We start from the raw sequence: 72,089 nt of genomic DNA, 5'->3' as shown, positions 1-72,089 counted from the left end.
CTGCACTGTTGGAGGGGCAGTGCCGAGGGAACGCTGCACTGTTAGAAGGGCAGTATTGAGGGAGCGCCACTATGTCAGAGGGAAGTAGTGAGGCAGCGCTGCACTGTTGGAGGTGCAGTACTGAGGGAGCGCGGCACTGTCGGAGGGCCAGTACTGGGGGAGCACTACATTGTCGGAGGTGCAGTCCTGGGGGAGCGCTAGATTGTCGGATTTGCAGTCCTGGGTGAGCGCTACATTGTCGGAGGTGCAGTACTGAGGGGGCACGACATTGTTGGAGTGTCAGTACTGAGGGAGCGCTGCATTGTCGGAGGTGCAGTACTGGGGAGCTCTACATTGTCGGCGGTGCAGTACCGGGGGAGCGCTGTGTTGGCGGAGGAGCCATCTTTCTGATGCGACGTTAAACCGAGGCATAATCTGCTTTCTCTCAGGTGGATCTTTGAAGAAGAGCTGTGGAGTTTTCTTCAGTGTTCTGGCCAATATTTATCTCAAACAGCATCACTAAAATAGATGGTCTGGTCATTATTACTTTGCTGTTTATGGAACTTGACGTGCACAAACTAACGGCCGTGTTTCCTACAGTACAACACTGACTACACTTCGAAATAACTTCATTGACTTTAAAGTGCTTTGGGACATCCCAAGGTTGTGAAAGGCGCTCTATAAATGCAAGTCTTTCTTTGTTAATAGAAACTTTCAACAGGCGTTTGAATATGGATTTGAAAAGGAGAGATTTTCATTGCCATACACGACTGGATATGACAGATTTGAAATAATTTCATCGCTGGTCTCTGTCCAATTTCATCCCACTGAGCACGATGGTAGTGACACATGATATGATGGAGTGTGTCCTCAGGGTGAAGGCGAGACGTAATCTCCACAAATATTGTGCAGTGTTCAGTCCTACCAATATCGTCATGGACAGACACATATGCGATAGGTAGGTTGGTGATGACGAGGTCATGCAGGCTGTTCTATCATGTTGGTTCTCCCACCACCAGCCACAATCCCAGTCTTGGAGCTGTGTTCTTCAGGGATCAGTTAATGATAGTTCTTCCGAGCCACTCTCGGTGATGAACATTAAAGTATACCCCCTTCCAAACCATAGTATATTTTGTGTCCTTCCTGCTCTTGGTGCTCCTATCACCTGGGGTTCAGCATGGAGATGTGCCGATTCATCAGCTGAGGGAGGTCGGTAGGTGGTAATCAGCAGGAATTTACAACTGCCCATATCTGAATGGCAGCCATGGGACTTCATTATGTCCTTGGGCAATGTTGAGGACACGCAGTATCTCACCCACCAGATTGCGTACACCTCTGGCCTCACTTCTGGTGGGTCTGTCCTGCTGTCATACCCTGGGATGGTGATGGGGGAGTCGGGATTTGTTAACTGATAGGTATGGTTCTGTGATTATGACTGCGAGAATTCAATGTTTCCAGAGCGGTTCCTTGAGTATTGAAATGGTTACAGGGTATTTACCGAATTGTTTCCTATTTTAAGCACATCCCTTTGATTCCTTGGAGTCAACCCTTTGAATGTTTTCTTTATTTTTCCCCTCTGTAAAGCGCCATTACAAGTTTGGTTGGGTGAGTTCAATCTTTAGAAACATCTTGCTGTTCTTGTTGTAGATTCAGGTGAACAGAGTGCCCTGGGAATGAAATTACTGGACTGAGGCGGAAGCAGTGTAAGCTAGGTGGCCCTGGAAATGTATTTACTAGACTGACGTCAGGGCAGTGTAATCTAGATAGCTCTGGGAATGAAATTCCTTGACTGAGGCGGAAGCAGTGGAATCTAGGCGCCCCTGTGAATGAAATTCCTGGACCGAGGCAGGAGCAGTGTAATCTTGGCGGCCCAGGGAATGAAATTCCTGGACTGAGGCAGGAGCAGTGTGATCAAGGTGGCATGGGAATTAAATACCTGGACTGTGGCGGGAACACTGTAAATTAGGCGGCACTGGGAATGAAATTCCTGGACTGAGGGGGGAGCAGTGGAATCTAGGTGGCACTGGGAATGGAATTACTGGAATGAGGCGGGAACAGTGGAATCTAGGTGGCCCAGCGAATTAAATTCCTGGACTGAGGCGGGAGCAGTGGAAACTAGGCGGCCCTGGGAATGAAATTCCAGGACTGAGAAAGGAGTAGTGGAAAGTAGGCATCTCTGGGAATCACATTCCTGGTCTGAGAAAGGAGCAGTGGAATTTGGCGGCTCTGGGAATTAAATTCCTGGATTGAGGCGGGAGCAGTGTAATCTAGGCAGCCCTAGGAATGACATTCCAGGGCAGAGGCGGTAGCAGGGGAAAATAGGCAGCCCGTGGAATGAAATTCCTGGACTGAGGCGGGAGCAGTGGAATCTTGGTGGCTGTGGGAATTATATCCTGGAATGAGGCGGGAGCAGTGGAACCAAGGCGGCCCTGGGAATGAATTTTTTGGACTCAGACGGGAGCAGTGGAATGTAGGCAGCCCAGGGAATGACTTTCCTGGAATGAGGCTTGAGCAGTGGAATCTAGGCGGCCTTGTGAATGAAATTCTTGGAATGAGGCGGGAGCAGTGGAACCTAGACGGATCTGGGAATTAAATACCTGGACAGAGGAAGGAGCAGTGGAAAGTAGGCGGCCCAGGGAATTAAATTATTGGACTATGGGGGAACCAATTGAATCTAGGCGGTCCTGGTAATGACTTTCCTGGACTGTGGCAGGAGCAAAGTAATCTAGGCCGCCCTGGGAATGAAACTCTTGAACTGAGGAAGGAGCAGTGGACTGCCTAGGGAATGAAATTCCTGGACTGAGGAAGGAGCAGTGGAATCTATCCGGCCCTGGGAGGGACATTCCTGGACTCAGGCTGGAGCAGTGGCATCTTGGCGGCCCTGGGAATGAAATTCCTGGATTGAGGAAGGAGCAGTGGATTCTAGTCGGCCCTGAGAATGAAATTCCTGGACTAAGGTGGGAGCAGTGGAATCTAGGTGGTCCATTAAATGAAATTCCTGGACGGAGCGGGGAGCTGTAGAATCTAGGCGGCTCTGGGAATGAAATTCCAGGATTCAGGCGGGAGCAGTGAAATCCAGGCGGCCCTGGGAATGAAATTCCTGGACTGAGGCAGTAGCAGTGGAATCTATGCGGCACTGGGAATTCATTTCCTGAACTGAGGTGGGAGCAGTGGAATCTAGGCGGCCCTGGGAATGAATTTCTGGATTGATTTGGGAGCAGTGGAATCTAGACGACGCTGGGATTGAAATTCCTGGACTGAGGAAGGAGCAGTCGAATCTAGGCGGCCCTGGGAGGGACATTCCTGGACTGAGGCGGGAGAAGTGGAATCTAGTCAGCCTTCGGAGGGACATTACTGGACTGAGGCTGGCACAGTGGAATCTTGGCGGCCCTGGGAATGAAAATCCTGGACTGAGAAAGGAGCAGTTGGAACTAGGCGGCCCTGTGAGGGACATTCCTGGATTAAGGCAGGAGCAGTGGAATCTAGCCTGCTCTGGGAATGAAAATCCTGGACTGAGAAAGGAGCAGTGGAATGTAGGCGGCCCTGGGAATTAAATTCCTGGACTCAGGCGGGAGCAGTGGAATGTAGGCGGCCCAGGGAATGACATTCCTGGACTGAGGCGGGAGCAATGTAAACTCGGCAGCCCTGGCAATGAAATTCCTGGATTGAGGCGGGAGCAGAGGAAGCTAGGCGGCATTGTGAATGAAATTCCAGGAATGAGGCAGGATCAGTGTAATCTAGGCGGACCTCGGAATGAAATTCCTGGACTGAGGTGGAAGCAGAGGAATTTAGGCGGCACTGGATGTGGAATTCCTGGACTGAGGTGGGAGCAGAGTAATCAAGGCGGCACTGGGAATGAAATTCCTTGACCGAGGCGGGCGCACTGGATTCTAGGCGGCCCTGGTAATGAAATTCCTGGACTGAGGCAGAAGCAGTGTAAAGTAGGCAACCCTGGGAATTAAACTTCTGGATTGAGTTGTGAGCAGTGGAATCTTGGCAGCCTGGGATTGAAATTCCTGGACTGAGGCAGGAGCAGTGGAATCTAGGCGGCGCTAGGATTGAAATTCCTAGACTGAGGCAGGAGCAGTGTAATCTTGGTGGCTCTGGGAATTACATACCTGGACTGAGGCGGGAGCAGTGGAATCTAGGTGGCACTGGGAATTATATTCCCGGACTGAGGCGGGAGCAGTGGAATCTATGCAGCCCTGGGAATTACATTACTGGACCGAGTCAGGGGCAGTGGAATGTAGGCAGCCCTGGGAATGACATTCCTGGATTCTGGCGGGAGCAGTATAATCCAAGCGGCCTGGGATTGAAATTCCTGGATTGAGGCGGGAGCAGTGTAATCTAGGCAGCCTGGGAATTAAATTCCAGAGTTGAGGCGGAGCTGTGTAATCTAGGCAGCCTGGGAATGAAATTCCTGGATTGAGGTGGAGCAGTGCCATGTAGGCAGTGACTTCATTCCATCACTGGGATCATCTCTAAGATCCTGCCATTCAGGAACTTTTATTTATCCTCCATGTTTTTACCCCAATGTCCTGGCATGGTATAAATCAGAGTACACGTTTGGGGCAATGCATATTTTCTAGTATTTTATTCCATCCTTTTTTCTGTCACTTTCTCATCTTTTGTTCTCAGTTTGAGTTTAATACATGAAGAGAAATTTCGTTCTCTCTTTTCTGTCCACGGCACTCAAAGGATGGGTGAAATAACAGCTTAACATTTACATTTACATTTGTAACAGTTCAGCAGAATGTTGTCTCAGGTTCAGAAGATTTTCACCAAATGCCGAAATGTCATCGGCCTGAAACGTTAACTTTATTTCTCTCTCCACAGATGCGGCCTGACCTGCTGAGTATTTCTAGCAGTCTCTGTTTTTATTTGCTGCTGTTTTCACCGAATGGTCGGTGTGGTGGCTTACACAGAGTCTCAGGAACAAATGATGGGAGATCACATCCGCATCGTTAAATGTATGAAATATCCGCTAATCATTTAGTTCCAGTCAGTGTCTCCTTTCACACCCTCTCCAGTTCTGCATTAGTGGCACTGCTTCTGAAGGTTAGAGTAGGATTACAAAGATAATTTCCATTTCCACAGAATGTTCATTCAGTCAGATTTCAAAACATTTCTTTCCAAACTTTGTTTAGAATTTACAATTGATCCCATGCCCGTCTGGGGAAGATCAGTAGATCTGTCAGTGAGACCCAAAGTGATTCTGTATTGCCTCCTGCTATCCTTCAGGATAAACAATCCCAAATGATTGTTACTGATGTACTGAGGATAAGAAAGTCCTTTCATATTTTTTCGTCTAATATTCACTGCACAGGTTGGAAAGCAACAGCTGAATAGTTGAAGGATAAACCTCTTCCATTTGTTTTCAGGTACTTTACAAAAGCGTTCGGCGGCACTTTGCCTGTGGGACAGGTCGTCTGATTTCGATGTAAATTACCTGGCCAATGATAACGATTTATTTTAATTCAGTGTCTATTCTTTGCAATGTTATTTGGAAAATCTTCCTTTCAATGAGCTGCGATTTGGGTATTTCAAAAAAGTGTAGAAAACTCAATCTGTAACACTTCTTACAACCCAGTTATCTTAATAACTGCAGTGCAATTATATTTATTATCTTATTGTCATATTACATCCATACATTTCAATACAATTGCCTGTAATTATTGTACGCCAAGGTAGCAGTTCCTGTATTTTGCTGCAAAATGGATATTCTAACAAGGAGCAGGAATCCAAGCGGGACTTACCACTTCCCTAACACAGGGGCACAGAAGCGAATTGCATCGCTCCAAATGCTGACTGATGTTAGGACACGAAGGCTTCCTGAGAGGTTCTGGTCCTTTGTGTCCCTGGTACCTCGGATGGTGCTCTTGTCTGCATGGTTAAAGGTAGATCCAACACTTAATCTCTCATTGATTAGGAATCTGTTACTTTAATTTTGTATTTACCACAATTTCATTTATTATTCCGCAATTATTCCCGATTATTATTGCAATATACCTTGTAGTCAGCTCCACAGGTAAAATAATTAGAATATGTCTTTGAGTGGCGCTAGTGAGTTGCAGATTTCACCCCAATACCATCAAATTGCTGCTTTTGCTCCCTTCCTGATATATAATGTTCCTGTTTATTTCCCTTCCTCACAGTGAATTTGGTGACAATTGTGATCCTTTCCCGGGGAAAGTGCGGTCTCTCCAAATGTGTCACTCGCTACCTGGTGGCCATGGCCACAGCGGATCTACTGGTCGTTATCCTCGATCTGATATTGAGGCAGATTCCCATTGTTTATAAGGACAAGTTTCATTTCGTGCTGTTCTTCCGCATGTGTAATATCCACGCCGTTCTGATTTATGCAGCCACAGACTGTTCTGTCTGGTTCACCGTCACTTTCACCTTTGATCGATTTGTGGCCATTTGTAGCCAGAAGCTGAAAACTAAATATTGCACCGAGAAAACGGCGGCTGTGGTTCTGGGAACAGTGACTGTGCTGAGCGGTTCAAAGAACATTTTCTGGTATTTTATGTTCACAGATCAGTATTGGCTTCAGAACAACCCCTGGTTTTGTGGTGTAACAGCCGATGTTTTGTTTTCACGTGTCTGGGGAGCAATCGAGTTCCTTCATTATATTCTCACCCCGGGGGTCCCATTTGTTCTGATTCTGCTGCTCAACGCTGTCACTATCAGGCACATTTTACTGGCCAGCAGAGCCCGCAGGAGACTCCGGGGTCCCAGCAGTGGGGGGAGTCCCAAGGACCCAGAGATGGAGAGTCGCAGAAAATCCATCATTTTACTGCTTGTTATCTCCGGCAACTTCATCCTGTTATGGGCAGCGTTTACGGTGTTTTGTATATTGAACCGGATGTATGATTTGGGGTTAGGGCCTGTATTTCTACCATATTATGTTCTCGAAATGGGTATGATGCTGCAGCTGCTGAGTTGCTGCACAAACACTGGGATTTATGCAGTGACCCAGACTAAGTTCAGAGAGCAGTTGAAGAATGTGGGGAAATACCCCTTTACACTGATTGTAAAATTCATTAAAGGATGAGAAGAAATGGAAAATTTGCAGCCTGAGAGCTCCCTGGGCCTGTTATTGTGAGCGAGCTGCTCACCTTGGGCTGGACCGGGTCGGGCTAGTGATCAGCAACATTCACAAACTCACTCACACAGTCTACACTGGGCTCCCTGGGCCTAATGTTGCAGTGAGCCGCTCTCCCCAGGGACGCGGGGCTGGTGATCGGGGACAATCACACTCACACACACACTGTCAACACTGGGCTCCCTGGGCGCGATATTGTGGTGAGCCGCTCTCCCCCGAGTCGCAGGGCTGGTGATTTGGGAGATACACACACTCACTCACAAATTGGCTACACTGGGCTCACTGTGCCTGATATTGTGGGGAGCCACTCTTCCCCGGGCCGCCCGTGGGGCCGGTGATCGGGGACAGTCACACACTCACTCATACATTGTCTACACTGGGCTCACTGTGTCTGATATTGTGGTGAGCCGCTCTACCACGGGCCCCGGGGCCGGTGATCGGGGGCATTCACTCATTCACTCACACACTTTCTACACTGGGCTCACTGGGTCTGATATTGTGGTGAGCCACTCTTCCCCGGGCCGCCCGTGGGGCCGGTGATCGGGGACAGTCACACACTCACTCACACACTGTCTACACTGGGCTCACTGTGCCTGATATTGTGGGGAGCCACTCTCCCTCGGGCCCCGGGGCCGGTGATCGGGGGCATTCACTCACTCACTCATACATTGTCTACACTGGGCTCACTGTGTCTGATATTGTGGTGAGCCGCTCTACCACGGGCCCCGGGGCCGGTGATCGGGGGCATTCACTCATTCACTCACACACTTTCTACACTGGGCTCACTGGGTCTGATATTGTGGTGAGCCACTCTTCCCCGGGCCGCCCGTGGGGCCGGTGATCGGGGACAGTCACACACTCACTCACACACTGTCTACACTGGGCTCACTGTGCCTGATATTGTGGGGAGCCACTCTCCCTCGGGCCCCGGGGCCGGTGATCGGGGGCATTCACTCACTCACTCATACATTGTCTACACTGGGCTCACTGTGTCTGATATTGTGGTGAGCCGCTCTACCACGGGCCCCGGGGCCGGTGATCGGGGGCATTCACTCATTCACTCACACACTTTCTACACTGGGCTCACTGGGTCTGATATTGTGGTGAGCCGCTCTCCCCCGGGTCGCAGGGCTGGTGATTGGGGACATTCACACACTCACTCACAAACTGACTAATTGGGCTCACTGTGCCTGATATTGTGGTGAGACGCTCTCCCCCAGGCCACGGGGCCAGTGATTGGGGACATTCACACACTCACTCACATACTGTCTACACTGGGCTGACTGGGTCGGATATTGCGGCGAGCCGCTCTCCCCCGGCCCGCCCGTGGGGCCGGTGATCGGGGACATTCAGTCACATACTGTCTACACGGGGTTCCATGGGTCTGATATTGTGGTGAGCCACTATCCCCCGGGCCACCCGCTGGACCGGTGATCGGGGACATTCACACGATCACTCACACACTGTCTACACTGGGATGATTGGGTCTGATATTGTGGTGAGCCGCTATCCCTCGGTCCACCAGCGGGACCGGTGATCGGGGGCATTCACACACTCACTCACACATTGTCTACACTGGGATCACTGAGTCTGATATTGAGGTGAGCCGCTCTCCCTCGGGCTGCCGGGCCGGTGATCGGGGACATTCACACACTCACTCAATCAATGTCTACACTGGGCTCCCTGGGCCTGATATTTTGGTAAACCGACCACCTCCGGGCAGTGGGGTCAGTGATCGGGAACATTCACACACTCACTGACACACTGTCTACACTGGGCTCCCTGGGTCTGATATTGTGGAGAGCTGCTCCCCCCGGGCCGCGGGGCTGGTGATCGGGGACATTCATACACTCACTCACACACTGTCTAAACTGGGCTCCCTGGGTCTCATATTGTGGTGAGCCGGTCTCCCCTGGACCACCCGCGTGGCTGGTGTTCGGGGACATTCACACACTCACTCACACACTCTCTACACTGGGCTCACTGGGCCTGATATTTTGGTGAGCCGCTATTCCTCGAGTGGTGGGGCCTGTGATTAGGGACATTCACACACTCAGACATTCACACACCCACTCACACAGTGTCTACACTGGGCTCCCTGGGCCTGATATTGTGGTGAGCCGCTGTCCCCTGGGCTGGTGATCGGGGACATTCACACACTCTCTCACACATTCTCTACAGTGGGCTCCCTGGGCCTGATATTGTGGTGAGACGCTCTCCCCCTGGCCAAAGGGCCGGTGATCGGGGACATTCACACACTCACTCACACACTGTCAGCAGTGGGCTTCCTGGGCCTGATATTGTGGTGAGCCCCTCTCCACCGGGCCACGGGGCTGGTGATCGGGGACATTCACATGCACACTCATACACTGTCTAAACTGGGCTCCCTGTGTCTGATATTGTGGAGAGCCGTTCACCCCCGGGCCGGGACACTGTTCGCAGACATTCACTCACTCACTCACTCACTCTCTACACTGGGCTCCCTGGGTCTGATATTCTGGTGAGCCTCTCTCCCCCGGTCACGGTGCCGGTGATCAGGGACATTCACACACTCACTCACACACTAACTACACTGGGCTCCCTGGGCCTGATATTGTTTCGAGTCGCTCTCCGCCGGTCCGTGGGCCGGTGATCGGGGACATTCACACACTCACTCACACACTCTCTACACTGGGCTCCCTGGCCCTGATATTGTGGTGAGCCGCTCTCTCCCGGGCCGGGCTGGTGATCGGGGACATTCACACACTCACTCACACACTGTCTACACTGGGTTCCCTGGGTCTGATATTGTGGTGAGCCGCTGTTCCCTGGCCACGGGGCCGGTGATCGGGGACATTCACACATTCACTCACACACTGCCTACTCTGAGGTCCCTAGGCGTGATATTGTGGCAAGCCGGTCTCCCCTGGACCGCCCACGGGGCTGGAGATCGGGGACATTCACACACTGACTCACACATTGTAAACACTGGGCTCACTGGGTCTGATATTCTGGTGAGCCGCTCTCCCCTGGGCCGTCCGAGTGGCTGGTGATCGGGGACATTCACACACTCACTCACACACTCTCTACACTTGGCTCCATGGGCCTGATACTGTGGTGAGCCACGCTCCCCTGGGCTGCAGGACCGGTGATCAGTGACATTCACTCGTTCACTCACACACTGATTACACTCGGCTCACTGTGCCTGATGTTCTGAAGAGCCGCTCTCTCCTGCGCAGTCATGTTGGTTACCAGGGTGATTCACACACTCACTCACACACTGTCTACACTGGGATCCATGGACCTGATGTTGTGGCGAGCTGCTCTACCCCGGGCCGCGGGGCCGGTGATCAGGCACATTCAAACATTCACTCACACACTGTCTACACTGGGTTCCTTGCATCTGATATTGTGGTGAGCCGCTCTCCCCAGGGCCGCGGGGCTAGTGATTGGGGACATTCACACACTCACTCACAAACTGTCTACACTGGGCTCCCAGGGCCTGATATTGTGGTGAGCCGCTCGCCCCCGGTCCGCAGGGCCGGTGATCAGGGTCATTCACACACTCACTCACACACTGACTGCACCGGGCTCCCTGGGCCTGATATTGTGGTGAGCCGCTCTCCCCCGGTCCGCAGGGCCGGTGATCAGGGTCATTCACACACTGACTCACACACTGTATACACTGGGCTCCCAGGGCCTGATATTGTGGTGAGCCGCTCTCCCCCGGTCCGCAGGGCCGGTGATCGGGGTCATTCACACACTCACTCACACACTGTCTGCACTGGGCTCACTGGGTCTGATATTGTGGTGAGCCGCTCTCCCCCGGTCCGCAGGGCCGGTGATCGCGGTCATTCACACACTGACTCACACACTGTATACACTGGGCTCCCAGGGCCTGATATTGTGGTGAGCCGCTCTCCCCCGGTCCGCAGGGCCGGTGATCGGTGTCATTCACTCACTCACTCACACACTGACTGCACCGGGCTCCCTGGGCCTGATATTGTGGTGAGCCGCTCTCCCCCGGTCCGCAGGGCCGGTGATCGGGGACATTCACACACTGACTCACACACTGTATACACTGGGCGCACTGGGTCTGATATTCTGGTGAGCCGCTCTCCCCTGGGCCGTCCGAGTGGCTGGTGATCGGGAACATTCACACACTCACTCACACACTCTCTACACTTGGCTCCCTGGGTTTGATACTGTGGTGAGCCACGCTCCCCTGGGCTGCAGGACCGGTGATCAGTGACATTCACTCGTTCACTCACACACTGTTTACACTCGGCTCCCTGTGTCTGATGTTCTGAAGAGCTGCTCTCCGCTGCGCAGGTATGTTGGTTACCAGGGGGATTCACACACTCACTCACACACTGTCTACACTGGGCTCCCTGGGCCTGATATTGTGGTGAGCCGCTCTCCCCCGGTCCGTGGGGCCAGTGATCGGGGACATTCACACACTCCCTCAAACACTGACTACACTGGGCTCCCTGGGCCAGATATTGTGTTGAGCCACTCTCCCCCGGCCCACGGGGCCGGTGATCGGGGACATTCACAAACTCACTCACACACTCTCTACACTTGGCTCCCTGAGCCTGATACTGTGGTGAGCCACTCTCCCCTGGGCTGCAGGACCGGTGATCAGTGACATTCACTCGTTCACTCACACACTGTTTACACTCGGCTCCCTGTGCCTGATGTTCTGAAGAGCCGCTCTCCACTGCGCTGTCATGTTGGTTACCAGGCTGATTCACACACTCACTCACACACTGTCTACACTGGGCTCCCTGGACCTGATGTTGTGTTGAGCTGCTCTACCCCGGGCCGCGGGGCCGGTGATCAGGCACATTCAAACACTCACTCACACACTCTCTACACTGGGCTTCCTGGGCCTCATATTGTGGTGAACCGCTCTCCCCCGGGCCACGGGGCCGGTGAGCAGGGACATTCACACACTCACTCACACACTGTCTACACTGGGCTCCTTGCATCTGATATTGTGGTGAGCCGCTCTCCCCAGGGCTACAGGGCTGGTGATTGGGGTCATTCACACACTCACTCACAAACTGTCTGCACTGGGCTCCCTGGGCCTGATATTGTGGTGAGCCGCTCTCCCCCGGTCCGCAGGGCAAGTGATCGGGGTCATTCACACACTCACTCACACACTGACTGCACCGGGCTCCCTGGGCCTGATATTGTGGTGAGCCGCTCTCCCCCGGTCCGCAGGGCCGGTGATCGGTGTCATTCACACACTCACTCACACACTGACTGCACCGGGCTCCCTGGGCCTGATATTGTGGTGAGCCGCTCTCCCCCGGTCCGCAGGGCCGGTGATCGGGGTCATTCACACACTCACTCACACACTGACTGCACCGGGCTCCATGGGCCTGGTATTGTGGTGAGCCGCTCTCCCCCGGTCCACGGGGCCGGTGTCGGAGACATTCACACACTCACTCACACACTCTCTACACTGGGTTCCCTGGGCCTGATATTGAGGTGAGCCGCTCTCCCCCGGGCCACGGGGCTGGAGATCGGGGACATTCACTCACTCACTCACTCTCTACACTGGGCTCCCTGGGTCTGATATTCTGGTGAGCCTCTCTCCCCCGGTCACGGTGCCGGTGATCGGGGACATTCACACACTCACTCACACACTAACTACACTGGGCTCCCTGGGCCTGATATTGTTCCGAGTCGCTCTCCGCCGGTCCGTGGGCCGGTGATCGGGGACATTCACACACTCACTCACACACTCTCTACACTGGGCTCCCTGGCCCTGATATTGTGGTGAGCCGCTCTCTCCCGGGCCGGGCTGGTGATCAGGGACATTCACACACTCACTCACACACTGTCTACACTGGGTTCCCTGGGTCTGATATTGTGGTGAGCCGCTGTTCCCTGGCCATGGGGCCGGTGATCGGGGACATTCACACACTCACTCACACACTGCCTACTCTGAGGTCCCTAGGCCTGATATTGTGGCAAGCCGGTCTCCCCTGGACCGCCCACGGGGCTGGAGATCGGGGACATTCACACACTGACTCACACATTGTAAACACTGGGCTCACTGGGTCTGATATTCTGGTGAGCCGCTCTCCCCTGGGCCGTCCGAGTGGCTGGTGATCGGGGACATTCACACACTCACTCACACACTCTCTACACTTGGCTCCATGGGCCTGATACTGTGGTGAGCCACGCTCCCCTGGGCTGCAGGACCGGTGATCAGTGACATTCACTCGTTCACTCACACACTGATTACACTCGGCTCCCTGTGCCTGATGTTCTGAAGAGCCGCTCTCCCCTGCGCAGTCATGTTGGTTACCAGGGTGATTCACACACTCACTCACACACTGTCTACACTGGGCTCCATGGACCTGATGTTGTGGCGAGCTGCTCTACCCCGGGCCGCGGGGCCAGTGATCAGGCACATTCAAACATTCACTCACACACTGTCTACACTGGGTTCCTTGCATCTGATATTGTGGTGAGCCGCTCTCCCCAGGGCCGCGGGGCTAGTGATTGGGGACATTCACACACTCACTCACAAACTGTCTACACTGGGCTCCCAGGGCCTGATATTGTGGTGAGCCGCTCGCCCCCGGTCCGCAGGGCCGGTGATCAGGGTCATTCACACACTCACTCACACACTGACTGCACCGGGCTCCCTGGGCCTGATATTGTGGTGAGCCGCTCTCCCCCGGTCCGCAGGGCCGGTGATCAGGGTCATTCACACACTGACTCACACACTGTATACACTGGGCTCCCAGGGCCTGATATTGTGGTGAGCCGCTCTCCCCCGGTCCGCAGGGCCGGTGATCGGGGTCATTCACACACTCACTCACACACTGTCTGCACTGGGCTCACTGGGTCTGATATTGTGGTGAGCCGCTCTCCCCCGGTCCGCAGGGCCGGTGATCGGTGTCATTCACTCACTCACTCACACACTGACTGCACCGGGCTCCCTGGTCCTGATATTGTGGTGAGCCGCTCTCCCCCGGTCCGCAGGGCCGGTGATCGGGGACATTCACACACTGACTCACACACTGTATACACTGGGCGCACTGGGTCTGATATTCTGGTGAGCCGCTCTCCCCTGGGCCGTCCGAGTGGCTGGTGATCGGGGACATTCACACACTCACTCACACACTCTCTACACTTGGCTCCCTGGGTTTGATACTGTGGTGAGCCATGCTCCCCTGGGCTGCAGGACCGGTGATCAGTGACATTCACTCGTTCACTCACACACTGTTTACACTCGGCTCCCTGTGTCTGATGTTCTGAAGAGCTGCTCTCCGCTGCGCAGGTATGTTGGTTACCAGGGGGATTCACACACTCACTCACACACTGTCTACACTGGGCTCCCTGGGCCTGATATTGTGGTGAGCCGCTCTCCCCCGGTCCGTGGGGCCAGTGATCGGGGACATTCACACACTCCCTCAAACACTGACTACACTGGGCTCCCTGGGCCAGATATTGTGTTGAGCCACTCTCCCCCGGCCCACGGGGCCGGTGATCGGGGACATTCACAAACTCACTCACACACTCTCTACACTTGGCTCCCTGAGCCTGATACTGTGGTGAGCCACTCTCCCCTGGGCAGCAGGACCGGTGATCAGTGACATTCACTCGTTCACTCACACACTGTTTACACTCGGCTCCCTGTGCCTGATGTTCTGAAGAGCCGCTCTCCACTGCGCTGTCATGTTGGTTACCAGGCTGATTCACACACTCACTCACACACTGTCTACACTGGGCTCCCTGGACCTGATGTTGTGGTGAGCTGCTCTACCCCGGGCCGCGGGGCCGGTGATCAGGCACATTCAAACACTCACTCACACACTCTCTACACTGGGCTTCCTGGGCCTCATATTTTGGTGAACCGCTCTCCCCCGGGCCACGGGGCCGGTGAGCAGGGACATTCACACACTCACTCACACACTGTCTACACTGGGCTCCTTGCATCTGATAGTGTGGTGAGCCGCTCTCCCCAGGGCTACAGGGCTGGTGATTGGGGTCATTCACACACTCACTCACAAACTGTCTGCACTGGGCTCCCTGGGCCTGATATTGTGGTGAGCCGCTCTCCCCCGGTCCGCAGGGCCGGTGATCGGGGTCATTCACACACTCACTCACACACTGACTGCACCGGGCTCCCTGGGCCTGATATTGTGGTGAGCCGCTCTCCCCCGGTCCGCAGGGCCGGTGATCGGTGTCATTCACACACTCACTCACACACTGACTGCACCGGGCTCCCTGGGCCTGATATTGTGGTGAGCCGCTCTCCCCCGGTCCGCAGGGCCGGTGATCGGGGTCATTCACACACTCACTCACACACTGACTGCACCGGGCTCCATGGGCCTGGTATTGTGGTGAGCCGCTCTCCCCCGGTCCACGGGGCCGGTGTCGGAGACATTCACACACTCACTCACACACTCTCTACACTGGGTTCCCTGGGCCTGATATTGAGGTGAGCCTCTCTCCCCCGGGCCACGGGGCTGGAGATCGGGGACATTCACTCACTCACTCACACGCTGTCTACACTGTGCTCACTTGGTCTGATATTGTGGTGAGCCACTCTCCCCCTGGCCGCAGGGCCAATAATCGGGGACATTTACACACACTCGCACACTCTCTACACTGGGCTCCCTGGGCCTGATATTATGGTGAGTCACTCTACCCCGGGTCGTGGGGCCGGTGCTCGGGGACATTCACACACACACTCACACATTGTCTACACTGGGCTCCCTGTGCCTGATATTGTGGCGAGCTGCTCCCCCCGGACCAGGTCTCAGGTATGGGAGGTGCGATTTTATGTTAGATTGGGGAAGTACATTTTAAAGTGATGACGATAGACTAGCAATGGCTAGCATTTAAAGAATTAATACATATTTTACAACAAATATACATTCCTTTGAGGCACATAAAACGCACAGGAAATGTGGTCGAACCGTGGATAACCAGAGAAGTTAAAGATAGTATTAGATCAGAGGAAGAGGCTTATAATGCTGTCAAAAAGAGCAGTGAGCCTGCGGATTGGGAGGATTTTAGAAGTCAGCAAAGGAGGACCTCGGAATTGATAAAGAAAGCGAAAGTAGAATATGAGAGTAAATTCGTGAGAGAAATAAAAACAGACTGTTAAATCTCCAATACGTATGTAAAAACGAACAGATTAGTCCTCAGCAAATGCCTGAGCTACATTCGCTTACGCTCCCACCTCAATGAATTTCGAGCTCGGTACGATGTTGAGCTCTTTTTCTGCTGCCTTCATCTCCTTGCCCACTTCTCTGGCCAGGAGTGTTCCCCCCGCACAACTGACCCTTTCTCCCGCTTGCAGAATTCCTGTTCTACCTGGACCACACCCCCTGGCCTCTTTCCATCTCTAGATCTTTTCATCGCTAGCTGCCGCCATGACATCGGCCGTCTCCATTTCTCTGCTCCCTTCACTCACTCCAACCTCCCTCCCTCTGAACTTGCAGCACTCCATTCTCTTAGATCCAACCCTGACATTGTCATTAAACCCGCTGACAATGGTGATGCTGTTGTTGTTTGGCGTACTGACCTCTACCTAGCGGAAGCTGAATGCCAACTCTCCGACACATCCTCCGACGTCCACCTGGACCATGACCCCACTACCAAACATCAAACCACCATTTCCAAGACTGTCACTGACCTCATGTCCTCTGGAGATCTACCCCCGCTGCCACCAACCTCATAGTTCCCCAACCCCGCACAGCCCGCTTCTACCTCCTTCCCAAGATTCACAAACAGGTAGACCCATCATTTGAGACTGTTCTTGCCCCACAGAAATTATCTCTTCCTATCTTGACTCTATCTTTTGTCCCCTTGTCCAGTCTCTTCCCACCTACATCCGCGACTCTTCGGATGCCCTCCACCACTTTAACAGTTTCCAGTTTCCTGGCCCCAACCGCTTCCTTTTCACCATGGACGTACAATCCCTCTACACATCCATCCCCCACCCGGATGGCCTGAGGGCGCTCCGCTTCTTCCTTGAACAGAGGCTCGACCAGTCCCCATCCACCACCACCCTCCTCCACCTGGCTGAACTAGTTCTCACATTGAACAACTTCTCCTTTAACTCGACTCATTTCCTCCAAATCAAAGGGGTTGCCATGGGTACCCGCATGGGTCCTAGCTATGCCTGCCTTTTCGTGGGCTATGTGGAACAATCTTTGTTCCAGTCCTACTCGGGTCCCCTCCCTCAACTCTTTTTCTGATACATTGATGACTCTAGCGGTGCCGTTTCCTGCTCTCGCCCCGAACTTGACAATTTCATTTACTTTGCCTCCAATTTCCATCTCTGACTCTTCCCTTCCCTTCCTCGACTTCTCCATCTCCATCTCTGGGGATAGGTTATCGACCAATATTCACAACAAGCCCACTGACTCCCACAGCTACCTGGACTACACTGCCTCCCACCCCGCTTCCTGTAAGGACTCTATTCCATTCTCCCAGTCTCTCTGTCTCCGCCGTATCTGCTCCGACGATGCCACCTTCCACACCAATGCTTCAGACCTGTCTTCCTTTTTCCACAACCGAGGATTCCCCTCTACGATGGTTGAAACTGTCCTCGACCGTGTCGGTACTATCTCTCGCAATTCTGCCCTCACCCCTGCCCCTCCCTCCCGGAACCATGACAGGGTTCACCTTGTCCTCACCTTGCACCCCACCAGCCTCCACATTCAACGGATCATCCTCTGGCATTTCCGCTACCTCCAAAGTGATCCCACCACCAAACGTATCATCCCTCCTCTCCCCTTTCAGCATTCTGTAGGGACCGCTCCCTCCGAGACACCCCAGTCCACTCCTCTATCACCCCAAACAGCCCTTCCCCTTCACCTGGCACCTTCCCGTGCAAGCGGATGAGATGTAACACCTGTCCCAATGTCCAGGGCCCCAAACACCTCTTCCAGGTGAAACAGCGATTTACTTCTACTTCCCACAATCTAGTATACTGTATTCGCTGCCCATGATGTGGTTTCCTCTACATTGGGGAGACCAAACACAGATTGGGTGACCGCTTTGCAGAACACCTCCATTCAGTCCATAAGGGTGACCCGAGCTTCCGGTCGCCTGTCATTTTAATTCACCACTCCATTCCCACTCGGACCTCACCATCCTTGGCCTCTTGTATTGTTCCATGGAAGCTCAATGTAAACTCGAGGAACAGCACCTCATCTTCCGATTTGGCACTCTGCAGCCTTTCGGACTCAATATCGAGTTCAACAATTGCAGATCATAACCTCGGCCACTATTACACATTTTTTCTTGTAATTTTTCCACTCCTTTCTCCCCCCCTTTCCTTTTGTTTCTCTCTCACACCTGGCAGCTATCTCTTGCCCTGCCAGTACGCTTTACACCTAATCTCAGCCTATTACCATCTCGTCTAGATCTTTTGTTTCTTTCACTTCTTTTGTCCGATCACAGCCCTGCCTTCGAACTATTTTCTTTTCTCTCCAGCTTTGAAGAAGGGTTCGACCCAAAACGTCAACTCAAATTTCTCTCCACGGATGTTGCCTGACCTGCTGAGATTTTCCAGCATTTTCTGTTGTTATTTTGGCAGTATCATTGCCGTTTTCTGCTCTCGCCCTGAACTAGAACATTTCATTCACTTTGCTTCCAATTTCCAACCTTCCCTTACCTTCACATGGTCCATCTATAATTCTTCCTTTCTCTTCCTCGACTTCTCTATCTCCATCTCTGGGTATTGACAATCATTCACTATAAGACACTGGAATCACTCATCAGGCCAGGCAGCATCCGTGGAGAGAGAAACAGAGTTAAAGTTTCAGGTCTGAGACCCTTCATCAGAACTGAAAAAAGCTGCAGATGTAATTGATAGCACCTTCTCCTGCTGCTTCACAAAGTCAAAGGGGGCAAGAAAGAGTGACAAACAAAACAGAAGAACAAAATAAGCTGTCAAAAATCACCCACAGGACGCACCAGCAGAGAGGCATGATAAATAATAGTACCTAGGTTCGGATCAGCCATGATCCTATTGAATGGCGGAGCAGGCCCGAGTGGCCGTATGGCCTACTCCTGCTCCTACTTCTTACGTTCTTATGTAAGGTACATTTAATTGCAGGCGCTCGTTGCCACATGGGTTTAAGGTATAGCGGCTGTAGAACAGACCTGACTAAAACATGGGCTGGAATCATGACCAAACATTCCTGGCTACAATGCATTCTGGAGGGATGGGTTTGGGCAAAAGATGGAGGGGGCGTAGTTTTTGGCAGTATTTATCAAGAATAATATAACATTTTACAGAGGGAAGATATGCTAAAGATTCAAAGACTGAATCTATTTGGGTAGCGTTAAGTAACAGAAAATGAGCTGTTACATTTCTGGGTCTTTACTATAGGCCCCCAAATTGTGGGATGGAAACAAAGATTGCGAGTATTTATACTCAGTTTTGTGGGTTTTCTCAGAGGCCCAGTTTCGGTTGCAGCCAGTGAGTATTTATACTCAGTTTCACAGGTTTTATCAGAGGTGAACCAATCTCACAGACGAGCGGTGGCGTTCCAGAGCCACGTCATGATTCAAAAAGTGACGCAATCAAGAAGAAGCAGCTGATTGGGTGAGTATGGCCAGGTGAGTATTTATACTACTCTATAGTTTGACAGTTACGCTTAATAGTGTATAAGGTTTAGAAAGTCTTTGTTTTGTGGTTTATAGTTTCTAACGTCTCTGTTGTATAGCGGGGAATACCAGTAAACAATGGCCCTTGAGTAACTAATACCATTTAATTGCAGCGTAGTTAGTGTTCTATGATTTGATGTAATTTAATTTAAGTTAATTAAAGGGTAAGATTGCTACAAATGCCACGAGTTAGTCAGTGTAGAAATAGAAGAATATTTCAAGTGAGAATGTGGCTAGAAGAATGGGGCTTGGGGGAGAGATTCAAATTCCTGAGACAATGAAACCGGTTCTGGGGGAGCTAGGACCAGTACAGTCTGGACGGTATTGCATCTGGGCAGGATCGGGACCGATGTCCTAGGGGGCGTTTTTGGTAGTGCTCTGGGGGAGGGTTTAAACTATAATGGCAGGGGTTTGGGAACAAGTGCTGGGAGACAGAGGAAAGGAAAGCACGGATAGAAGCAACAGAGAGGAAGGAGAAAAGCAAAAGAGGCAGACAGAGAAATCAAGGGTTTAAAGCAAACAGGGCTACAGTAAAAAACAATTCTAAAAGGAATTAGAGTGTTAAAAAAACAAGCCTTAAGGCTTTGTGTCTTAATGCGAGGAGCATTCATAATAAGGTGCATGAATTAGCTGTGCAAATAGATGTAAACAGGTATGATATGATTGGGATTACGGAGACATGGCTCCAGGGTGATCAAGTCTGGGAACTCAACATCCAGGGGTATTCAATATTCAGAAATGACAGTCAAAAAGGAAAAGGAAATATGGTATTGTTGCTGGTTAAAGAGGAGATTAACACAATAGTAAGGAAGGATATTACATCTGATGATGTGGAATCTGTATGGGTAGAGTTGCGAAATTCCAAGGGGGAGAAAACGTTAGTGGGAGTGGTATACAGACACCAAAACAATAGTGGTGAGGTTGGGGATGGCATTAAAAAGGAAATTAGAGAATCGTGCAATAAGGGCACAACAGTTATCATGGGTGACTTTTATCTGCATATAGATTGGGCTAACCAAATTAGTAAGAATACTGTGCAGGAGGAATTCCTAGAGTGTATACAGGATGGTTTCCTGGACCAATATGTCGAAGAACCAAATGTAGATCAGGCCATCTTTTAATGGTTATTATGTAATGAGAAATGGTTCATTAGCAATCTCGTTGTGTGAAGTCCCTTGGGGAAGAGCGATCATAACATGATAGAATTATTCAATAAGATGGAGAATGACGTAGTTGACGCAGACACTAGGGTCCTGAAATTAAATAAAGGAATCTACGATGGTATGAGGCATGAGTTGGCTTGGATGGATTGGGGAACATTACTTAAATGGTTGATGGTGGTTTGGCAATGGCAAACATTTAAAGATCACATGGATGAACTACAGAATTTGTTCATCCCTGTCTGGCATAAAAATCAAACAGGAAAGATGGCTCAACCGGGGCTAACAAGGGGAATTAGGCATAGCATAAGATCCAAGGAACTGACACATACATTGGCCAGATAAAGCAGAAAACCAGAGGATTGTGAGCAGTTTTGGAGTCAGTAAAGGATGACCAAGGGGTTAATTAAGTGGGGGAAAGTAAAGTATGAGAGTAAGCTTGCAGGGAAGGTAAAAGCTGACTGTAAAAGCATCTATAGATATGAGAAGACAAAAAGATTAGTGAAGTGCTGCATAGGTCCCTTGCAGTCAGAATCAGGGGAATTTTTAACGGGGAACAAAGAAATGGCTGACCAATGAAATACATACGTTGATTAGGTCTTCACAAAGGAGGACACAAATAACCTCCCAGAGAGGTCGGGGAAAATGGGGTCTAATGAGAGGGAGGAACTGAATGAAATCAGTATTTGTAGTGAAATGGTGTTAGGGAAATTGCCAGAATTGAGGGCCGATAAATCCCCAGGGCCTGAAAATCTACATCCCATTGTATTTAAAGAAGTGGTCTTAGAAATAGTAGACGCATTGCCGGTCATCTTCCAAAATTCTATAGATTCTGGAACAGTTCCCATGGATTGGAGAGTAGCTAATGTTACCCCACTCTTTAATAAAGGTATTTGAAAGAAAACAGGGCAATATAGACCAGTTAGCCTGACATCGGTAGTGGGGAAAGTGTTACAGGCAATTATAAAATATGTAATAGCAGAGCACTTGGAAAACAGTCACAGGATCGGACAAAGTCAACATGGATTTACTAAAGGTAAATCATGCTTGACAAATCTACAGGATATTTTTGAGGACGGAACTGGTAGAATATATAAGGGAGAACCAGTGGATATGGTGCATTTGGACTTTCGGAAGGCTTTCGATAAGGTCTCGCCTAAGAGAGTAGCATGTAAAGTTAAAGCACATTGGATTGGGGGTAAGGTGTTGGTTGGATAGAGAACTGTTTAACAGACAGGAAGCAAAGAGTTGGAATAAACGTGTCTTTTTCTGAGTGGCAGGCAGTGACTAGTGGGGTACTGCAGGGATCGGTCCTAGGAAACCAGCCATTCACAAAATATATAAATGATCTAGACGAGGGAACTAGATATAATATCTCCAAATTTGCAGACGTCACAAAGCTGGGTGGGCATGTGTGCTGTGAGGAGGATGCAGGGAAACTCCAGTATGATTTGGACAGGTTGGGTGATTGGGCAGAATCATGGCAGATGCAGTATAATGTGGATAAATGCGAGTTAATCCACTTTGGTGGCAAAAACAGGAAGGCAGATTATTATCTGAACGGCAATAGATTGGGAAAAGGGTAATTGCAACGAGACCTGGGTGTCCTTGTGCACCAGTCGCTGAAGGTAAGCATGTAGGTACAGCAGGTGGTTAAGAAGGCAAATGGTATTCTGGCCTTCATAGCGAGAAGATTCGAGTGGAGGAGCAAGGATGTCTTGCTGCACTTGTACAGGGCCTTCGTGAGACCACACCTTGAGTATTGTGTGCAGTTTTGGTCGCCTTATCTGAGGAAGGATGTTCTTGCCATGGAAGGAGTTCAGCAAAGATTCACCAGGCTGATACCTGGGATGGCAGGAATGACGTATGAAGAGTGATTGGGTCGATTAGGCTTATATTCGCTAGAGTTTGGAAGATTGAGGGGGGATCACATTGAAACTTATAAAATTCTAACAGGACTAGACAGACTAGATGCAGGAAGGCTGTTCTCGATGGCGGGGGAGTCCAGAACCAGAGGTCACACTCTAAGAATGAGGTTTAAGCCATTTAGGACTGAGATTAGGAGGAATCTCTTCAACTGGAGAGTGGTGAACCTGTGGAATTCTCTACCAGAGAAAGCAGTTCCAACCAAATAATTAAATATATACAAGAAATCGTTAGATATATTTCTTAAGGCTAAAGGGGTCAAGGGATATGGGGAGAAAGCAGGGACCCGGTACTGAATTTTGATGATCAGCCATGATCTCATTGAATGGCGGAGCAGTCTTGAAGGGCAGAATGGCCTACTCCTGCTCCTATCTTCTATGTTTCTATGACTCTATGTTTCTATACTCAGATCTAAAATCAAGGCTGTGTAAAAATATAAGCTGTGGGTTTGTGAGCCAAGCCCTAACCTCTGGAATTACCTCCCAAAAAGGCTCCGCCTCTCTTTCCACCATTAAAATGCTGCTTAAATTCTACCACTTTGAAGAAGCTTTTGGTCATCTGTTCTAATATCTCCTTATGTGGCTCGGTGTCAAGCTCTGTCTGAAAGTCGCTCCTGTGAAGCGTGTTGTGATGTTTTACTACTTTTAAGACGCTATATAAATGCAAGTTTGTTTGTCGTTGCGTATATGTGTGTGGTGCTTATAACAATGTGGGTGTCAGTTGTAAATAGTGGTGAACGGTTGTTTTTCAGACTGGAGGGAAGTATACAGTGGTATCACCCAGGGGCCGGTATTAGGACCACTGCTCATTTTGATATATATTAATGACCTAGGCTTGGATATACTAGGCATAATTTCAAACACTGCTGAAGAACGGAAAATAACAGACCTCATGAGGACATATATAGAGTGGTGAAATGGTCAGACACATAGCAGGTGTAATTTAACACGGAGATGTGTGAAGTGATCCATTTTGATAGGAAGAATGAGGAGAGGAAATATAAACTAAATGCAATAATTTTAATTGGGATGCAGGAACAGAGAGACCTCGGGTGTATTTATCTATCTTTGACGATGGCGGGACAAGTTGAGAAGGCTGTGAAAAATGATACGGGATCCTTGGCTTTATTAATAGAGATATAGAGTACACCACCGAGGAGGTAATGCAAAGCCTTTATAAATCATTGGTTAGGCCTCAGAGGGAGGTTTCTGGGCAGAACATTTTAGGAAGAATGTGAAGGCGTTAGAGAGTGTGCTGCAGAGATTTACAAGAATGGTTCTAGGGATGACAGACTTCAGTTTCGTGGATAGACTGGAGAAGCTGGATTGTTCTCCTTGGAGCAGAGAAGATTGTGAGGAGAGTTGATAGAGGTGTTCAAAATCGTGAGGGCTCTAGACAGAGTAGATAGAGAGAAGCTGATGCTATTTGTGGAAGGGTCGAGAACCAGAGGACACAGATTTAAGCTGATTCGCAGAAGGTCCACAGGCGTATTTGAGGAAAAAATGTTTTGCAGCGATTGGTTAGGATCTGGAATGCACTGCCTGAAAGCATGGTGAACGCAGATTCAATCGTGCCTTTCGAAATGGAATTGGATAAGTACCTGAAGGATAAAAGATTGCAGGGCTACGGGGAAAGGGCGGGGGACTGGGACTAGCTGACGTGTTCTTGCAGAGAGGAGGCATGGACTCGATGGGCCGGATGGCCTCCACTGTGCTGTAACCATTGCTGTGATTCAATGATTCTAAATTCAGTGTATAACATGGGATATGGTTTAACAGTTAACAGATTATTGAAGTAGTGACTCTCCCTCAGTTAGCATTACCTTCGTCCTGCAAAAGAAGGTTATCAGTTAATTAATGTTGCTTTCCCGTGTAAGCAACCAAAAAGTTTAAATCAATCATAAGTCTCACGTGGGTCTCGAACCACGTGACAGAAATTAAAAATCGCACCGCACTACCGGCTGAACTAGCTGGATATAATCAAGGTGCATCGCATTGTTGCAATGCTGATGGCCAGAGATTCAGTGATGCTTGTTCCATTGAATGTCAAAGGGCGATGGTTAGACTCTCGCTTGTTGGAGACAGTCATTGCCTGGCACTTGTGTGGCACAAATGTAACTTGCCACCTAGCAGCCTAAGCCTGAATGTCATACACGTCTTGTTGCATGCGGGCATGGAAATTTTCATTATATGAGGAGTTGCGAATGTAACTGAACTCTGTGCAATCATCAGCGAACATCCCCACTTCTGACCTTATGAAGGAGGGAATGTCATTGATGAAGCAGCTGAAGATGATTTGGCCTAGGACACTCCCCTGAGAAACTCGTACAGCGATATCCAGGGGCTGAGATGATTGACCTCCATCAGCGACAACCATCTTCCCTAGTGCTAGTTATGGCTCCAGCCAGTGGAGCGTTTCCCCCCGACAGCCCCACAACCCCCACGCCTCCCATTGACTGCAATTTTATGAGGGCTCCATGATGCCACACTCGGTTAAGTGCGGACTTGATGTCAAGGGAAGTCATCCTAAATTGATCTCTGGATTTCAGCTCTTTTTTCCATCTTTGGACCAAGGTTGTAATGAGGTCTGGAGCTGTGTCGTCCTGGCAGAACCAAAGCTAAGCATTGGCAAGCAGGTTATTGCCTTATATGTACTGCTTGATAGCAATGTTGATGATACCTTCCATCACTTTGCTGATGATTGACAGTAGATTAAATGGGCAGTAATTGTCCGGATTGGATTTATCCTGATTTTTGTGGACAGGACATACCTGAGCAGTTTTCCACATTGTCAGATAGATGCCAGTGCTGTAGCTGTACTGGATCAGCTTGGCTAGAGACGTGGCTAATTTTGGAGCACAAGTCTTCAGCATGACAGCCAGGATGATGTAGGGTCCCATTAGCGTTTGCTTTTTCCAGTGTGCTCCGTCGTTACTTGCTATCACATGGAGTGAATCGAATTAGCTTGAGAATGGCTTCTGTGATGGTGGGGACCTCAGGAAGAGGCCGAGATGGATCATCCTCTGCACTTCTGGCTAAAGGTGGCTTTATGCGCTTCAGCCTTGGCATTTGCACTCAAGTGCTCAGCTCCATTAACATTGAGAATGGGGATAGAGGAACCAGACATTGCTCTAAGGCCTGTTTAAATCATTCCCCAGAGTCATGCACAGAAGCGCCTGATGCCCTCATTTGTTTAAAGCAGCAAGCAGACAAAAACGCAGGTGTTCGTTCAAAATCAACGCACAAGTGGCCACACACTGAATAAACAGAAACAGAGAGACAGGCAGAATTCGGAAACACTGGGAAATGGACAAGAAATATTGGCAAGGACTAACACGCTTTGCGTTCAGAATATTGTCTGAACACCTGTGGCTAATGAAAGGGATTTTGAGGCTTGATTTCCTTATACACCTTGGAATTCTGGAGAACATGGCCAGTAGTTTGCAGAAACGCGGCTTAGATCTGCTGTTGTGAACCGAGGCAATGCTGCAGGATCCTTTAATAATCTCTCACAAATCAACTGAAAGCAGCCGGAATATGCAGCATTGAGAGGGGCTTTCTGCAAGATCAGGGCTGGAAAGGGGAGGGAGTGAGAGACACTGTAGACTTTGAATGTGTAGAAGACTGCACAGAGAAACAACAAATGTAACAGGGCTTTAAACATTGAACCAAGAATGAGAAATTTTCCATTTTTCTACTATTTAATTGAATATGATTTCAAAATGTTTCCACTCGGTCTCGAACCGGGAAATTTTCACATGTTAGGCGACCGTGCTGACCAATCCACTACGGAAATGCTGTGCTGAATGGTCACCTTCTGCAGACCCCCGTGAAGCAATGCTCGCTCCTGAGAAAACTTTCAACTTTCCACTTCGCTGCGACTGCCTCAACAACCAGCAGCACATCATTCGGTCCAGAGGTACAATATACACTTCTGTAAAATGCCTGCAGTCAGCAGGACATTATATTTGGAACTAGACAATCTAAATGTTTACATGCCCGCATTTAACTCCAGCTCACAATGACAGAACAGTCAGCATATCATTAGTCTTCCAGGCATCTTCTTCAACTGCATCTCCCTAACAGCCTTAGCATCTCACAGCATGGCTTTCAAACAATTCATTGCCAGTGAGAAAAATGCAACCCTTGAATCTTATCTAAGTGTCCTTGACTGGAATGAGAGAGTGGCTGGGCCGTGGGCAGTGATAACTTATCCTGAGCATTAAGATATTCATTAGGCCTGAGCCCTTGCTGCGTAAGACAATTAACCTCATCTCCCCTCTGTTTCTTTTGCTGGTTATCTTCACTCGGTTTCCTCTGGTTACTGTAAAACTTGCATCTTGATGTATCATTGGCCCGCAGGCATCTGTAAGGAATACCTATTATATTCACATGTGATCACATGCTAAGTTGTCTTTAGCCTGCAGGCATCTGTAAGGACTGCTATTGTTTGGGAACACCTAGTGTCCTGACTCCATCTTGTCCACACGGTGCTGTGCTGTTGTGAGTCAGACAGACCTGATGCTTCTTTAAAAGAACAGCGAGAGTTCTAAAAATGGGCGACACAGACATAAAACGCTTCAAAAACTGTGGATATTGTGGGAACAACTGCCATGGAGAAAAGGAGTACTGCCCTGCCAAAGGAAGACAATGTACTAAATGTGGTAAACGGAACCACTTTGCCAAAGTTTGCAGGACGGTTTTCGGAAAAATGGTAGACACAGTGAGTGACAGCCAAATGCCAGATAGAGAGCCAAATGCAGACGATCTGTTTATTGATTTTGTGTCACAGAAAAAACAGATTTCATAGACTGAGCAAGCTTTTGCCGATATTGAGATAGGAAAACAGGGCAAAGAGTGTAATTTTAAACTAGACACTGCATCTCAGGTTAATGTAGTTCCTCTGAGTGAGTATCACAGCTTGAAGGATGAGTTTGAGCAACAGCCCACCTGACGCAGACTGACCGGCTAGCGGGGTGAGCAGCTCAATGTAAAAGTCACATGCATGATGAAATGCAAGTACAAAGAAAGCGACATGATGTTGAACATTTACATTTTTGACACATAAGCACCTCCAGTGCTAGGTCTAAAGATATGTTTAGACATGGATCTCGTCAAGCTAATGCTATCATTGACAGCACCAGTTGAGAAGAAGACAGTCGTGGAGGAGTTTGCTGACGTTTTCAAAGGAATCGGACTATTCCCTGCTGAATACACTATTCACCTTGACCCAGCAGCAACCCCTGTGGTTTGCCCACCGAGAAGGATACGCCTTGCTCTACGTAGTCGCCTGAAGGAGGAGCTGCAGAGCATGGAGAATACAGAAATCATCGTCCGGGAAACAGAACCGACAGAGTGGGTCAACGCGGAAGTAATGGTTGACAAACCACGCATAGGAAAGCTCAGAGTCTGCCTCGACCCCAGAGATTCGAACAAAGCTATCAAACGCCATGACTACCCTCTACCAACGCTAGATGACATCACACCCAAGCTAGTGGGAGCACGTTACTTCAGTGTAATGGACGCACAATCAGGATACTGGACTATCAAGCTCATGGAAGAGTCATCTAAGCTAACAATGTTCAACACACCATTTGGACGCTACCGATTTCTGCGTTTACCATTTGGTCTTATCTCAGCTCAGGATGAATTCCACCGGAAGATCGACGAAACCTATGAAGGCCTCGATGGAGTAGTCACAATCTTAGATTACATCCTCATCTATGGCAGGAATAGAGAGGAACATGACAGGAACCTCCGTGCGATGCTACAAAGATCATGGGAGAAAGTCATCCGGCTCAACCCGGAGAAAAGCATAATCGGATCCACCGAGATCAGTTATTTCCGACATCAGCTTTAAGTCGGATCCAGAGAAAATCTCTGCCATCAAGAAGATGAAGCCGCCAAAGCAGCGCGCAGAGCTAGAAACAGTACTAGGCATGGTTAACTACTTAGCCAAGTTTGCTCCGAGCCTCTCCGAAATCAAAGCACCCGTGCGTCAGTTGCTCAAACAATCCTTTGAGTTCCTGCGGGACAAACAACATGACACAGCATTTCAGAAAATGAAAGACCTAATCACCGGAGAACCAGGATCTGTTCTTGCCTACTTCGACCGCAACAAAGAGATCAGACTACAAGTGGACACATCAAAGTACGGACTAGGCACAGTATTACTGCAAGAAGGAAAGCCCATCGGCTACGCTTCCAGATCCCTCACAGACAGTGAAATCAACTATGCTCAATTCGAGAAAGAGCTTTATGCAATTCTGTTCGGATGTAAGCGTTTCCATCAGTGTGTCTATGGCCAACAAGTCCTTGTGGAATCCGACCACAAGCCCCTCGAGTCAATCATGAGGAAACCACGAGCCGCAGCCCCACCAAGGCTACAGAGAATGATCCATCAGCTACAGAAGTATGACTTCACAATCATTCACCGTCCAGGCAAAGACATTCCTGTCGCAGACACGCTCTCCAGAAAGTCTGTTAGCTACCAGGAAAGCTTCCTCAGTGAAGGCATGGATGTGCAGGTGCACATGGTTTACAACAGCTTAACTGTGAGTGACTCAAAACTGAAGGAGATCCGAGCAGCAACAGAGAAAGATGCACAACTCACACTGCTGAGCAAAGTCATACATGAAGGATGGCCTGAGGAAAGGAGGATATGACCTCAGGGCATATCTGAATTCTGGAACCACAGAGATGAACTGTCACAAATCAATGGAGTCGTTTTCAAAGGGGAGGAAATCATCATTCCTACCAGTCTCAGAGAAAAGATGTTGACAAAAATTCATGCTGGACATATGGGCATGGAAAAGTGCAAACAAAGAGCACGTGACATTATATTTTGGCCCGGAATGTGCAAACACATTGAGGACATTGTCGGAAAATGTTCCATTTGTCTTGAACGCCGCCCATCAAATGTCAAAGAGCCCATGATAGCTCACCGTATCCCAGACAGGCCCTGGTAGGTTGTCAGCTGCAAGCAAGTGCATGCAAAACGTGTACAGATACAGCAACACCAAAAGAGAACTATGACAGGTCAGCTAGACTACTGCCGCCACTGCACAATGGAGAATCCATCAGAATCCAAGAGCATGACTATTGGATGCCAGCAGTCGTCATCCAGTCAGCTGACACTGAGCGATCGTATCATATCTGCAACCCAGAAGGACAGGTGTACCGCCGCAATTGCAGGCACCTCCTGGACACCAAGAAACAACACCGTCATACCGATGAGAGGGTCTGTTCAACAGAGTGTGATGAACAGAGCAATATAAAAACACATTATACTTACCTGAACCTAAACCTGAACCATAATTGTTCACCAACTCAGGAGCATGCTCAGTTGCATACCACACAAGGTCGGGACGAGAGGTCAAGCCTAGAGTTATCCTTGACTTGTGAACTGTCAAATCGTGTAGGCGGATAGCTGCCCGAAAAAAAAATCTGTACATCGTTATGAAACGTTGAGATGTTTTCAGTGTTAGTTAAATGTTGAGTTTACTTATATGTTGATGCTACTGAGAACATTATGTAGAAGAAAAGTTCAAAAGTAATGCATCACAGTTTTCTTTTGAAAGAAAGGGGATGAAACATTTGCATATTGATTTATCATTGGCCCGCAGGCATCTGTAAGGAATTCCTATTATATTCACATGTGATCACATGCTGAGTTGTCGTTGGACTGCAGGCATCTGTAAGGACTGCTATTGTATGGGAAGTCCCAGTGTCCTGACACCAACTTGTCCACACGGTGCTGTACTGTTGTGAGTCAGGCAGACCTGATGCTTCATTAAAAGAGTTTAAACTGTAGTACTCCGTTGTCCTGCAATTTATTATTTTTCTACAAAGTGTGCAAAACAAGACAGTTACCATCCCTCCTGCCACTGGAAAGCATTTCTCCATATTTCCTCTATCAAATCCCCTTGTAAATTTGAAACCCACTGTTAAATTTCCTCTTAACCTTCTGAGCAAAACAATCCCAGCTTCTCCAGACTCTCAACATAACAGAAGTAGCTTATCCCTATTCTGTAAGACGTCAAACTGAGGCTCTTGCTCTCTATGTCTATCTTTGTCTCTGTCTCCCTCTTTGTCTCTGTATATGATTCTGAAGGGGCTTCACAGGGTAGACGCAGGGAGGATGTTTCCCCTCCTGGGGGTATCTAGAACAAGGGGGCAAAACTTCAGGATAAGGGGTCGCTCATTTAAAACGGAGATGAGGAGGAATTTCTTCTCTCAGAGGGTCGTGAAACTTTGGAATCCTCTACCCCGGAGAGCTCTGGAGGCGGAGTTATTGATTATATTCAATGTGGAGATAGGCGTAAATTTGAGCTGCAGTGGAGTCAAAAGTTACGGGGAGTGGGCGGGAAAGTGGCGTTGATTCAAAGATCTGATCAGCTACGACCATATTCAATGGCGGGGAATGCTCGAGGGGCGGATGGCCGACTCCTGCTCCTACATCTTCTGCTCTTATTCGTATTACTGTCCCCTCTGCCTCTTTGTCCCTCTGCTCACATGTCAATTCTTGCTCTGCCAGCATCTGTATCTCTCAATTCCTCATTAGTATAGTGGTGAGTATTCCCGCGGGTGGCCAGGGTTCAATTACCCGATGACGAGGACTTTTAACATCCTCAATTTTAAACCTGTGGGCAGCTCCTTAAAATGCTCCTTGGAAAAGTTGAACATAAAAATATAAACTAAAATAATTTTAAAGACGTACTGACATATGAAGAACTAAATAACAACTCGCTGCCCCAATTCCTCGTTAGTATAGAGTTCTCCTTCTCTTTCACTTTTATGTGGGGCACTGAGGAGGGAGAGAGGACAGAGAAAATGGAATAACAGGTATACGCAGAAAAAGCGGGGGTGCGGGACCATGCACAACTGCTCTTTCAAAGAGACAGCACTGGCACGATTGGCCGAATGGCCTCCCGCTGTGTTGCAGGCCGCCATGAATCTATGACACACAGATGGATATCTGAGACATACTCACACAAAGAGAGCACACACGGGTATTTTGTGTGTGTTTGAGTCTTTGTCTCAAGCACTGCATAACCATTTCCTCTGCATTGTCCTTGATATTATAGTGGTGAGTATTCAATACCCCGACGGCTTCTCTCTGACTGTATGTCTCTGTCTCTGAGAAAAGCACAGATGGAGATAGATGTCAAGTGGCTGCCTACCTGCACTTGGTGCTGTGCTTTTGCGAACATGTCCTTTGTGATCTCGCCTGAAAAATGTCATCTTGTACGAAAGGTTTGCCTGGTGTGAAAGTGATCTGAATTTCAAAGATTCAAGGAGGAAAGATTGTGTTGCGGTGCTTCCTGGCAGGAAGCTTCCTGCAGTATCCCTAGTGGTTAGGGTTCAGCGCGTTTATCGCCATGCCCTGGGTTCGATTCCCAGTCAGGGAACAGTGCATTCTGGAGCTTTTGAAATGCTACCAATCAAAGCAACCACGCGAAGCAATACTTGCTCCTCATCAACTTTTCAACTTTCCACACTGTTGATGCTGCCTCAACAGTCAGCAGTGCATCATTCGGTACAGAGGTACAAAAGGCACTGCCTTCACTTCTGTAAAATGTCTGCTGGTTCAAAGTCAGCAAGAAATGACATTTGTAACTAGAAACTTTGGGGGAAAAATTATGTTGGTTGCGCCTCCTGTTATCACCTTAAGAGGGTGCCAATTTGGCCGCAAAGCAATTAGCACCTGGGTGCAGTGATATCTGCACCTCCAGGGAAATTGACCGGACATTTTGCGGCGGTGCTAACTAATACCAGCCGATCTCCTGCGCACGAAGATCTTGACGTCGTTCGAGAGTGCAACACCCTTGTGATGCCCCGGAATGGAAATTGAGTGGCGTCTCCTCCTTTCCAACTGGCGCACCCAAAGACAGGTTGACTGGAGCGCTTCTCAGTCGCTGTGGGGTTGGGGGGACGTTATTTAAAGGGGACCTCTTCCTGGCTTCTGTGTGGTAGCCATTTTTGCACCACTCCTTCTGAGAGAGAGGGAGAGATTTTCAGAGACAAAGAGAGAAAGAAAGACTTCTGCATTGAGTCAAAGCTGTCTGAGCTAGTTTTGGCTTCTGACCATAACTTTGCAGATACTTTGCTTTTTGACCGACATAACTTTGATTGCCTCGATATTATGGGGGCTGCAATGGATGCGATTGTCGTCCTTCTCCATCACATTCGGAGGGCTCAGAGACGAAGAGAGAGAGTGGCAACCATGGCCTGACGGAGGAGGGCCAGCAGGCCTCTGTACAGGAGACCTTACCCTCCCAGGGTTTTTCGCCAACAGTTCTCCAACCTTACTATGTCTGAGGAGCAGTGTTTGTGAAGATTGCGCTTCAGCAAGGAGGTGGTCACTGAGCTCTGCCACCTGTTTCAGCCAGATCTGCAGCTTTCAACTGAGGAGCAGGACGTTTCTGTCGGTGGCGGTGAAGATAACAGTGGCTCTTAACATTTATGCCACTGGCTCATTTCAATCAGCTACTGGGTTCATCGCCAATATCTCCCAGTTCGTGGTGCATTGCTGCATCCGTCAGGTCACAAATGCCCTCTTTAGAAGGAGACATAAATCTCTTTCACCATGACCCTGGACAAGTAGCAAGAACGCAGAACGGGCTTTGCGATGATAGCGGGCTTCCCCATGGTGCTGGCCGCCATTGACTGCACACATGTGGCTTTGCCTGCACCGCAAGAGAATGCCGATAATTTCTGCAACCGAAAGGGCTTCACTTCCATAAACGTTCAGTTGGTCTGTGACCACAGAAGGCTGATACTCGCTGTCAATGCCCACTTTCCTGCCTTCATCAAGCGCCAGACTTCCGTGGCAGACGTTTCCAGGCACTGCATCACCCAGGAGGTTGGCTTCTTGGGGACAAGGGATATCCTCTGTGAACCTGGCTGATGACACCGCTTCATACGCCCAACACCCCCGCTGAGCTGCGATAAAACGAGAGCCATCAAGATACCAGGAACATCGTTGAGCACACAATCGGCTTGCTCAAGCAATGGTGACGCTGTCTGGAACATTCTGGAGGAGCCCTTCAGTACTCACCTGAGCGAGTCTCCCACTTCGTTGTTGTCTGCTTCATGCTGCTTAACCTGGCAATCGTCAGGACCCAGCCAATGCAACCAGGAATTGGAGCACCAGCAGAGGAGGAGGAGGGAGAGGAGGAGGAAGATGAGGAGGGTGATCTTCAGTAGCACCAATGCGGAAGGGATGCACACAATGTACAAAGTGGAAGGGCCGTCCATCAAAGGCTCATAGCAAGTCGCTTCTAGTCCCCATCTGAGGAAATGGATTCTGCCATTCAAACAACCTGAATGAAATCATCCCGCAACCCCTAAGGCGGTCAAGGCAACAATGATTGCAAAGACCAAACATATACATTTTGAATACAGACACATCTTTATTTGACAAACGCTGTGTGTCTCATTTCTGCCTGACAAACTAATAGAAAGAAGCACAGAAAAAACAGTCATTAACATAACTGCCTCTCACAACATGGAGACAATGTCCCAAACAATTACAAAAAATTGACCATGAACAATTAAAAAAACAATGAAAAACATTTTGTCATACCTCCCACTTTTTGCCCTTCAAGGGTGATCTCCTTCCCTTGCGAAATTCCCCCCTTCCGACCCTGCAGCCCCTCCGGAATCGGGCCCCAGTGGCTGGAGCAAGGCTGGAGAAAGGTTGCTGATTGTCACAAACTGAGAGTGCAGATGCACTGGAAGAACGACCTGGTTCGGCTCTGGGCCTGGAGGGCCCGGCTGCAGACTGCACCAACTCTGCATGGGCGGCAGCAGACTGTCCTACAGGTGGTGGCAACTGCAGTGGAGAAGTGCCAGTCGCGTCAGCAGGAATGCTGTAATCTTGAGAGAGGACAGCAACTCCCTGCTCGAACGACACACTGGCACTCCCATGGGGCAGCACTTCAGCATCTGGAGCAAACTGATGGAGCACAGATTGCTGGCCTGCTGTGGTGCGGTGAGAGCCCCAGGGTAATTTGACTTTCAAGCGAGGGTGGCAGCAGTCAGTGCTCGCTTGGCCTGAATATACTTCTGCATGAGATCAGCCAGTGACTGCATTGCAACAGTAAGCATTTGCATGGCAGCCGCCTGTGCTACGCCGAAGTGCTCCAACTCCTTGCCAGTGATTCAATGCATTCGGGCAACCTTGTCACTGCAGCCATGAGTTACGTGTGCCTGGGCGCTCATTTCAGCGAGGACCTGCTCCTCCTCTGCATCCAGTGCAGCAGGCCTTGATGGCATACTCTCCCTCCGGGGAGAGGGCCCCCGATCTTCCCTACCCCCTCACGTTGCTGCAGCACGCTGGGTCCTGGAGCTTCACTCTCATCAGACCATTCCCCCCTGCTCCCCTCCAGGGATGGCATGTTCCCAGTGTGGGCATGGGCTTCCACAGGAGATGGTGGAACTAATGCTCCGGCTTCCTGTTCTGCCTCGCCTTCAGCTTCACTCCCACTGGCAGCTTGAGGGCCCGTCTCCTCACCTGGTGGATCACCATCTGAAAGCAGGTAGGTATAAGAGTGGCGTTAGCGTGAGGAAAGGGTGGCAGCAAGCGAGGAATGAGTGCAGCGATTTAGTAATTTGGATTGAAAGTGTCAAAGGCTGGTGTTGTGAGGAACAAGTGGAAGGGGAGAGGACAAAAATGTGATGACCTTACCATCGCTGTCCAGAACGGGGTCGGCGTCTCCAGTGGTGATGGGACCAATCACCCAGCTTGCCACAATCCTCTGGACATGCACTTCAAGGTCGCTGAGTGGTTGCAGCTGAGGCCGCCCTCCACCAGTCCATTGCTGCTGTCCCCTATTATGAGACAACTTGGCCTGCAAGAAAAAGGACGGCGTCTGAGTAAATATCCAGCCATGGTCTTGCCTGAAATGCCTCCCATAAATAAATAGCCCTTACTGTATTCAGCCATGGTCTTGCCTGAAATTACTCCCATAGTTGAATAGCCCTTATTGTATGCAGCCAAGATCTTCCCTGAAATGCCTGCCATAGTTGAATAGCCCTTACTCTATGCAAAGTGTGGAATGTGCGTGTGCGTTTGATGAAAGGGCCATAGGTGTTGATGAGTGTTCAGCATTGGGGCTTTTAAAACCCTCTGGCCATAAAGTGAGGTTGAGATGGAGGGATGGAGAGGTTTTGTAAAAAAACTCACTCACGCTGACAACCCGAGTGAGGTCGTTGAACTTTTTCCTACATTGGAGATTGGTCCTAGGCACCATGCTGCTTGAGCAGACTCTCTGAGCCACCTCCCTCCACACTGTTCTGTACGCACGTGGCAAAGGCCTCCTGCCACTCTCTGGGTAAGGAATACATCTTCTGTGCTCCACAGTGTCAACCAGAGCCTCCAAGGCCCGCTCGATGAAGCACTGTGCTGGCTCCCTCTCCTGCTCCATAGTCCTTGGCTGCAAGATTTAGCCACAGGTCTCTCCAGGCCGAGATTCAAGGCTCCATTGAGTAATGTGTGGCTGCAGAGCAAGATCGACCCGCCCCTTTAAGAACTGACCAGCGCCAGTGTGTCTGTGTTCCATTGCTAACTGATAGCACCTGCGCTGTGCCCGCGCTCTGAGCTAGCGCCTCGCTCCTCGGCCTTAGCGCCTTATGACAGGTGTGTAGCACCTGATTTAGTGCTCCAATCATCTCCAGGGGCGATAAAAGTCAAGTTTGATGTCAGAGGCGGTAATTAGCGCCAGGCGCTAAACTTTGTGAACCGCCAATAATGGTGCCCCAAATGGGGCAATACCGAATTTTTACCCTGTTAAATGTTTACATGCCCACATTTAACTGTAGCTCACAGTGTCAGAAGAGTGACGGGTATTGTCAGACTTCCATGTATTTTCTTGCCGACTGCATCTCCCTAACAAACTTAGCTTATCACAGCACAGCTATTAATCAATTAATTGCCAGTGTGAAAAATGCCACATTTGAAACATTAGCAACGTGTGCAGGACTAGAATGAGAGAGTGCCTGGGCTGTGATAACTTATCCAGAGCATTAAGATATTCATTAGGCCTGAGCCCTTGCTGCGAAAGACAATTCTCCCCATACTGGTTCTTTTGCCGGTTATCTTCAATCGTTGTCCTCTGCTTACTTTCCCTCCTGCCACTCGATAACGTTTCCCCTTATCTCCTCTATCAAAACCCCTTGTAAATTTGAAAGCCTCCATTAAAATTCCTCTTAACCTTCTGAGGAAAACAATCCCAGCTTCTGCACACTCTCAACATAACTGAAATCCCTTATACCTCAGACCACTCTGTAAGACATCAATCCAAGGCTTTCGCTCTTACGTCTATCTTTGTCTCTGTCTCCCTCTTTGTCTCAGTATATGATTCTGAGAGGGCTTGACAGGGTAGAGGCAGGGAGGATGATTCCCCTCCTGTTGGAATCTAGAATTAGGGGCAAAGTTTCAGGAAAATTTGTCGCCCATTTAAAACGGAGATGAGGAGGAATTTCTTCTCTCAGTGTGTCGTGAATCTTTGGAATCCTCTACCCCAGAGAGCTGTGGAGGCTGGGTCATTGATTATATTCAAGGCGGAGATAGACATATATTTGAGCTACAGGTGAGTCAAGGGTTATGGCGAGCGACAGGAAAGTGGTGTTGAGTCGATGATCTGATCAGCCATGATCTTATTGAATGGCGGGGCAGGCTCGAGGGGCTGAATGACCCACTCCTGCTCCTATATCTTCTGTTCTGATTATTATTTCTGTCCCTTCTGCCTCTTTACCCTCTGTACACAGGTCGAGTGGGTATGATGTAATGAGATAGGATTAATTCACAATTATTTTGTGCGAGGTCACTTGGGGCTGAGCGATCATAATATGATAGAAGTCTTCATTAAGATGGAGAGTGAAGTATTTGACTCAGAGACTAGGGTCCATAATTTAAAAAAAGGAAACTACGATGGTATGAGTCGCAAGTTGGGTAGGATGGATTGGGGACCTTTACTTAAAGGGTTGACGGTGGATAGGCAATGGCAAACATTTATAGATCACATGGATGAACTACAGAATTTGTTAATCTCTGTTTGGCTTACAAGGGAAATTATGGATAGCATAAGCTCCAATGAGTGCATATATAAATTGGCTAAAAAAGCAGCAAACCAGAGGATTGGGAGCAGTTTAGGATTCAGCAAAGGAGGATAAAGGGATTAATTAAGGGGGGGCAAATAGAGTATGAGAGTAACTTGCATGGAACATAAAAACTGACTGAAAAAGCTTCTATAGGCATGTGAAGAGAAAAAGATTGGTGAAGTCAAGCGTAGGTTCCTTAGAGTCAGAATCAGGAGAATTTATAATGGGGAAGAAAGAAATGGCAGACCAAATCATACATGGTTTGGTTCTGTTTTCAAAAAGCAGGACACAAATAATCTCCCAGATATGTCGGGCGAAATAGTGTCTAATGAGAGGGATTAACTGAATGAAAACAGTACTTGTAGGGAAATGGTGTTAGGGAAATTGATGGGATTGAAGGCCGATATATCCCCAGGGCCTGATAACCTACATCCTAGGGTAATTAAGAAAGTGGCCCTAGACATAGTAGATTAATTGCTGGTCATCTTCCAAAACTTTATAGAATCTGGAACAGTTCCCATGGATTTAGGGCAGATAAAGTTACCACACTATTCGAAAAAGCAGGTAGAGAGAAAACGGGGAAATATAGACCGGTAAGCCTGACATCGATAGTGGGGAAGATGCAAGAGTCCACCATAAAAGATGTAATAGCAGAGCACTTGGAAAACATTTGATAAAATACCGCATAAGTTACTTTTAGCTGAAGTTGAAGCTCGTTGAAGTGAAGGCAAATTATTGGCCCAGAAAGTCGGGTCAGTGGATTCACGCGGGTGCAAGCTCCCATCCTGCATTTAGCTAGCGCGCTGGCTGTTGAGCTGTGGGCCCACGTGGGATTCTGATACTGGGCCTGCTCCAACTGCCAACGTGCAGTGTTTGCGTATCCCAGGGGCGCAGCTAGTTTGAAGCGTCCCCTGAGATCACGTGGGCCATGGAGAGCTAATCGTATCAGGAAATCTCTATTCATAGATTTGACAGGATGACCTGTCAAATCAATGAATTTGAGTTCGGCCACAAAACAGGACTAAAACTTCAAATAAATGTTTTAATAAATCACATTTTTCAAATAACTATTAATGACATAAAATAAATATTTAAATAATAATTTAAATTTTTGAAAAAATTAATTAAAGTTTCTAACGGTGTTAAAAATAAACTTACCCTTCTTTAAAATATTTATAACTAATAAACCTGCAGAAGAAATGTTTTAATTTTACATTATTCACCACTTACTTTGTTGAAAGCTGGTCCTGCACGTGCTTTTTATAAGCGGAGCTGCTGGAGACTTACAATCCCGGAAAAAACTGGAAAAAAAACGGAAGTTTAGGCGTAGGCGCTGCCTCTCTGGTGCATGCAATCGACCTGTGAACCCCTTCCTTTAAGGGAACGGAAGTTCTGGTTTCCCGCACATGCGAAGTGCATGCACGAAACCGGCACTTTCGTTGGGCCTATGCGTGAGTACCCAACGCGTACTCACCCTTCGGGATCCGAAAGTCTGGTCCATTGACCTGGTTAGGAAATTGGTTGACAAACATCTCTCAATCTGAAGCTTATAATTGAGTCCCAGGTCACAAATCATTATTAGATAGTAGACATGGAGCAAAATACATTTGATGAAGTCATGAATAAGTAACTTTTAGCTAAAGTTGAAACTCATGTAAGTGAAGGCAAATTATTGACCTGGTTGGAAATTGGTTGCACGACAGGAGACAAAGTTTATGGATAATGATCAGGGACATTCATTGGCAGCATATTCCGAGTGGTGTCTCGGAGGGATCTCTTTGGGGGCCTCAACTATTCATCGATTCCATTAACGACTTACTTGATTGGATTGGGAGACACACATCCAAGTTTGACGGTGACAAAAAAGACAGGCGGCATTTGAAGCATTTAGATGGACGTAAGAAATTTGAAAAGATTGTCATAGATTGAGCGAATGGGCAAATCTCTGGCAAATTGTTTTATATATTAGCAAGAATTGATTCAAAAAGGCTAATTGAAAGCTGATACTTATATCTGTAGGATTACAATGTAAGAGGGAGAAATTATGCCACAGCTATACAAAGCACAGGTTGGGCCACACCTACGGTACTATGTTCAGTTCGGGGCATCACAGCTTAGGAAGGTAGTATTAGGTATAAAAAGTGAAGCATAGATTTACCAGAAGGACACAGAGAGTCCAAGGGAAAACATAAAAGGCGAGATTGCACAAACTTGCGTTGTATTCCCTGGAACTTAGAAGCTCAATTGGTGGTTTGATTGAATTATTCACGAAATATTAAGTGGAACTGATAGTGTCGATAGCGAGACGCTATTTCTGATGGTTGACCCAGCTGGGAGTAGGGGCCACAGCCTCAATATTAGATCCAAGCCTTTCAGGAGAGAAGTTTGTGTGACAGAAATTTGTAACACACTTCCGCAAACAGCAATTAAAGCTGGGTCAATTGTCAATTTCAAACTTGAGATTGAGAGATGTTTTTCAACTAAAGGTATTAAGGGATCTGGAGCAAAGGGATGGAAATGGATTTCGATCACAAATTTACTTGAATCGAAGAAAGGCTCGAGGGGTTAAAAGGCGTACCCCTGTTGTTATTCTCTTTGTTAAAGGATCAAAGCGCGAATGTAAAGATGAGTATCACGATTTAAAAGCTGCACCGAATAGGGATTTAATCCCTGGGCCTTCAGAGTAAAGTCTGATGCTCTACCGACCGAGCTACCCGGGCTCTTGCCAGCCAAAGCACTCAAAAGTACTTTCATTGGCTGCAGTGCATTACTGCACCTCCTACAAATTCAATTTTCTTGTCTATAATCCAGCCTGTACAGCGCAATTCTGCCGCAAATCCAGACTGACTGCTTCAGACCTCCATCACTTCAGAAAGATTATCCCTCGCACAAACGACATGCTCTTTAGCAACGGTGTCAGATGTGACAAGTGCCGTCTCCCAATTATCTGCATTGGATCTTCAACTTTTCAGCGTATTTATGATTGACTTGGATGGAGCAATAGAGCACTGTAGATCGTATTTTGAAGATTGCACTAAGTTACTCGGTCCGTTCGTAATGCAGTTGGGAAATGGTGGTAACCAAAGGTGTGGAGATGCCGGAGTTGGACTGGGGTGGACAAATGTAAAAAGTCACACAACACCAGGTTATAGTCCAACAGCTTTATTTGAAATCACAAGCTTTCGGAGCTTTCGGACGACGAACACCTCGCTAAGGCCATCCCCACGCCTCCACTACTCGCTTTCAAACAGCCGCCTAACCTCCAGCAGACCATCGTTCGCAGCAAATTACCCAGCTTTCAGGAGAACAGCGACCACGACACCACACAACCCTGCCACAGCAACCTCTGCAAGACATGCCAGATCATCAACACAGATACCATCATCACACGTGAGGACACCACCCACCAGGTACATGGTACATACTCATGTGACTCGGCCAACGTTGTCTACCTCATACGTTGCAGGAAAGGATGCCCCGGAGCATGGTACATCGGCGAGACCATGCAGACACTGCGACAACGGATGAACGGACACCGCGCAACAATCACCAGGCAGGAGTGTTCCCTCCCAGTCAGGGAACACTTCAGCAGTCAAGGACATTCAGCCTCCGATCTTCGGGTAAGCATTCTTCAAGGTGGCCTTCGAGACACGCGACAACGCAAAATCGTCGAGCAGAAACTGATAGCCAAGTTCCGCACCCATGAGGACGGCCTCAACAGAGATCTTGGGTTCATGTCACGCTACATGTAACCCCACCTGATGCAGGGTCATCCAGACTCGAGTCGACATTGGCTTGTTCTCTCTACACGGATGCGGCCGGACCTGCTGTGATTTCCAGCCAAAAAAAAAAAAAAAAATGTTTTTTGTCTGTTTTTTTGTTTTTCATACAGGCCCCAGCATCTGCAATATTTGACCCCTTGTGACCCCACCTCATTGTTCTTTGATGTAATGTTTCCCTGACTGACCTGTTTGGATACCATTCACACCTTTGACTGCTGTGATTATCTCTCTGCCGAGGTGTGATTAATGGCAGTTGGAAAGGTTACCTGTAAACATCTGACATGATTCTCTGACTATATGAGCTGTGTCTTTATGCATTTCTCCACTTCACCTGAAGAAGGAGCTGCGCTCCGAAAGCTTGTGATTTCAAATAAAGCTGTTGGACTATAACCTGGTGTTGTGTGACTTTTTACAGGTAACCAAAGGTAACCAAAGTAAGCCGGCACAACAAAGGCAATCGAGTTCACTGTGTGCAAGTGTGACACCATCCACTTTGGAACAAATTAAGATAGTTCAGAATATTTTCTAAATAATGGGAAGCTATTGACTGTTGAGGAGCAAAGAGGTTTATGTGTGCCAGTTCACAAATCATTATTAGTTAGTAGACATGGAGAAAAATACATTTGATAATGTCACGAATAAGGGACTTTTAGCTAAAGTTGAAACTCATGGAAGTGAAGGCAAATTATTGACCTGCTTGGAAATTGGTCGTGCGACAGGAGACATCGTTTATGGATAATGATCATTTCCATTAATTGGCAACATATGACGAGTGATGTCTCTGAGGGATCACATTCGGGACCTTAACTATTCACGAATTTTATTAACGATTTTTTTGACGGGATTGAGAGCCACACATCCAAGTTAGACGATGACAAAAAAGGTAGGCGTCATTTTCATCAGTTGAGATTGAAGCAAGAAATTTGACCAGATGTTCATAGTTTAATTGAATGTGCACATTTTTGGCAATTTGATTTAAATATGAACATGTTTTCTCAAACTATAAACTATGCCAACAAAGGGGAAGAGATAACAGCAGGAATGTGTGATGTAGGATTAGATGACCAACATTGTGACTGGTATGGTCAGAGTGTACCCGAGTTCAAGGGGTGGGTCGACAGCTGAGTGAGTAACCACATAAACCAATAAAGAGCAACTGTTGTGACACTGTTTGTACGTGAACGCCCCCATTCTATGGTAAGTGGGCGTTGCTTATAGAATTGCATAACTGGAATGATCAACTGCTTGTCCCCTGAGAGTGCACCCCTAGCTTGTGCAAGCTGAGTGGCTCTCCCTTGTGCACAATTTTCAATTAGTTGTTTTAATAAATTCTGTCCTTCGCCTCAATTCCGGCTCTGTCTGGAGTTTCTCCAAATTCGAATCTAACAGTTGGTGTCAGAAGTGGGATACTGCACTAAGTACCATCGGAGTTAAACAACACTGGAATTGATGACTGAGGCGAGAACCGCATCGCGTCCTAAGGGAAGAAGTCAGAGTAAGGTTTTTAGGAGTAACAAGGACACGCTCGTTCACCAGTGGGGCTAAAACAGTGTATGGGCCAGTCAGTATTAAATTACCCACATAGTAAATTATTCCTCATGGAGACTGTGGACTGACGGAGTTGATTAGGCATAAATGTATATTTCTGACTTAGAGTATAAGGTGATACGTTTGTGCCGATAGAGTATAAGAATATACATAACAATTAACAGAGGTCACATGGGTGAAGAGGGGAGACCTCCTTCACCGGATGTTCCAGCTTTGTCCACCATTGTCACTCTTGTTCCATGGGTCCGAGAGGCTAATTTGAAATTTCAAAGTGAGATGATTAAAAATGGGTGGAAAGAAACAAGCCCAGTAGTTGACCAAATAAAGTGGCGGGAGGAACACAAGGACGCCAAACAAGCCTATTACGGGGCGGTTTTGTGTGCTAGTTGGATGGATCAGATGGGAACCATAATTGTGGGCGAGGGGCGGGGGGGAGACCGGCCCTGTTACAAGAAATCTTGAGACCCGTGCAGGAGGCTAAAGTCCAGTTCCGTAGTCTCCTGCACCTGAAGCCACCAGGGACTGAGAATCTAGACAACTTAAAATGCTTGGGTGACATTGTCGATGCTCTACAAAAAGAGACTCGAGATACATCGACCTTAAATCCCAGGCCCCGGTCGGGGACTGTAGAAGTTCTATGAGTTGAGACCACCCAACCCACTTAACGCTTCAGTCAGGGGCCGAAAAATCCAATCCCGTGGCCCCCGTCAGAGATAACCAGGCGGTAGGAGCCCAAAATCCAGATAGAGGTGGACGGGGTACGATGGGCGAGGCACAGCCTTTTACACCCCAGGAGAGATCCAGCATCATCCTTCTCATTCCCGACCTCAAAAGACACAATCCCAATGTAGAGGTGTCGGCAAAAAACGAAGTGCTGCCCGACACTTTAATATGGCCATACAAGACATAAAAGATATTATCGAGGTGAAACGTCCCTCTATGGTTTATTAGAATATTAGGGGAGCCCCAAGGGGGGAGATTTCCCTTTAAGGAATATAAAGATCGACAATGCAGAGTACAAGCCCTCCGCCCAGTTATATGCACATGGGCGGAGGAAGGACCAAGGGGGAGAGTTTGTGAGACTTAACCTCTCAGCTGGGCGGAGGAAGGACCATAGGGGAGAGTTTCTGAGACTTATCCTCTCACATGGGCGGTGAAAGGACCATGGGGGACAGTTTGTGAGACTTACCCTCTCACAATGGCGGAGGAACGACCACGGGGGAGAGTTTGTGATACTTACCCATTCATTTGGGCGGAGGAAGGACCATGGGGGCGAGCCTATGAGACTTATCCACTCACAGGGTCGGAGGAAGGAGCATGGGGGAGAGTTTGTGAGATTTACCCTCTCACATGGGCGGAGGATGGACCATGGGAGAGTGTTTGTGAGACTTACGCTCTCCCATGGGTGGAGGAAGGACCATGGGGGAGAGTGTGTGAGACATAACCTCTCACATTGGCGGAGGAAGGAACATGGGGGAGAGTTTGTGAGACTTACCCTCTCACATGGGCGGAGGAAGGACCATGGGTGAGAGTTTGTCAGACTTACCCTCTAACATGTGCGGAGGAAGGAACGTGGGGGAGAGTTTGTGAGACTTACCCTCCCTCATGGGAGGAAGAACAACCATGGGGGAGAGTTTGTGAGACTAACCCTCTCACATGGGGGGAGGAAGGACCATGGGGAGAGTTTTTGAGACATACCCTCGCTCATGGGGGGAGGAAGGACCATGGGGGAGAGTTTGTGAGACTTACATTCTCACATGGGCGGAAAAAGGACCATATGGGAGAGATTGTGAGGCTTACCCTCTCACATGGGCGGAGGAGGGACCATGGGGGAGAGTTTGCGAGACTTACCCTCTCACATGGGCGGAGGAAGGACCAAGGGGGAGAGTTTGTGGGAATTACGCTCTCACATGGGCGGAGGAAGGATCATGGGGGAGAGTTTGTGAGACTTATCCTCTCACATGGGCGGAGAAAGGGCCATGGGGGAGAGTTTGTGGGACTTACCCTCTCACATGGGCGGAGGAAGGACCATGGGGGAGAATTTGTGCTGCTGATCCTCTCACATGGGCGGAGGAAGGACCATGGGGGAGCATTTGTGAGACTTACCCTCTCACATGGGCGTAGAAAGGAACATGTTGGAGTGTTTGTGAGACTTACTCTCTCACATGGGTGGAGGACGGACCATCGGGGAGAGTTTGTGAGAATTACCCTCTCATGTGGGAGGAGGAAGGACCATGGGGGTAGATTGTGAGACTTACCCTCTCACATGGGCGGAGAATGGACCATGGGTGAGAGTTTGTGAGACTTACGCTCTCACATGGGCGGAGGAAGGACCATGGGGGAGAGATTGTGAGACATACCCTGTCACGTGGGCGGAGGAAGGACCACCTGGGAGAGTTTCTGAGACATTCCCTGGCACATGGGCGGAGGAAGGACCATGAGTGAGTTTGTGAGACATACCCTCTCTCATCGGCGGAGGAAGGACCATGGGGGAGTGTTTCTGAGATTACCTTCTCACGTGGGTGGAGGAAGGACCATGGGGGAGAGTTTGTGAGGCTTACCCTCTCACATGGTTGGAGGAAGGACCATGGGGAAGTGTTTGTGAGACTTATCCTCTCACATGGGCAGAGGAAGGACCATGGGGGAGAGTTTGTGAGACTTACCCTCTCACATGGGCGGAGGAAGGACCATGGGGGAGAGATTGTGAGACATACCCTGTCACGTGGGCGGAGGAAGGACCACCTGGGAGAGTTTCTGAGACTTTCCCTGTCAAATGAGTGGAGGAAGGAACATACGTGAGAGTTTGTGAGACTTACCCTGTCACATGGGGGGAGGATGGACCATGGGGGAGAGATGTGAGACTTACCCTCTCACAATGTCAGAGGAAGGACCACGGGGGGAATTTGTGAGACTTATGCTCTCACATGGGCGGAGGAAGGATCTTGGGGGAGTGTTTGTGAGACTCACCCTCTCACATGGGCAGAGGAAGGACCATGGGGGAGAGTTTGTGAGACTTACCCTCTCACATGGGCGGAGGAAGGATCTTGGGGGAGAGTTTGTGAGACTTACCCTCTCACATGGGAGGAGGAAGGACCAAGGAGGAGAGTTTGTGAGACTTACCCTCTCACATGGGCGGAGGAAGGACCATGGGGGAGCGTTTGTGAGACTTACCCTCTCACATGGGCGGAGGAAGGACCAAGGGGGAGAGTTTGTGAGACTTACCCTCTCACATGGGCGGAGGAAGGACCATGGGGGAGCGTTTGTGAGACTTACCCTCTCACATGGGCGGAGGAAGGACCTTGGGGGAAGGTTTGTGAGACTCACCCTCTCACATGGGCAGAGGAAGGACCATGGGGGAGAGTTTGTGAGACTTACCCTCTCACATGGGCGGAGGAAGGATCTTGGGGGAGAGTTTGTGAGACTTACCCTCTCACATGGGAGGAGGAAGGACCAAGGAGGAGAGTTTGTGAGGCTTACCCTCTCACAAGGGCGGAGGAAGGAGCAAGGTGGAGAGTTTGTGAGGCTTACCCTCTCACATGGGCGGAGGATGGACCATGGGGGAGTGTTTGTGAGACTTACCCTCTCACATGAGCAGAGGAAGGACCATGGGGGAGAGTGTGTGAGACTTACCCTCTCACATGGGCAGAGGAAGTACCATGGGGGAGAGTTTGTAAGACTGACCCTCTCACATGGGCAGAGGAAGGACCATGGGGAGAGTTTGTGAGGCTTACCCACTCACATGGGCGGAGGAAGGAGCATGGGGGAGAGTTTGTGAGGCTTACCCTCTCACATTGCCGAAGGATGGACTATGGGGGAGTGTTTGTGAGACTTACCCTCTCACATGGGCTGAGGAAGGGCCATGGGGGAGAGTGTTTGAGACTTACCCTCTCACATGGGCAGAGGAAGGACCATGGGGGAGAGTTTGTGAGACTGACCCTCTCACATGGGCAGAGGAAGGACCATGGGGAGAGTTTGTGAGGCTTACCCACTCACATGGGTGGAGGAAGGACCATGGGTGAGTCTGTGAGACTTACCCACTCACATCGGCAGAGGAACGACCGTGCGGGAGAGTTTGTGAGACGAACCCTCTCTCATGGGCGGAGGAAGGACCATGGGGAGAGTTTGTGAGACTTACCCTCTCACATGGGCGAAGGATGGGACCATTGGGGAGTGTTTGTCAGACTTATCCTCTCACTTGGGCGGAGGAAGGACCATGGGGAAGCTTTTGTGAGGCTTAAATTCTCACATGGCGGGAGGAAGGACCATGGGGGCGAGTTTGTGAGTCTTACATTCTCACATGGGCGGAGGAAGGACCATGGGGGAAAGTTTGTGAGACTTACCCTCTCACATGGTCGGAGGAAGGACCATGGGGGAGAGTTTGTGAGACTTACCCTCTCACATGGGCAGTGGAAGGACCATGGGGGAGAGTTGGTGAGACTTACCCTCTCACATGGGTGGAGGAAGGACCATGGGGTAGAGTGTGTGAGACTTACCCTCTGACATGGGCAGAGGAAGGACCATGGGGGAGAGTTTGTGAGACTTACCCTCTCACATGGGCAGAGGGAGGACCATGGGGGAGAGTTTGTGAGACTTACCCTCTCACATGGGCGGTGGAAGGACCATGGGGGAGAGTTGGTGAGACTTCCCCTCTCAGATGGGCGGAGGAAGGACCATGGGGGAGTGTTTGTGAGGCTTACCCTCTCACATGGGCAGAGGAAGGACCATGGGCGAGAGTTTGTGAGAATTATCCTCTCACTTGGGTGGAGGAAGGACGATGGCGGAGAAATTGTGAGACTTACCCTCTCACATGGGCGGAGGATGGACCATGGCAGAGAGTTTGTGAGATTATCCTCTCACATGGGCGGAGGAAGGCCATGGGGGATGTTTTTCAGCCTTACCCTCTCACATGAGCAGAGGATGGACCATGGGGGAGCGTTTGTGAGACTTACCCTCTCACATGGGCGGAGGAAGGACCATGGGTGTTACGTCCATGTATAATAAGACACAGACTGCGGAGAACTGTACAACAGGTGTTTACTCAACGTGGCTCACACTGCAACTGATCTGTACAGATTACTACTCAGTGTTATATACAGGTGTGGACACTGCCGGTACTACAGTATTTATGAGCTGTAATAAATAGTTCCTTCCACAAAGGTATATGTTGTATCCGTGTGTTAATGGAGAAATGGAATACAGGAGTTGGTTTAACAGGTGTTTACTGAACAAAGTCTGGAGGTGAACTAAAAGATACAAGACGCTATACAGGCTTATATAACCGAGTGGTCACTACCGGTATTACAGTGCACAGGGCTCTTAAGGGTACATACACTACAATTCCTCCCCTTTTAGTTAATTAGTACATATAATTTTAAGTAATAATTAATTAACATGATTACAAGAACAATAATCTACACATTTCCTGCAGTTAATCAATTATAGTTCAGTCTCTCTGGAGGCTTTCTGACTCAGACCGGATAACGCCTCAGTGGTGTCGTAGTTTTCGGTGGTGTCGTAGGTTCTTTTGGCAAGGTCGATTCGGCTTGAATGCCAGTGTCGGGTTAATCTGGTTCCAGTATCACCGGATCGGAGGTAGATGCTATGGGTATCTCTGCTTCATCATTAGGCGTATAGAGTTGTGGTGTAGGTTGTCCCTTTTCGGATGACTGTATGATCTGGTCAGCATGGCACCTTATTATGCTTTCACCAATGTCCACGGTATACATCAGCGGTCCTAGTCGTGTGCAAATTGTTCCAGGCTGCCATTTCTCTGTACGGTAGTCCCGGGCCAAAACTTGTTGACCTATCTGACAGGTTCTAGTTGGCCTTTCATTCATGCCTTGAAATTGCCGGTTCTCTACGTCCCTTCTGATGTATGGCTTAATCAAATCCAGCCGGCAACTTAGCCTTCTATTGAAAAGCATAATGGCGGGAGTTTGGTTTGTAACCACATGTGTTGCATTCCTGTACGCAAACAAGAAGTTATCTACCTATTGTTGTAGATTTATGTCTTCAATACTCATGACCTTTATGGCCTCCTTGAAGGTCTGGACAAACCTTTCAGCCAATCCATTGTTGGCGGGATGGTATGGGGCGGACGTGTAGTGCTTAACCCCATTGTTTTTTAAGAACTTCCTGAAATCTTCGGACACAAATAGCGGTCCATTATCAGAACAGGTCTGTTCAGGGAGCCCATTCCTGGCAAATGTGGCCCTTAATACTGTGATCGTTTTTTCCGTGGTGATGGAGGACATCTTGATTACCTCTGGCCACTTGGAGTGTGCATCACCAGCGATTAATAACATTGAGTCCCCGGAATACCTTGCAGGACTTGCTCCATAGCTCTTTGCCAGATAGCTGGAGCTGATGCTACTCCGAAAACCAGTCGATTGTACTGGTACAGGCCTTTGTGTGTCTTTATCGTGAGATACTTTTTAGAGGTCTCCTCAACCTCCATCTGTAGATATGCCTGTGCGAAGTCAATTTTGGTGAAACGTTTCCCTCCGGATAGTGAGGCGAAAATATCTTCTATTCTCGGAAGAGGATACTGTACCGTGTGAAGGACCGGGTTTACAGTCACCTTGAAGTCCCCACAGATGCGAATTTTTCTCTGTTCTTCAGATTTATCATTATTCAACATTTTCTTCATGACCGGGATGATGGGTGTTGCCCACTCGCTCCAATCTACCTTGGATAACATGCCTGCCTTTTCCAAATTCTCCAGCTCTGCCTCGACTGCAGGACGAATTGCGTATGGCACCGGCCTTGCATTAAAAAACTTGGGAATTGCCGCATCTTCCCTTTTATTGAGGTGGTAATGCCTTTCACGGTTCCTAGTTCGTGTTGAAACACTTCTCTGGCGTTGGCCAAGATGTCTTTTAATCGTTCAGGTATGACGTCATCATCATTTATTTTCTTACTGGTCACCGTCAGTGCCTGAATGGAGTGCCAGTCTAAACGTATCTTCCTGATCCATTCACGTCCCAACAGCAGTGGACCACCATCTTGCAGAACGTATAAATACAACTTCTGTATTTCCTTGCCGTTGTATACAACAGGCACCCTTATTTTCCCTCTGGGGTATACTTTCTGCCCCGTATATGTCTTCAAGATAATGGATATGTCTTTCAAAGGTATATGCGGAAATAGCCGCTTGTAATCCAACGACATATGACGGTCAGAGCTGATCCTGTATCTCGCTCCATTTTAACTGGGGACCCCGCTATCGTGAGGGTAACCCAAATGGTCCGGTAATCTTCTTTGGCAATTACATTATGTAATTTGAGACAGCTTAGTCTCTTGTTTCCGGAGTCGCTATCACTCTTCTGGTCTTCGGAGCTACTGTCCATCATCATTTGTACCTTTCGGTACTTTTCCTTGTTGATTTTTTTTCTGTCAGTGGATTTTTTGTTTCCAGATCAGCATACACGTGCAATGTATCCCATCTTTCCGCATTGGCAGCATGCTTTGTCCTTGAACCAGCAGTCCCTCTGGTCATGGGTGGATCTGCTGCAGCGATAACATCTCTCGAAACCCCGTGTCATTTCATGGGTGCCGAAGTCCTGTGGCTTTTGCTGTATCTCTGCAGCTCCTCTTGCTGCTGCTTTGTATGATACAGCCACACTGAAAGCCTTGTCCAGTGTCAAATCTTGCTCAGAAAGTTGCCTTTTCTGTGTTCCTTCACTTAGGAGACCGCAGACCAATTTGTCTCGTCGAGAATCTGCCAGTCCTGCCCCGAATTGGCAGTGCTTTGGCAGCTTTCTTAATTCGGCGATGTAATCAGCATTACTTTCATTCTTGTGCTGATTTCTCCTGAAGAATTTGAATTGTTCCGCTATCAGCAGCGGTGTTGGGTTGAAGTGCTCCTGTAGGGTATCAACAATCTGCTTAAAATTCTTGTCCATCGGTTTGGCTGGAGTGATTAAGTTTTGTAACAGCCCGTATGTCCTTGCACCCATCAGATCTAGAAGTACCTATGCCTTTTTAACATCCTCTACTTCATTCGCTGTGCAATATACCTCCACACTTTCCACATATGTGGTCCAATCCTCTATATCACTATCGAAAGCAGTAATATTGCCAGTTTTAGGCATCCTGAAAATCAACAATGGCGCCTCCCGCACTTTCCTTTCTTCCCCGATGAGAAAAAATGGCGCTCCCGCGCTTTCCCGCCGCTGCCGCTGCTGACAACGCTGTTCTCTGTGGTTTTTATTTACACAGATATTTTTAATAGTTGGAGACTCGTTCCCGCCGGACTCTCTGGGACTTTTCCCTCCCTCTGCTTGGTCCGAATGCCGACCTGCTTTGCAGCGCCGGCCGTCTCCCGAGTGCTCCACCCTCCATCTCTGTTTGCCTCCGCCTTCGCTGCTCGGCCCCGCTGCAGAGCCAGCCGATCGAGCCCCAGCCTGCCACCCAGGAAGAATTAGTGCAGTACCTGCCACCAGCCCGGCTAGCTGGTGAAACCACAGTTTTTTCTTTTTTTCTTATTTTTCTTCGACCTTCGTCTGAGGAATCGATCTCCTTGAGGTGCTGCCGAATTGCAGGTACTTCCGTTTCCAATTCGTCGCCACTGTTGTATCCGTGTGTTAATGGAGACACGGAATGCAGGAGTTGGTTTAACAGGTGTTTACTGAACAAAGTCTGGAGGTGAACTAAAAGATACAAGATGCTATACAGGCTTATATACCCGAGTGGTCACTACCGGCATTACAGTACACAGGGGCTCTTAAAGGTACATACACTACAGTATATACATTACAAATCCTCTCCTTTTAGATTAGCAGTAACATAACACTCATTTAACAATTAACTATCAAACTAATTACAATTAACACTTTTAACATGCAACATGAGCTGAAAGTAGTCTATTTATATATTCAGTCTTTGGGGAGTCTTCCTTATCCTTTCTGGATAGCGCCTTTCCCGAGTGTCTTGCTCTTGGTGTGGAGGCGATTCTGGCCCCCTGTCGTCGGTTGGTTCATCAGCTTCCGATGCTGCTTTTTCTGGGTTAGATGCGACCTGTACGTTGGGTTCTTCACCAGGTACGTATGGATGAGGCATGTGGTTGATTTGTTCCTGTGACTCTATGATCTGTTCAGCATGGCGTCTCACGATGCTCTCCCCAACGTCCACTGTGTACATTAGTCGGCCCTGCCGTGTGCATATCGTTCCTGGCTGCCATTTCTCTGTTCGGTAATCGTGGGCCAAGACTGGTTCACCAACATTGAAGCTCCTTGTTGGCTTCTCATGGATGTACTGGAGTTGCTTACTTTCAAAATCTCTTCGTACGTTTGGTCTGAGCAAATCCAGGCGAGATCTTAACCTTCGGTTAAAGAACATCATGGCTGGGGCCTGGTTGGTGACTGCATGTGTCGCATTCCAGTAGGCGAACAGGAAATTGTCCACCTTGTGCTGCAGTGGAATGTTGTCATTGTACATAGCCTTTATTGCCTTCTTAAAGGTTTGTACGAACCTCTCAGCCAATCCATTTGTGGCTGGATGATACGGGGCGGATGTATAATGCCTTACCCCATTCTTTTTCAAGAACCTCTGGAAATCTTCGGCCACAAACTGTAGTCCGTTGTCGGAGCAAATCTGTTCTGGCTAGCCATTCCTGGCAAAGATGGTCTGTAGGACTGCAATAGTTCTCTCCGTGGTGGTGGCGGACATCTTGAATACCTTTAAGCCATTTCGAGTGCGCATCCAAGGCTATTAAAAACATTGAGCCCATGAATGGACCAGCAAAATCAATATGCAGTCGTTGCCATGGAGATGAGGGCCACTCCCATGGGTGTAGAGGGGCCTGTGGTGGTGCATTTTGCACTATCTGGCATCCGGAGCAGCTCTTGTTCAGGTCCTCGATTTGTTTATCGATTCCCGGCCACCACACATTAGCCCTGGCTAGGCTTTTCATTTTTACCCCTCCCAGATGACCCTCATGAAGCTCATTGAGCACTCTATCCCTTAACTTGGGTGGAATTACCACTCGGGATCCACACATCAAGGCCTCCCGGCACACTGACAGCTGTTCTCTCCTTGTCGAGAATGCTGGCAACAGTCAGGCACCATGTTTTGGCCATCCATTCACCGTCAAATCATATGCCCGAGACAGTGTCGTGTCATTTTGGGTTTCCTTTTCGATACACGCGTTAGTTACCGGTAGGTATTCAACGATAGTCGAATGGAATATTTCGACAGGATCCACTGCTGGTGCTTCCTCCGCAGTAGGCAGTGGCAGGCGTGATAGCCCACCAGCATTTCCATGCTGTTTCGTGCCCTTATATTCAATCTCATAGAGGTGCGCCCCTAGCAAAAGTGACCATCTTTGTAGTCATTGTGCAGTCATCACCGGAACGCCCTTCTTCGGATTAAAAATGGAGACAAGAAGCTGGTGATCAGTCAGCAAGGTGAATTTCTGCCCGTGCAGATAGTGATTGAACTTTTTCATTCCCCACACTAGGCTGAGGGCATCCCTGTCAATCTGGGCGTAGTTATGCTCGGCAGAGGTTAGTGATCGTGGCGCAAAGGCTGTTGGCCTCTCTGAGCCGTTCGAGAATTTGTGCGGCAGCACCGCTCCAATGCCGTAGGGTGACGCATCACATGCCAAACGAATTGGTAATGCCGGGTTGTAATGGGCCAAGACCTCTTTCGATGTGATTAGTGTATTGCTCTTCTGGAAAGCTCGTCTACATTCGTCACTTCACTTCCATGGCACCCCAGTTTGCAGTAGGGTGTTCAGTTGGTGTAGAATTGTACACAAATTTGGCAAGAACTTATGGTAGTAGTTTACCAGCCCGAGGAACGACCTCAGTTGTGACACATTTTCCGGTGCTGGAGCCTTGACTTCAGCCTCAATCTTCTCTAGGGAATTATGTAACCCCTCTTTATCGATAACGTGGCAACAATACGAGATCTGTTTTCTAAATAACTCGCATTTGGGGCGGTTAGCTCGGAACCCATATTCCTGCAATCTAGTGAGCACCTGCTCCAGCTTGGCAAGGTGATCACTGTCATTTTTGCCCGTGACGAGGATGTTGTCCAAATAACATTGGGTCCCTGGGATCCCTTGCAGGACTTGTTCCATTGCCCTCTGCCAAATAGCCGGAGCTGATACTACCCCGAATACCAGCTGGTTGTATTGGTAGAGACCTTTATGCGAGTTGATTAGAGGTATTATTTTGATGCTTCTTCTACCTCCATTTGCAGATACGCCTACGCCAGATCATTCTTAGTGAAGCGTTTCCCTCCAGATAGCGAGGCGAAAATATCTTCAATCCACGGAAGTGGATATTGTACGGTGTGAAGGATCGGGTTCACTGTTACCTTAAAGTCCTCACAGATGCGAACCTTCCTTGGTTCCCCAGGTGTGCTGCTCAATGACTTTTTCATCACAGGGGCGATGGGTGTAGCCCATTCGCTCCAGTCTACCTTGGACAGTACACCTGAACGTTCCAGACTCTCCAGCTCTGCATCGACGTCTGGGCGGATCGTATAAGGTACCGGTCTGGCCGTAAACAATTTTGGGCTTGCGTTTTCTTCAAATTTAATCTTCGCTGTCATGCCTTTTAGTGTTCCGAGTCCTTGCTGGAACACTTCTTTCGCGTCAGTTAGGATCTTTGACAGTCGCCCAGGTGTGAAGTCATCATCCTTTTTGTCAGCCACAGTCAGTGCCTGTATGGAATGCCAATGCAGCTGTGCTTTCCGGATCCATTCAGGTCCCAGTAATGGTGGTCCTCCATCTTGCAATACACACAGGTCTAGTTTTGATGTTTTCTCACCGATATATATAACGGTCACCCTTATTTATCTTTTCGGGTAGTCTTTTTGCCCAGTGTACGTCTTCAAAATAATGCTTGTGTCTCTCAAGCGTATGTCTGAGAATAGCCGCTCGTAGTAACGTCAGTTTATGACTGTTAGGGCTGATCCTGTGTCCAATTCCATCTTTACCTTGACTCCTGCTATCTTGAGAGTTACCCAAATGGTTCCGTGAATCTCCATTGTGATCACATTATGCAGTTTCAGACAACTCAGTTCCCTGCTTTTGGAGTCGTTATCACTCTTTTGTTCGTCTGAACTATTCTCCGTCATCTTATGTACCTTCTTGGACTTTCCTTTGGTAGGTTTCTTATTGCTTGTTTTCTTCCCGACCTGCAGACTCGTGCTATATGTCCTACTTTTCCACACTGTCTGCACACTTTGTCTTTGAACCAGCAATCATTCTGGTCGTGTGTTGTTCTGCCGCAGCGATAGCACTTCTCTGTTCCATATGACATTTCGTTTGTGCCATATTCGTGCGGTCTCTGTTATATCACTGCAGCGCCCCGTGCTGATGCTTCATATGATACCGCAATGCTGAAAGCCCTTTCCAGCGTAAGGTCCTTTTCAGATAAAAGTCGTTTCTGGGTTCCTTCAATTTGAAGCCCACACACAAACTTGTCCCTTAAGGTATCTGCCAGTCCCGCTCCAAATTAGCAGTGTTTCGCTAGTTTGCGCAGTTCTGTTAAATAATCAGCATTGCTTTCATCCTTATGCTGGTTCCGTTTGTGAAACTTGAATCTTTCTGCTATCAGCAGCGGTGTGGGGTTTAAATGTTCCTTTAGTTTCGTTACTATGTCTTCAAAACTCCTTTCCATTGGCTTCGTTGGGGTTACTAGATTTCGTAATAAACCATACGTCTTTGCACCCATTAAATTTAACAATACCGACGCTTTCTTGCCATCTGACACATAATTTGCCTTGCAGGACACCTCTATTCGTTCGACATATGTAGTCCAATCTTCGACTTCATTGTCAAATGCGGTGATACTGCCACTCTTCGGCATTTTGGGTGTGGTTTAAAATGGCGTCTCCCAATGGCTTAAAATGGCGTCTCCCGCGTTTTCCTTCCTCCCCTGCTGCTGCCAACACCGCTCCCGGCGGTTCTCGTGGCAATGGCGCCGCCCTGTAGGTTTTGTGCGCTTCTCCTGCACTGCTGCCAACGCCGCGCTCGGCAGTCCTCATGGCAATGGCGGCGTCTCGCGGGTTTCTGTGCGGCTCTCTCTCCCTCTCTCCGACGCTGCTCGGCCACTGAACCCTGGCTGCGCCCTGTGCGCTCTGCCCTCTCTCTCTCTCTACCTCGTCGATGCTGCTCGGCCCTTTGCTGTGTGCTTGGTCGGGTTCTAGCCCGCCACTGTCCGGGAAGGGTCTGTGCACTACCTGTTGCCAGCCCGTTTCGCTGGACCACCTCGACTGGAAAGCCAAGCCTGGCTCTCGACAGCCTCCCCTGCAATTCTCGAGTCTCTGCTGGATGACTGGGAGGTTGCCCTTGGTCGACGCCCAATTCTCTGGCCTTCACCTCCAATCCACTGATCTCCAGGAACGAATCCCCGGGAGGTGATGCAGAGTTGCAGATAGGTTCGAACCTGCCTCGTCGCCAATATTGCGTCCGTGTATAATAAGACACAGACTGCAGAGAACGGTACAACAGGTGTTTACTTAACTTTGCTCACACTGCAACTGATCTGTACAGATTACTACTCAGAGTTATATACAGGTGTGGTCACTGCCGGTACTGCAGTATACATGAGCTGTAAAAAATAGTTCCCTCCTTAAAGGTATATACATTACAATGGGTGAGAGTTTGTGAGACTTAACCTCTCTCATGGGTGGAGGAATGATCATGGGGGTGAGCCTTTGAGGCTTACCCTCTCGCATGGGCAGAGGGAGGACCATGGGGGAGAGTTTGTGAGAATTACTCTCTCACATGGGGGGAGGAAGGACAATGGGGAGAGTTTGTGAGGCTTATCCTCTCAAATGGGCGGAGGAAGGAACATGGGTGATTTTGTGAGACATACCTTCTCTCATGGGCGGAGGAATGACCATGTGCGGGAGATTGCGAGACGTACCCTCTCACATCGGCGGAGGAAGGACCATGGGGAGCGTTTTGGACAATTACCCTCTCACATGGGCAGAGGAATGACCATGGGGGAGTGTTTGTGAGCCTCACCCTCTCACAAAGGCGGAGGAAGGACCATGGGGGAGAGTTTGGGAGACTTACCCTCTCCCATGGGCGGAGGAAGGACCATGGGTACAGTTTGTGAGACTTACTCTCTCACATAGGCGGAGGTAGGACCATGGGGGATGTTTGTCAGATTTACCCTCTCACATGTGCGGGGGAAGGACCATGGGGGAGCGTTTCTGAGACTTACCCTCTCACATTGGCGGAGGAAGGAACATGTTGGAGTGTTTGTGAGACTTACCCTCTCACATGGGCGGAGCAACGACCATGGGGGAGAGTTTGTGAGACTTATCCTATCACATGGGCGGAGGAAGGACCATGGGGGATAGATTGTGAGACTTTCCGGGGCACATGGGCGGAGGAAGGAACATGGGTGAGAGTTTGTGAGACGTAACCTCTCACATGGGCGGAGGAGGGACCATGGGGGAGAGTTTGTGAGGCTTACCCTCTCACATGGGCGGAGGGAGGACCACGGGGGAGAGTTTGTTAGACTTACCCTCTCACATGGGCGGAGGTAGGACAATGTGGAAGAGTTTGTGAGACTTACCCTCTCACATGGGCGCAGGAAGGACCATGGGGGAGAGTTTGTGAGACTTATCCTCTCACACGGGCGGAGGTTGGACAATGGGGGTGAGTTTGTGAGACTTACCCTCTCACATGGGCGGAGGGAGGACCACGGGGAGAGTTTGTGAGACACACCGTCTTTCATGGGCGAAGGAAGGACCGTGGATGAGAGATTTTGAGATATACCCTCTCACATGGGCGGAGGAAGCGTCATGGGGGAGAGTTTGTTAGACTAACCCAATCACATGGGGGGAGGAATGCCCATGGGGGAGTGTTTGTGTAACTTACCCTCTCACATGGGTGGAGGAAGGTCCATGGGGAGTGTTTGTGAGACTTAACCTTTCACATGGGCGGAGGAAGGAACATGGGGGAGAGTTTGTGCGACTTACTCTCTCACATGGGCGGAAGAAGGACCATGGGGGAGAGTTTGTGTGACTTACTCTCTCACATGGGCGGAGGAAGGCGGATGGGGGAGAGTTTGCGAGTCTTACCCTCTCACATGTGTCGCGGAATGATCATGGGGGAGATTTTGCGAGACTTACCCTCTCACCTGAGGGGAGGAAGGATCATGGGGAGATATGGGTGGACGAAGGTCCATTGGGCAGAGTTTGTGAGACTCAACCTCTCACATGGGTGGAGGAAGGCCCATGGGGAGAGTTTGTGAGACTTTCCCTCTCACATGGGCGGAGGAAGGACCATGGGGGCGAGTTTTTGAGACTTACCCACTCACATGTGCAGAGGAAGGGCCATGGGGGGAGTTTGTGAGATTTACCCTCTCACATGGGCGGAGGAAGGATCTTGGGGGAATGTTTGTGAGACTCACCCTCTCACATGGGCAGAGGAAGGACTATGGGGAGAGTTTGTCAGACTTACCCTCTCACATGGGAGGAGCAAGGACCAAGGAGGAGAGTTTGTGAGGCTTACCCTCTCACAAGGGCGGAGGAAGGACCATGGTGGCGAGTTGGTGAGGATTACCCTCTCACATGGGCGGAGGATGGACCATGGGGGAGTGTTTGTGAGACTTACCCTCTCACATGAGCAGAGGAAGGACCATGGGGGAGAGTGTGTGAGACTTATCCTCTCACATGGGCAGAGGAAGTACCATGGGGGAGAGTTTGTAAGACTGACCCTCTCACCTGGGCAGAGGAAGGGCCATGGGGAGAGTTTGTGAGGCTTACCCACTCACATGGGCGGAGGAAGGACTATGGTGGAGTGTTTCTGAGACTTAACCTCTCACATGGGCAGAGGAAGGACCATGGGGGAGAGTGTTTGATACTTACCCTCTCACATGGGCAGAGGAAGGACCATGGGGGAGAGTTTGTGCTACTGATCCACTCACATGGGCAGAGGATGGAACATGGGGAGAGTTTGTCAGACTTACCCTCTCACATGTGCGGAGTAAGGACCATGGGGGAGCATTTGTGGGACTTACCCTCTCACATGGGCGGAAAAAGGAATATGTTGGAGTGTTTGTGAGACTTACTCTCTCACATGGGCGGAGGAAGGACCATCGGGGAGAGTTTGTGAGAATTACCCTCTCATGTGGGAGGAGGAAGGACCATGGGGGAGAGTTTGTGAGACTTACCCTCTCACATGGGCGGAGGAAGGACCATGGGGGAGTGTTTGTGAGACTTACCCTCTCACATGGGCGGAGAATGGAACATGGGGGAGAGTTTGTGAGACTTAGCCTCTCACGTGGGCGGAGGAAGGACCACCTGGGAGAGTTTCTGAGACTTTCCCTGTCACATGGGCGGAGGAAGGAACAGACGTGAGAGTTTGTGAGACTTACCCTGTCACATGGGCGGAGGATGGACCATGGGGGAGAGATGTGAGACTTACCCTCTCACAATGTCAGAGGAAGGAACACGGGGGGAATTTGTGAGACTTACGCACTCACATGGGCGGAGGAAGGACCATGGGGGCGAGTTTTTGAGACTTACCCACTCACATGTGCAGAGGAAGGGCCATGGGGGGAGTTTGTGAGATTTACCCTCTCACATGGGCGGAGGAAGGATTTGGGGGAGTGTTTGTGAGACTCACCCTCTCAGATGGGCAGAGGAAGGACCATGGGGAGAGTTTGTGAGACTTACCCCCTCACATGGGAGGAGGAAGGACCAAGGAGGAGAGTTTCTGAGGCTTAACCTCTCACAAGGGCGGAGGAAGGACCATGGGGGAGTGTTTGTGAGACTTACCCTCTCACATGGGCAGAGGAAGGACCATGGGGGAGAGTTTGTGAGACTGACCCTCTCACATGGGCAGAGGAAGGACCGTGGGTGAGTCTGTGAGACTTACCCACTCACATCGGCAGAGGAACGACCGTGCGGGAGAGTTTATGAGACTAACCCTCTCTCATGGGCAGAGGAAGGACCATGGGGAGAGTTTGTGAGACTTACCCACTCACATCGGCAGAGGAACGACCGTGCGGGAGAGTTTATGAGACTTACTGTCTCACATGGGCAGAGGAAGGACCATGGGGGAGAGTTTGTGAGACTTACCCTCTCACATGGGCGGAGGAAGGACAATGGGGGCGAGATTATGAGACTTAAACCTCTCACATTGGTGGAGGAAGGACCATGGGGGAGAGTTTGTGAGACTGACCCTCTCACATGGGCAGAGGAAGGACAATGGGGGAGAGATGGCGAGACTTACCCTCTCACATGGGTGGAGGACGGACAATGGGGGAGAGTTTGCTGGAATTACCCTCTGACATTGGCTGCGGATGGACTATGAGGGAGATTTTGTGAGACTTACCCTCTCCCAAATTCGGAGGAAGGATCACGGGGGAGAATTTGTGAGACTTACTCTCTCACATGGGCGGAGGAAGGACCATGGGGGAGTTTGTGAGACATACCCTCTCTCATCGGCGGAGGAAGGACCACCTGGGAGAGTTTCTGAGACTTTCCCTGTCACATGGGCGGAGGAAGGAACATACGTGAGAGTTTGTGAGACTTACCCTGTCACATGGGCGGGGGATGGACCATGGGGGAGAGATGTGAGGCTTACCCTCTCACATGGGCGGAGGATGGACCATGGGGGAGAGATGTGAGACTTACCCTCTCACAATGTCAGAGGAAGGAACACGGGGGGAATTTGTGAGACTTACGCTCTCACATGGGCGGAGGAAGGACCATGGGGGCGAGTTTTTGAGACTTACCCACTCACATGTGCAGAGGAAGGGCCATGGGGGGAGTTTGTGAGATTTACCCTCTCACATGGGCGGAGGAAGGATCTTGGGGGAGTGTTTGTGAGACTCACCCTCTCACATGGGCAGAGGAAGGACCATGGGGAGAGTTTGTGAGACTTACCCTCTCACATGGGAGGAGGATGGACCAAGGAGGAGAGTTTCTGAGGCTTACCCTCTCACAAGGGCGGAGGAAGGACCATGGTGGAGAGTTTGTGAGGCTTACCCTCTCACATGGGCGGAGGATGGACCATGGGGGAGTGTTTGTGAGACTTACCCTCTCACATGGGCAGAGGAAGGACCATGGGGGAGAGTGTTTGAGACTTACCCTCTCACATGGGCAGAGGAAGGACCATGGTGGAGAGTTTGTGAGGCTTACCCTCTCACATGGGCAGAGGAAGGACCATGGGTGAGTCTGTGAGACTTACCCACTCACATCGGCAGAGGAACGACCGTGCGGGAGAGTTTATGAGACTCACCCTCTCACATGGGCAGAGGAAGGACCATGGGGAGAGTTTGTGAGACTTACCCTCTCACAAGGGCGGAGGAAGGACAATGGGGGAGAGTTTGTGAGACTTACCCTGTCACATGGGGGAGGAAGGACCATGCTGGAGATTTTGTGAGACTTAGCCTCTCACATGGGCGGAGGAAGGACCCTGGGGTGAGTCTGTGAGGCTTACCCTCTCACATGGGCGGAGTAAGGACCATGGGGGAGAGTTTGTGAGACTTACCCTCTCACATGGGCGGAGGAAGGACAATGGGGGAGAGATTATGAGACTTAAACCTCTCACATTGGCGGAGGAAAGACCATGGGGGAGAGTTTGTGAGACTGACCCGCTCACATGGGTGGAGGAAGGACAGTGGGGGAGAGATGGCGAGACTTACCCTCTCACATGGGCGGAGGAAGGCCCATGGGGAGAGTTTGTGAGACTTTCCCTCTCACATGGGCGGAGGAAGGACCATGTGGGAGAGTTTGCGAGACTTACCCAATCACATGGGCGGAGGAAGGACCATGGGGGAGAGTTTGTGTGAGTTAGCCTCTCACATGGGTGGACGAAGGTCCATGGGGCAGAGTTTGTGAGACTTAGCCTCTCACATGGGCGGAGGAAGGACCATGGGGGAGAGTTTGTGAGACTTACCCTCTCACTTGGGGGGAGGAAGGTCCATGGCGGAGAGTTTGTGAGACTTACCCTCTCACATGGGTTGAGGAAGGACCATGGCGGAGAGATTGTGCGACTTACCCTCACACATGGGCGGAGGAAGGACCATGGGGGATAGTTTGTGAGACTTACCCTCTAACATGGGGGGAGGAAGGATCATGGGGAGAATATCTGAGGCATATGGGCGGACGAAGGTCCATTGGGCAGAGTTTGTGAGACTTACCCTTTCACATGGGCGGTGGAAGGCCCATGGGGAGAGTTTGTGAGACTTTCCCTCTCACATGGGCGGAGGAAGGACCATGTGGGAGAGTTTGCGAGACTTACCCTCTCACAAGGGCGGAGGAAGGACAATGGGGGAGAGTTTGTGAGACTTACCCTGTCACATGGGGGAGGAAGGACCATGCTGGAGATTTTGTGAGACTTAGCCTCTCACATGGGCGGAGGAAGGACCCTGGGGTGAGTCTGTGAGGCTTACCCTCTCACATGGGCGGAGTAAGGACCATGGGGGAGAGTTTGTGAGACTTTCCCTCTCACATGGGCGGAGGAAGGACCATGTGGGAGAGTTTGCGAGACTTACCCTCTCACATGGGCGGAGGAAGGACCATGGGGAGAGTTTGTGAGAATTACCCTCCCAGATGGGCAGAGGAAGGACCATGGGGGAGAGTTTGTGAGACTTACCCTCTCACATGGGGAGAGGTAGGACCATGGGGGGGAGTTTGTGAGTCTTACCATCTGGCATGGGTGGAGGGAGGACCACGGGGGAAAGTTTGTGCGACACACCCTCTTTCATGGGCGGAGGAAGGACCATGGTGGAGAGAGTCTGAGATATACCCTCTCACTTGGGTGGAGGAAGGACCATGGGCGACAGTTTGTGAGGCTTAACCTTCCACATGGGTGGAGGAAGGACCATGGGGGAGAGTTTGTGTGACTTACCCTCTCACATGGGTGGAGGAAGGACCATTGGGGAGAGTTTGTGTGACTTACCCTCTCACATGGACGGAGGAAGGACCATGGGGGAGAGTTTGTGAGACTTATCCTCTCACATGGGCGGAGGAAGGACCATTGGGGAGAGGAAGGACCAGGGGGGAGAGTTTGTGAGACTTACCCTCTCACATGGGCGGAGGAAGGACAATGGGGGCGAGATTATGAGACTTAAACCTCTCACATTGGCGGAGGAAGGACCATGGGGGAGAGTTTGTGAGACTGACCCTCTCACATGGGCAGAGGAAGGACAATGGGGGAGAGATGGCGAGACTTACCCTCTCACATGGGTGGAGGACGGACAATGGGGGAGAGTTTGCTGGACTTACCCTCTGACATTGGCTGCGGATGGACTATGAGGGAGATTTTGTGAGACTTACCCTCTCCCAAATTCGGAGGAAGGATCACGGGGGAGAATTTGTGAGACTTACTCTCTCACATGGGCGGAGGAAGGACCATGGGGGAGTTTGTGAGACATACCCTCTCTCATCGGCGGAGGAAGGACCACCTGGGAGAGTTTCTGAGACTTTCCCTGTCACATGGGCGGAGGAAGGAACATACGGGAGAGTTTGTGAGACTTACCCTGTCACATGGGCGGGGGATGGACCATGGGGGAGAGATGTGAGGCTTACCCTCTCACATGGGCGGAGGATGGACCATGGGGGAGAGATGTGAGACTTACCCTCTCACAATGTCAGAGGAAGGAACACGGGGGGAATTTGTGAGACTTACGCTCTCACATGGGCGGAGGAAGGACCATGGGGGCGAGTTTTTGAGACTTACCCACTCACATGTGCAGAGGAAGGGCCATGGGGGGAGTTTGTGAGATTTACCCTCTCACATGGGCGGAGGAAGGATCTTGGGGGAGTGTTTGTGAGACTCACCCTCTCACATGGGCAGAGGAAGGACCATGGGGAGAGTTTGTGAGACTTACCCTCTCACATGGGAGGAGGATGGACCAAGGAGGAGAGTTTCTGAGGCTTACCCTCTCACAAGGGCGGAGGAAGGACCATGGTGGAGAGTTTGTGAGGCTTACCCTCTCACATGGGCGGAGGATGGACCATGGGGGAGTGTTTGTGAGACTTACCCTCTCACATGGGCAGAGGAAGGACCATGGGGGAGAGTGTTTGAGACTTACCCTCTCACATGGGCAGAGGAAGGACCATGGTGGAGAGTTTGTGAGACTGACCCACTCACATGGGCAGAGGAAGGACCATGGGTGAGTCTGTGAGACTTACCCACTCACATCGGCAGAGGAACGACCGTGCGGGAGAGTTTATGAGACTCACCCTCTCACATGGGCAGAGGAAGGACCATGGGGAGAGTTTGTGAGACTTACCCTCTCACAAGGGCGGAGGAAGGACAATGGGGGAGAGTTTATGAGACTCACCCTCTCACATGGGCGGAGGAAGGACCCTGGGGTGAGTCTGTGAGGCTTACCCTCTCACATGGGCGGAGTAAGGACCATGGGGTGAGTTTGTGAGACTTACCCTCTCACATGGGCGGAGGAAGGACAATGGGGGAGAGATTATGAGACTTAATCCTCTCACATTGGCGGAGGAAGGACCATGGGGGAGAGTTTGTGAGACTGACCCGCTCACATGGGTGGAGGAAGGACAATGGGGGAGAGATGGCGAGACTTACCCTCTCACATGGGCGGAGGAAGGCCCATGGGGAGAGTTTGTGAGACTTTCCCTCTCACATGGGCGGAGGAAGGACCATGTGGGAGAGTTTGCGAGACTTACCCAATCACATGGGCGGAGGAAGGACCATGGGGGAGAGTTTGTGTGAGTTAGCCTCTCACATGGGTGGACGAAGGTCCATGGGGCAGAGTTTGTGAGACTTAGCCTCTCACATGGGCGGAGGAAGGACCATGGGGGAGAGTTTGTGAGACTTACCCTCTCACTTGGGGGGAGGAAGGTCCATGGCGGAGAGTTTGTGAGACTTACCCTCTCACATGGGTTGAGGAAGGACCATGGCGGAGAGATTGTGCGACTTACCCTCACACATGGGCGGAGGAAGGACCATGGGGGATAGTTTGTGAGACTTACCCTCTCACATGGGGGGAGGAAGGATCATGGGGAGAATATCTGAGGCATATGGCGGACGAAGGTCCATTGGGCAGAGTTTGTGAGACTTACCCTTTCACATGGGCGGTGGAAGGCCCATGGGGAGAGTTTGTGAGACTTTCCCTCTCACATGGGCGGAGGAAGGACCATGTGGGAGAGTTTGCGAGACTTACCCTCTCACATGGGCGGAGGAAGGACCATGGGGAGAGTTTGTGAGAATTACCCTCCCAGATGGGCAGAGGAAGGACCATGGGGGAGAGTTTGTGAGACTTACCCTCTCACATGGGGAGAGGTAGGACCATGGGGGGGAGTTTGTGAGTCTTACCATCTGGCATGGGTGGAGGGAGGACCACGGGGGAAAGTTTGTGAGACACACCCTCTTTCATGGGCGGAGGAAGGACCATGGTGGAGAGAGTCTGAGATATACCCTCTCACTTGGGTGGAGGAAGGACCATGGGCGACAGTTTGTGAGGCTTAACCTTCCACATGGGTGGAGGAAGGACCATGGGGGAGAGTTTGTGTGACTTACCCTCTCACATGGGTGGAGGAAGGACCATTGGGGAGAGTTTGTGTGACTTACCCTCTCACATGGACGGAGGAAGGACCATGGGGGAGAGTTTGTGAGACTTATCCTCTCACATGGGCGGAGGAAGGACCATTGGGGAGAGGAAGGACCAGGGGGGAGAGTTTGTGAGACTTACCCTATCACATGGGCGGAGGAAGGACCATGCTTGAGAGTTTGTGAGAATTACCCTCTCACATGGGCGGAGGAAGGACCATATGGGAGAGTTTGTGAGACTTACCGTCTCACATGGGCGGAGGAAGGACCATGGAGGAGTGTTTGTGAGACTTACCCTCTCACATGGGCGGAGGAAGGACCACGGGGGAGAGTTTGCGAGACTTATCCTCTCGCATAGGTGAGGAAGGACTATGGGGGAGATTTTGTGATGCTTACCCTCTCACATGGGCGGAGGAAGGACCATGGATGAGATTTTGTGCGACATACACTCTCACTTTGCGGAGGAAGGACCATGGGGGAGAGATGGTGATGCTTACCCTCTCACATGGGCAGAGGAGGACCATGGGGGATAGATTGTGAGACTTACCCTCTCACATGGGCAGAGGAAGACCATGGGGGAGAGTTTGTGAGACTTACCCTCTCACATGGGCAGAGGAAGACCATGGGGGAGAGATTGTGAGACTTACCCTCACAAGGGGGGAGGAAGGACCATGCGGAGAGTTTGTGAGGCTTACCCTCTCACCTGGGCGGAGGAAGGACCATGGGTGTGTTTTTGAGACATGCCATCTCTCATGGGCGGAGGCAGGACCATGGAGAGAAATTGTGAGACTTACCCTCTCTCACGGGCTGTGGAAGGACCATGGGGGAGAGTTTGTGAGGCCTAACCTCTCACATGGGTGGAGGAAGGACCATGGATGAGATTTTGTGCGACATACCCTCTCACATTGGCGGAGGAAGGACCATGGGGGAGAGATGGTGATGCTTACCCTCTCACATGGGCAGAGATAGGACCATGGGGAGTGTTTGTGAGATTACCCTCTCAAATGGGCGGAGGAAGGACCAAGGATGAGAGATTGTGAGACTTGTCCTCTCACTTGGGCGGAGGAAGGACCATGGGGTAGAGTTTGCGAGATTTACCCTCTCACATGGTCGGGGGACGACCATGGGGGAGCGTTTGTGAGGCTTAGCCTCTCACATGGGTGGAGGAAGGACCATGGGTGTGTTTGTGAGACATACCCTCTCTCATGGCGGAGGCTGGACCATGGGGAGAGTTTGTGAGATTTACCCTCTCACATGGGTGGAGGAAGGACAATGTGTGAGAGTTTGTGAGCCTTACCCTCTCTCATGGGCGGAGGAAGGACCATGGGGTAGAGTTTGTGAGATTTACCCTCTCACATGGGTGGAGGAAGGACAATGTGTGAGAGTTTGTGAGCCTTACCCTCTCACATGGGGGCAGGAAGAACCACGGGGGAGATTTGATGAGACTTACCCTCTCACATGGGTGGAGGAAGGAACATGGGGGAGAGTTTGTGAGACTGTCCCTCTCACATGGGGGCAGGAAGGACCATGGGGGAGAGTTTGTGAGACACACACTCTCACATGGGGGCAGGAAGAACCATTGGGGAGATTTTATGAGACTTACCCTCTCACATGGACGGAGGAAGGACCATGGGGGTGAGTTTGTGAGACTTACTCTCTCACATGGGCCAGTCACAAATTAGGCTGTGGTAGACCGGAGATGGACCCAGTTAGAGTCCACGGTCCCTACCACGAAGCCCACCAACAACACCCGCTCTGATCAGAAGCCGAATGAGCCGTTGAGTCTATAGTCGTACACTTATTACCAACCGGTATAGTAACAAAGACCCACTCCCATACCAACTCTCTGTTGTGGCCAGTGCAGAAACCAGATGAATCCTGGAGAATGACCATTAATTATACGGCTCTGAATCGGGTCACTGCCATGCTCCATGCCTTAGTGGCGAATTCCGCCACTATTTTAAACGGCCTCCACCCAGCCCTATCCATATTCACGGCACTGGACATCCAAAATGGATTTAGGCATGTCCTTTGGATCCCGGTTCCCAAGAGCCCTTCGCTTACACTGTCCGATCCACCCAATATACTTGGACCCGGTTGCCTCAGTGATTTCACAATGCCCATATTATTTTTCACGAGAGCCTGGAGAAGGTTCTCCAATCAGCTTTGGCAGTTACCCGAATGCAAGATTCTGTCTGTCTTCAAGCTGTTGGTGACATTCTCATTGGTAGTCCCTCTCCCTCAGCTCATCTGGACGCCCTGACGTGTGTCCTGGAGACTTTAGTTCTAGGGGTTTTCAAACTAAATCCGATCAAAGCTCAAATTGGGCTTGCTCGGGTTACCTACCTTGGTCAGATCAACTCCCCAGAGGGGAGGACCCTGACCCCCGAAAGTGTACAAGCGCTCTTGCAGATGCATCGACCCATCACTGCCTCTGGCCTGCGAAGTGTGATGGGATTGTTTAACTTTTGCCGTACCTATGTATCTGACTTCACCAAATTGGCAAGCCCTCTAAACGATCTCCTAAAGGGAGGGCCCCCGGGAGAGGCAAGGCTGAATTGGACATCAGAGGCAGTTGAAACCTTTGAGATGGTCCAAATCACTTTCGCCAACGCACCTGCCCTGGGTCTCCCAGACACAGTGAAACCATTCCACCTGTGGAATTGGTTGGGGAATTGGGCGTATAGAGCGGTAGTGGGACAATCCCGGAATGATCGAATGCGACCGGTAGGATATTACTCGTGCCCAGTACCATCCTCCATGACAGGACAGGCCCCGTGCCTGGCGGCCACTGATTGTGCAGCCTGGGCAGTAGAAGCAATAGAGTCCATGGTCGGTCCCAGGCAGGTAATCCTTCATACCCGCCACAGCCTCGTGAAACCTCTTGCACCCAGCCTGAAAACTATTTCCAACCAGAGGTGTGCGAGATGGGAGGCTTATTTATTGGGTAGGGGGTTTGTGGGTCGAGGTGGTAACCGACCCTGGAGTGAATCCAGCATCCTTCCTATTCGAGGAAGGGACCCCCCATGACTGCACCACTATCTTACATCGCGACAGTCAGGGACCCGTCCTAACCGAACCCATAGCTGAGGCCTGGCTAGAGATGTACGTGGCTGGGTCTAGTTATTAACACGAGGGCCGACGGGTCACTGGATGAGCAGTAGGAGACCCGTCAGGACAGACCCTCACCCAAGGGGCACTGGGCATGGGAGGAGCCCAGTTGGCGGAAATCACTGCCCTCACTAGAGCCCTTCAATTGGCTGAATGAACAACCGCCAATATCTATACAGAGAGCCAGTATGCCTACTCCATCGTCCACAACTGCTCCCTCCTGTGGCAGCGGCGGGGATATTTGACTACTTTCGGCAACACTATTAAACACACTTCCGCGATCGCCGAATTCCTTCGGGCAACGGATGGCCCCACGCTGGGGGTGGTCGTCAAGATTCGCGCCCACCAGGCAGGGTAGAACCCAGTAATCCAGGGTAACCGACACGCCAATTTCACCACCCGATGGGCCGCGTTGGCTCTCCCTGTGATGGCCGTTAGTCCTAAGGAAGCAGTACAAAATGAAGAGGCTTCCCTGGCTGACGATTTACCGAACGATCCGCTCCTAACCGCGTACCTTTCCGAGTCCCCAGAGAATATACATTTTTGCTTTCATGATGGAGCGTACAAAGACCCAAGTGGGTTTTGGCATCACGAGACAAAGTACATGTTTCCTACGTCACTTTCACGTGCCCTGATACAATCTTATCACGAGCCTGCGCATTTGGGAGGGCATAAGTTATATTTCATTTTCGCTGACACCTGGAGGTGGCCCAGCATGGCCAGAGAGATCCACGCGTATGGGCGCCTATATCTACCTTGCCTCCAAACGGGATTCGGTTGTCACATGTGTGTATGTATGGGGCATGCCTGGCGGCCCAGGGGACACTGGACCACCGGGCGTGCCCCTTACCCCACAGCGGCATCGACATTCTTACCCGTTGGCTCGAGGCGTTCCCCTCTAGGAGGAATACAGCCGTAGCAGCTACGAAAATCCTAGCGATGGAAGTCATTCCCGGATGGGGGGTGCCTTACCAGATAGATTCCAACCAGGGAACACACTTCACCGGCAAGGCCATGAAAAAGGCTTTAGCCCTCCTGGGGGTTCGACAACGGTTCCACACCCTTACCATCTGCAATCCTCAGGAATGGTGGAACGGATGAGCCGTACTATAAAACAGTCTGTGACTAAGGCCATTATACAGACCGGAAAGGGGTGGCACGCTGTTCTCCCCACCATTCTTTGGGGCATACGAGCCCCACCAGCCAAACGCCCTGGCTTAACCCTTTTCCAACTAATGACTGGACGAGCTATGGTGTTACCCCAAGACGCACCCTCTCAGGGTACTGGGGACTCTTCCCAATTACAGACAACTCTCCTGACATATCAATACCTGATCCGTGTGGCCAATCAGGCCAACCACTTTCGGGTTCAACACTTGCAGGAGGCACATGATGCCAAAAGACAAAGGGGAATTGAGAAGCTCCGCCTTGGGTTCGAGGTACCTTTGAGCCACGGTGGGATGGGCCCGTCCAGATCCTCCTAAGTACAGGAACCTCCGTTTGCCTACAGGAAAAATTGGATGTAAGTTAGAGACACTGGAGCCAGAACAAGCCGGTGATGGAGCCCGGGGAAGATATTTCCACATCTCTTGGGGACCCTATGGTTAAAAGGAAATAATAACGTGTCTTTTCTCCCTATATTTGATCAGGACCGGATTTCGAAGGACTAAGTCGATTCTTCGGGTCGCTATTTTACTTGTGTCTTTCTTACAGATGTGCAGGCCCGACCTCATTCGTGCCACCACTTCCGGGGATGTCGACCTTTCAACGGTCCAGTTTTTCGACTTAACCAGAGATCCTGCGAACTCTCCCTACTATATTACACTAACCTTCCTCGGAACTCATTCCTTGACTCTTGTGTTCCGATTATCTCCCTTTTGTGGTAGGACTACCGGATCCCTCTTTCTACATCCCAACAGAACTCAGAATCTTTTATTTACCCTTCCCCGCACAGAGGAGATAGATCGGTTCCGAGACACAGCTGCTCTTTGGGAACAGCTGGTGTCGGGACTGGAGGACCTTCCCGAGGGGATATCCATCCCCTTTTATAGGCCCTCCTACCTCCGAAGGGGGACAGTGCAAACGGTCTTCACACATTCCCGTCCGACGGCTGCTAACCATCACCAAATTACGTTAAGTAAGGTAACTTACATTGAACCAATGTCACAAGGCCACCACCTCCACCTCAATGCCATATATGCGTAGCCTTAATCCTGCTCCAGCCTTGTGCTCATGGCTAATAGCAGGACAGACTGAAAGGGGGCCGGAGACAGAGGGTCAGAGGGAGAGAGAGAGAGTCTGCTAGTTACCACAAGCTAGTGCCAAGACGGGTAAAGGTACTGGACACTTTATGCCTAGTGCTGGTAAAGGATAACGATGGGCTGGCTTATCTTGGGAATGATAGGGTTACTGTTCAGTGAACAAACACCTACCATGGCGCTGAGGTTCTGCATCGACCGGCCGGGAGCCCCCTTTTTCTGTGAGATGACCACTGGTGCACACAAAACAGACAAGTGGGTATGTATCGGTAAAAGCGAAGGAAGGACAGGATATGCTGCCAGAATAATGCCAGGCGCTGGCACCCCACCATAGAGAGATGTCAAACTTTCGGAATTACAGAACAATACGAGGAGCCCGGGCTACCACCTGTGATTGACTGCTACTGGGGTGCCCCACCCACACCCCTGCCCCAGTGTTTTCTGTGACACCATCCTCCCCAGTGACCTGCACTCCCCTCATAATGGAGGGACCTGCTAGTGGGCTAATGTTCACCCGTACTGGGGATATATTTAATGATAACATGCATCATGAATTAGTGTCAGTGGGGCTGAACTTGGCCAACACCACCCTGCCTGCTTGGTGTTCACCACAAACTCAACAGATTTACCAGCATCTTCTAACACAGATATTGAAACAAGGCGCGTTTTAAAAAAAAAAATGTTGTATTCATTGATGGGATGTGGGCGTCGCTGGCTGGCTAGGCCTCAATTTAGTGCCCATCCCTAATTGCCCTTGAGAAGATGGTGGTGTGCCGCCTTCTTGAACTGCTGCAGTCCATATGGTGTAGGTACACCCACAATGCTGTTAGGAAGGGAGTTCCAGGAATTTGGCCCAGCGACAGTGAAGGAACGGCGATACAGGTCCAAGTCAGGATGGTGTGTGGCTTTGAGGGGAATTGTAGGTGGCGATGTTCCCATGCGTCTGCTGCCCTTGTCCTTCTAAGTG

This window comes from Somniosus microcephalus, unplaced genomic scaffold, assembly GCF_052327205.1.
Source record: "Somniosus microcephalus isolate GS21.2 unplaced genomic scaffold, FLI_Smic_1.0 unresolved_chr6, whole genome shotgun sequence".
In the NCBI taxonomy this organism is placed as follows: domain Eukaryota; kingdom Metazoa; phylum Chordata; class Chondrichthyes; order Squaliformes; family Somniosidae; genus Somniosus; species Somniosus microcephalus.
This window is presented reverse-complemented; position numbering follows the sequence as displayed.